The sequence below is a fragment of the Homo sapiens genome, chromosome 4 (assembly GCF_000001405.40).
Source record: "Homo sapiens chromosome 4, GRCh38.p14 Primary Assembly".
NCBI classification, from domain to species: domain Eukaryota; kingdom Metazoa; phylum Chordata; class Mammalia; order Primates; family Hominidae; genus Homo; species Homo sapiens.
Window position 1 is genome coordinate 114,704,429 of NC_000004.12, and position 72,089 is coordinate 114,776,517.

At 36.6% G+C, this 72,089-nt stretch overlaps 2 long non-coding RNA genes and 1 pseudogene across 3 annotated transcripts; 1 reads left to right on the plus strand and 2 right to left on the minus strand.

Moving 5' to 3' along the window:
* On the minus strand, window positions 9,011-10,523 carry CIR1P2 (CIR1 pseudogene 2; annotated as a pseudogene).
* On the minus strand, window positions 12,424-32,692 carry LOC124900763 (uncharacterized). Its single transcript, XR_007058238.1, has 5 exons — window positions 32,656-32,692; window positions 32,115-32,198; window positions 27,304-27,402; window positions 13,296-13,368; window positions 12,424-12,490 (listed from the first exon to the last, which is right to left on the minus strand). It is a non-coding gene; the product is annotated as an uncharacterized LOC124900763 (long non-coding RNA).
* LOC105377382 (uncharacterized) lies at window positions 19,050-39,006 on the plus strand. Of its 2 annotated transcripts, none has more exons than XR_001741795.2 (3): window positions 19,050-22,642; window positions 23,008-23,139; window positions 38,390-39,006. It is a non-coding gene; the product is annotated as an uncharacterized LOC105377382 (long non-coding RNA). The 2 variants fall into 2 exon arrangements; XR_939095.3 differs by lacking the exon at window positions 38,390-39,006 and having other exon boundaries at window positions 19,703-20,639; window positions 22,521-22,642; window positions 23,008-27,552.
* The last annotated feature ends 33,083 nt before the right edge of the window (window positions 39,007-72,089 follow it).

Here is a 72,089-nt window from a genome sequence, read left to right on the forward strand (position 1 = left end):
TGGAGTTTATTTCACAAGTATATACCACTTCAAGGCCTTAAATTATCTTGCCAAACTCACTATTGGCTCTACTTTATTTTTCTATTACTAAATTTTCTTCATTTATTTTTCTTCAATTATTTTAATTTGCCTTATCTTGACAGAATATATTTTTGCTTCTGTGTAAGATATTTTAAACACTGTCACATTGGACAATAACTTAATTTTTCTGAGGTAATATTCTCATTTTTAAAAGGGAAATATTACCCAACAAATAAGTTTGTTGGATAATTCAACGTGATAGTGCATATAAAATACTTACCAGAGTGCCTGGCACATAATAAGCACTCAATAACTGCTACTTAGTAATTTTTTTAACAACAGGAATAATATATGCCAATATAAGTGTTAATGTAAATCATCAGTGATATTTCAGACATTGATAGCTTTTTCACTTTATAATTTCATTTTTATTTGCTTAATTATTGTGAAATAAATTACATACATCATTACATTTTATCTCTAAGTACTTCTAATGTGCATCTGTACAAAAATAAGAACACATACATCTAAAATAATATTATCACATCTGAAAATAATAATTTCTTGATGTCTTCCAATACTCTGTCCACTCCTAAATTTTGCCAGTTATCCCCATAATGTCTTTTCTAATGCGTTTGTCCAATGAACAATTTTAAGTAGAAAAACAATTGCTGGGTTTCTCTCTATATAATCTGAACATCATTTGGCCATTTCTAAGTAATCAATTTTATGCAGGTTGGCTAGTAGAAGAGGACAAATGTTAGACAAATGGAAAGGGCAAGGAAAAGACCTGGCCAGAGCAGGCTGTTCCATGTGAATAAACAACCAGAGCATGCTGTTCATGCCAATTGGTATTTTTGCAGTTGGACTATAATGTCATAGGATAGAGAGTCATACTTTTAAAATTCATTTCAGCAAATAATAACACAATGGCCAATAATACAAACCTGGGAATTGACAGTATAGAACAGAGAATCCACGACTATCTCCATAGAAAGAAGCTGATCTGATAAATTATGCATACTATTGTGTAACTGGATAATTTTGCCTTTCGATTCATGAAGTTCCAGTGTACTGGACATATTCAGGTTGTAAACACATTCAAAAAGACAGGATACTTCCTATGTGCTGAAAATAGAAGAGCACTGAAAGCATAAAGCATAGATTTTATTTCTTTTTTTGGACGGAGTTTTGCTCTTGTCACCCAGGCCGGAGTGCAGTGGCACAATCTCAGCTCACTGCAACCTCTGCCCCCTGGGTTCAAGCGATTCTTCTGCCTCAGCCTCCTGAGTAGCTGGGATTACAGGCACATGCCACCATATCTGGCTAATTTTTGTATTTTTCGTAGAGACAGGGTTTCTCCATGTTGCTCAGGCTGGTCTCGAACTCCCGACCTCAGGTGATCCTCCCGCCTTGGCCTCCCAAAGTGCTGGAATTACAGGTGTGAGCCACTGCGCCCGGCTGAAAGCGTAGATTTTTCTAAGTGAATTTACTAAAATATTCTGTGAAGTGACCATCTAAAAAGGAATTAAGCACCAGAAAGATCCCCTGATGCACAGGAATAAAATTTTAGTAAAGTAAATATAGCTCAAATTTTAGATTTTAGAAAATGATATGGCAGGGGTTATTTTTTGTTCTCAAAATGAGCACTAGTTGCTTTGATTTTTGAGCTGTTGACATATATTTCCACTACTTGTGGTTTTCTACTTTGTGAGAAATTCACAGCAATCAGAGAAAAGATAAACAAGAATAAAACTGAGCATTTTTTTAAGTTTTCTTTAGTCTGAGGTTTTCCAAATGTTTGTGCTAGTCTATCAGTTGGAGTGAATTCCAAAAAGCATCTGATCTTTGAAGGTAAAACTAAATTCATTAGTGTCTCTTTCCCTTTTTCACTTCCCCATCAAACATATACACAATAACACATACACAGTCCTTGTATAATATATTTTAGAGGTAATTTGATGACTTTAATAATTATTGGCATGATTTATGCTACCTCATGAAGCAATTGATTTATTTTGAGTTTGGGGAGCTGGAATCAAGTCACATATTTTATTATATTTATTCCTTCTCAGTGTGCTTCCTTGTCTTGATGGAAAAGTTTTCTCATTCTAAATATTTGGAGTGATCTTATTCATTATATTTCAACTATGTTAGGTTTTCTTGCTCAGGAAATACAATTAATTCAAGTCATTAATTCAAGAAACATAATTGAGCCCCTGCTATGTATCAGACTTTTTTTTTTAGGCACTAGGAATAGAGTATTAAACAAGACAGAGAAGCATATATAGCCTCATGGGCCTTGCATTCTAGAAGGGAGAGAAAATAACCAAAAAAAAAAAAAAAAGTACTACGCTATGTATGTAAAGTGAGGAAAAGACTAAGTGAGTTCTGCTGAGGTGGGGATGGGGAGAAGAGTCACAAACATAAATTGGGTAGATGGGAAAGACTCTTATTCTGCCATGTGCTAGGTAGATGCAGCTGAATTCACTAGAGGAGGGGGAAGTTTATAATGTTTTTTACAAAGGCTCAAATGGGCTAGACTTGGCTTTGGGGAAGCAGTCAAAATCATTGACTTTGACTTTCATGGAGTAGAATGAGAAGCCAGTTGATGGCTGCCAAGCTTAGGACAGTTAGTTGGTTACTGCCATGTCCAAGCAAGCTCTGACCATGGAGATTGCAGTAGACATAAAGGAGAATTGGTCACAATCTGAACATATTTTGAAAGTAGAAACAACAGAATATGGATATTAACAAAAGGGAAGAATTGATATTACCACACAAAGTTTTGGCCAAGAAACCATGAGAGTGGAGTTACTATTGAGATGTGATACGTAAAGAGTTCAAAAGAAACATATTTGGGGTGTGTGTGCATGTATGTGTGTGCTTGTATCAGGGAAAGGGAGAGTCAAGAGGAATATTTTGTTTGAAATTATTATTAAAAATCCAAATCGTGATGTTGTGTAGACAGTCTTGAATATAAGAGGCTGGAGTTCAGGGGAGAGTTCCTGGGTAGACACGTAAATTTGAAAATTTTCAGCTTGGTGTCTTAGAGATTGGATGAGATCACTAAGAGAGTGAGCATGAATAGAGAAGAAGTCCCATGAGTTCGATATGAGACACTACACTCTAGAGATTAGGAATATGAAAACAACAAAGGAGATAGAGAGGGAGCTCTCCCTGAGAAAAGAGGAACACCAGAAAAAGATGGTGACCTGGAATCCAAGTGAAAAAATTACTTTAAAGAAGAAAGAGGTATCTGAAGAATCAAATGCTATTAATAGGTCAAACAAAATGAGGGTTGATAACTATCTTTGGACTTTGGAATACAGGGCCTTTGGTGACTTAACAAAACCTATTGTTTTTTAGTGTTTGAGGAAAATAATGGCATGAGTTCAAGAAAGAATGCAGGAGGGATTTGAGATAAGAAATAGAGGACGATGATTGTAGACAAGACTTTCAAGAAGTTTAGCTAAGAGAAAGGACATGGGAGGCCTTGGATAAGGCTGAGGGGGCAAGTAAATATTTTTAATACAGAAGAAATGATATTATGTTTATATATGAAGTGAAATGGTTGTAGAGAGAGAAAATTAAGACTTGAGATAGACTGGAGAACTTCCTGATTGATATCCTTGAGTGGGTTAAAGAAGACAAGGCATAGAGTACAAGTGAAAGATGTGGCTTTAGCTAAAAGCACAGTCATACCCTCCATAGCAATAGGAGAAAAAACACAGGGCACACATGTGGGAAGGTGGGAGAGTGTGGATGTAACCTTCAGATTGTTTCCTTTTATTTAATGAAACAAGGTCATTGACCTAATGTAATGGGAGAATTGGTGTGGGAGTTTTGAGGAGAAATATATATAAAGTAGTTATTCAGAATGTGGATTAGTGAATGAATTAGGGAAATATGGCATTTTAGCTGGAGAGTATTGGAGACCCACTTGATGAAAGACACAGCGAATTTAAGGTGATTGTGTTCTGCATAATCACTGTCATTGTCACATTCTGGCATGTAAGTGAAGACTTAGAGTGGGCTGAGAGATAGTGTTTTCAGTTTTACTGAGTGAGGTATCACAAAGCAACAGAGTGGGGTTATTATAATGTCTGGCCGTAGAATCTAAGCTGATAAATTGTGTGAATAAGATGAAGCCCTAAGGAAAGTGAGGGACAGTAAAAATGTGATAATATCAAAGTATTGTTTTTCTGGGGTTAAAGGAGTTTTGAGTTAAGATGTCTATTAGTTTCCTATTGCTTGTGTAGCAAGTTACTACAAATGTAATAGTTTATAAAAATACAAATTTATTATTTTACAATCCTGGATGTCAGAACTCCAAAATGCATCCCACTGGGCTAAAATCAAGGTGATGATAAAGTTAAGTTTCTTTCTGAAAGCTCCAGGGAAAAAATATATTTTTGTAGTTTTTCCAGTTTCTAGTGGTTTCCCGCATTCCCTGTTCATGGCCCCCTTTCATCTTCAAAGCCAGCAATGTCTGTTAATATCTTTCTCTGGTTCTTACTCTTCTGCCTTCTTCATTTAGGTCTCTTGTGATTACACAATGAGCCCATCTGGATATTCCAGGATAATCTTCATATTTTAAGATTTGCTAATTAGTAAACTTAATTCTGTCTAATATTTAAATTTCCCTTTGTCATGTAACAGCGGGAATTAGGACATTGACATCTTTGGGGGTCATTATTCTGCCAAACACAAGATATTGAAAGTAGTAAGCAGGAATTATGGGAGGAGATGAGAGAAAATGTATACATGTATGTATGTATACAGAGAAAATGTATATAGAAAGAAGTTGTTGAATAGGAAGCTTGAAATTGAAATTGTTATTTTGTAGTGGGTCTAGAGATTGATTATGGGAATGAACAAATTCCAAAGGAAGAAAGTAGTCTAAAGAACTGATAGACCTCAGTTTTGAAATTATCATTTTGAAAGGATAATTATAAAGCCCATACCATTACATTAAAAATCAACATTAAGGATCTAGAACCAGAAATACCATTTGACCCCACAATCCTGTTACTGGGTATATACCCAAAGGATTATAAATCATTCTACTATAAAGACACATGCACACAATATGTTTATTGCAGCACTGTTCACAATAGCAAAGACTTGGAACCAACCCAGATGCCCATCAATGATAGGCTGGATAAAGAAAATGTGGCACATATACACCATGGAATACTATGCAGCCATAAAAAAGAATGAGTTCATGTCCTTTGCAGGGACATGGATGAAGCTGGAAACCATCATTCTCAGCAAACTAACACAGGAACAGAAAACCAAACACTGCATGTTCTCACTTATAAGTGGGAGTTGAAAAATGAGAACACATGGACACAGGGAGGGGAACATCACGCATTGGGGCCTGTTGGGGGATGGGAGTCTAGGGGACGGAGAGCATTAGGAAAAATACCTGACGTAGATGACAGGTTGATGGGTGCAGCAAACCACCACGGCAAGTTTATACCTATGTAACAAACCTGCATATTCTACACATGTACCCCAGGACCTAATGCATAATAAAAGAAATCAACATGAGAGGGTTTTGGGGATCCAAGAGATAAAACACTTAATCAATGAGGAGTCATGACCCACTGTGGCAGATTTTATTATTGTTTAGTAAATATTAGGCTTGGCCATGTCACTTTCTTTGGCCAAGGGAATGTAGCGATAAGTGAAAATGTGCCAGTTCTGAACAGAGGCTTTAAAGGCTATTACAGGATGTAGCCATTCCTCTTGAGCTCCTACTGACCTCTGTTGTTAGAACTGCATGCTGGGATGGTGGCTGCTCATTCAGCCTGGGATTTGGAATGTGAAGACATGTGAAGCAGATCTGAAACTAATCTATAACCTGGTTCTAAGCCCAAGTGAGTTTAGCTCATTTCCATCCAGCTAAAGCTAATCCACAGACCAGTAGGTGGAACACAAATGATTGTTTTTGTAAACTGTTAAGTTTTGAGATTGTTTGTCATGCAGCATTATGCAGCAAAAGCTGATTAATACATCAGGTAACAGCAGATGACAGTAATAAGCAGGGCTAGTAGTGAACTACTCTGAAGATATGGAATTTAAAGCTTTTTGTTTTTTCTTTCAGGGAAGAGGGAGGGAAATGATCTGGGATCCACTGTGAGAAACAAGGACACTTACTTTATTTACTGGTCCAAGAACTGTGAGCGGAAAATCAGAATTTACTTTAGGAGTTTCAAGGAAAATGAGGTTCACAGAAGGCATCTGCATTTTTATTAAAGCAAGAAGGTGAAGGGACAATTTGGAGACATTGAAGATATTAGAGAATTTGCTAATGATCTTCCTTAAATTTCATAGCACAGTAGTAAAATTTCCACTTTGACTTCTTTCTTATTTTAAGATCTGTTTTTTTCAGCTCCATAAACATGCTTCTGCTCTTCATTGTCCTTTTTCCTAAGCAAGAGACTAGAGACATTCTTAATTCTTCCCTCCCCATTGCCTCTCACATTCAATAGATGCCCAGGCTTTGTCTATTATGCTTTCAAGTTATGTCCCAAATGGGTTGCTGTTTTTTTCTGTCCTCACACTTCTGGCCTGGTACGTACTCTCTTCTTTACTTGCATGAGATGCTGAAACAATTTTCTAAAAGGCTTTTATGTTTCTAGTATCACCTCCAATTAATCTGCTTATCTATTGAAAAAAACATGGATTCTGGAGTCAGATATTTCTCAGTTGGCATATCAGCTTTGAGACTTATTGTAGACAAAAGATAAAGCTTTATGAACTTTCCTCACTTGTAGAAATTGGACACAATAAAATTATCTAATTTATAAGGCTGCTGCTGGAGTTAAATGAAATCAAACCTAGGTAATTTTTGGCACTAAATAATGTCCAATTAATGTTAGCTTCCTTCTTTCTTTTACATTTCTAGAGCTGTAGTTTAATAGTGAAAATTTGATTGTGTCACTCTATTGTTAACAAAAGAGATCTCAAAAAAATTCTCAGTTACTATAGAATGGAAAGCAAATTCTCTACCATGGCATAAAAGACCTTCAATGGCTTGACTTATTTTTTTTTTAATCACCTTCCACTCTTAGGCACAGCTGATGGGTCTGAATTATAGTAGTAACTCCATTGGTGCAAAACCCACAAGGCTCAACTTCTAAGTAGTACAGCATCCTGGAAATGAGCTAATGCAGACATTGCCATTTGCTCACTAAAAATCCATTTTCTTTTTTGTTGTGGCAGAAACTTGCCAACTGTAAACAATATCTGTGTTATCTTTCTCCATATACCCATTTAGACTGTATGATCTAATCCTCTTTATTAAGTGGGGCTATGTTTCTGAGTGTAGGTAGCAGAACATACATAGATGTGATATGTGCCATTTCCATGCCTAGTCCTTAAAGCCCGACTTACTTCTCCACACTCCCTTTCTTTCCTGGAAGCCAGATGTGAACAATACAATATCTGCAGGCCAGATGTGAACTATACAATGGAGGACGCTGAGCCTCTGAGGGATGATAGAGCCATGAGATCACAGGCATTTGGATCCCTAAATGATTACATGAAGCAGCTCCCCCACCCTCAATTTCCATTGTACTGTGATGTAAACAAGAATGATGTCTTGTGTGTGTATGTGATAATCCGTTGATATTTTATTGTTGAGTCTAATAACTTTTAGCCTGCCACATTAACACAGATATCGAGGGGTGTTGCTGCTGCAATAAAACCTAAAGAATGTGTCATTGGCTGAGTGGTTGGGCAATGAGCTACAAAGAAGCAGATACAAAAGGCTGACAGTTGAGATCCATCCTTTAATATGGCAAAATATCTGGTAAAAATAAAATATGATAACTAGAAAGGCAGATCACAAGCATACACATATAACTATGAAGAGAGGTTGAAAAACAGAACATTATTCATGAGTATAGGTTGCTATTGGATGAGTTTCGAAAGGCATTACAAGAAAAAGATCGCAAGAAATAAGTGGTTTATTTGTAGCAAAAAAGGAACAGGAGGAATTTAGAGGCTTTTTTAAGGTGGGAAAGCCAATTGATTCTGAACTCCAAAATAAGAGACATAAAAGATGAGATTGAGAAAATGGCTTTGAGCGCTGAAGACTCAGTGAGACTTTTCAGTTGAAGTGATTTACTCAGCCATATTTTAGAAAGTCAAATTAAAGGTACCTTTCCATGAAGGTCTATCCAGCTGCCATCATGATACCCTATCAAATTGAGAGAAGACGTTTGAGGATGAGCCAGCAGAGATAAAACTAGGTCTAGAAAAATACTTTAAGTGTGGTTACTGTCATATGAAAGTGACTTGAAGCAAATAAATCAGAAGCCCACTAAAATTTTGAGGGACTTCTGTTGCCAATTAGACAATGTAAAAGAAAAAAAAAACCTTTGAATGTTCAAGCTATAAAACACATTTCAGTTCCTCAAGCTTTCTCCAGAAGTAAATGAGCTGTAAAAGCTGAGCATCCCCAAAGGATGGCAACATCCCCAGTGGAGAATAATGGGAAATGAAGGGTTACTCCCAGAAAACAGAGTCAAGGTCTAATTTGGAAACTCTACCAAGTGTCAGGAAAATAACCTTCATTCACCAAGCTGGCCCAACAGGATTTCATAGACACTACAGCCAAATGACTACTTCCATTCTGCCATTCTTCAAATGGGCATGGTTATCATAGTTATTCTGCTCCACTCTGTGTATACATAGAACATACATATACTTTTTGGTGAAAAAGGGGATCAAATAAACACGACTTATAGTTCATATAGAACTACCAGACATGGCATTTGTGCTTGAGGACTGCATATCTCCTAAAGGTACTAGACTCTGAGCTAGGGGCAGAGACTAGATGAGGCATTGGCTGTCTCTTTTATGGAAGTAGCAAGCGTGTTCCATGTGTGGAGAATAAAAGTCAAAGACTGGCTTGTACACAAATATCTGTTTTAATTTGCAAACAGCTAGATGTTACTTTCCAGCCTCTTTTTTTTTTAAATAGAGCTTTATTAATTAGAAAGACAATAGTACATCATTTAGCCCATGATAAAGGTATTCATTAAAAAGTGGAGATATTTTTATTCCCAGATAATCATCACATAGAGTCTCTCTTTAGTCTCTCATTCTGCTTCATTCTCTTTGTGTCACTTTATTATGCGTATCTCCTGGGTACTCTGTACATTTTTTTCTTCTCTGTATACATCTGTGCCATGGCTTCTGGTGTCATTTCTTCTACTACACTCTTCACTGGGACTTGGCTGTGGCTGTTTTCTTATCTCTCTTTGTTTATAGCTACAGAACTGCTTTGGCTTCCCCAGATCCTATCTTCTCTGCCATGGCTTCTGCAGCTCCCCTCCTTTCTTTCAGAGACTCTTTTCTCTGGGCTATGATTATGGCTTCTGGACTTTTTGTCAGAATCGGAATGGCTCCATTTGCCATTCTCCCTAGAACTCTTGTGTTTTAAGAACTCAGGCCTTTCCTTGGCTTTTTTCCAGTTTAGGGTAACTTTTAGAAAGTTCTTTATAAAGTTTTCTCTTTTTAGGCTTGTCCTTCTCTTCAGAATCACTGTTGTTATGCCCTGAGCTCTTGCATTTCTTTCTTTTCTTCTTTTCAATATATTTTTTCCTTTAATGTCGCTCTCACTCTACTGCTTTCTGAAGTTTCAGTAGGGGAAGAGGAGGAGGAGGAGGAAGAAGAGGATTTGTTTTTATGTTTTTTGTGTGTACTTCAGATCTTCTGAAACTTTTTCTTTTTTTCTATCTCTTTTTCTTTGTTTCTCCTCCAGTTTATCTAATTTCCTGAGAAGTTTCTGTTTTTGTTTGGTTGTTAATAACTTTAAAAATTCAACTTCTGGATCTTCTTCAGTGTCACTTACAGCAAACTCCTGTGATGGATCATTTGTGGTCAAGTTTCTCTGCAGTACATTACATTGCAGGGCAAATCCACTGTTTCTCATTTCCTCTATTGGCTCTGAGGGGTGCATTGATGGCCCTGAGCCATCACTGGGAACTGAACTTGCATTGATTCCAGAAAGACCCAACAAAGTGTATTCTTGATCTCTGTTGACATGACCCCATTTGTGACATTTAATGCCCCTCACATTTCAAACCTGAATACCAAAGGGCTGATCTCTGATGTTCATGTCATCTTTGGCATATTTTTCTTGTAGGGCTCCTTTCTGCCATTCAAATTTGTATTCAGTCTCTCCTCTATTTCTTCTTTCTCTTTGTCTACTTTTTAAGCTTCTGGTGGGGCTTCATACATGAAATTAAGACCATTCTTTACAGATTCATATCCCATAACCAAGCTATTATCATACGATTCTTGTTCTTAAAGATATTGTTGCATTAATTCTTCTTATTTCTTCTTACCATGTAATATTTTCTATTCCTCCCTCCATATTTTTTTGACATTAGATTTAGAGGTGGGATGAAAGTCCTTCTTGCACATGAAGTTGGTGAAGGATTTCCCCATCTTGGAGCTGGAGCTGGGGAAAGCAGAGACTACTGGAGTCATATGACTAAGTTCTGTTCACAGGATGTGATTGGAGGGGTTGTCTACAACTTTCAGGCCTCGTCCCTCAAATAATTCTCTCTCCCTTTGTCTTCTGGCCACTGTAGAGGATCATGCAGAAGCTTTGAGGTCCTAGGATATTGTTGAAGCATCATATGGAAAAAAAGCTGATCCTTAAATGACTGCAAGCAACAAAGCCTCTTTGACAACTTTCACTGTAGTGACATAAGCAAGAAGGAAATATTACTGTTAAAAATTACCAATAGTTTTTTTTTTCATAGTAGTTAAGCTACGTTATAGTTCCCAGCCTCCCCTAGAAGTTTACTTTTAGACTGTATTTTTTGTTTGACACTTATTCAATATATATTCCATTCCTACAAAAACATTTCAGTAACTTTGGTCACAAGAGACTGTATCTCAGTACAACTTACTATGTTCATTTGGAAACCATGTATTGTCTACTCTGTGTGAGTAATCGTGGCCATATGACTGAGTTCTAGCTGGTGGAATATAAATGGGTGTTTAGTGTGCCATTTCTGGGCTAGTAGATATGACCTTTTAAGATATCTTGCCCCTTCTGTTGGGCAGATGTGGAAAGCAACCATACCTGAAGACACAGAAAAACCCACGAAGAAAGGAGCCTAATTCCAAATCATTGCATGAGAAAAGCCACCATTTTATGTAAGCGAGAAGTGAATTTCTGTTTTTACTTATATGCATATCTACTTTTTAAATTTTTAAATTTTTAATTTTTAAATTTATTTTTATTTATTTATTGATTGATTTTTGGAGGCAGGGTCTGGCTCTGCCACCCAGGCTGGAGTGAAGTGGCATGATTTTGGCTCACTGCAACCTCTGCCTCCCAGGCTCAAGCCATCCTTCCACCTCAGCCTCCCAAGTAGCTGGAACTACAGGCATGTACCACCGCACTTGGCTAATTTTGTAGAGATGGGGTTTCCCTTTGTTGCCCAAGCTGGTCTTGAACTCCTGAGCTCTAGCAATTCTCCTGCCTTAGCCTCCCAAAGTGTTGTAATTACAGGCATGAGCCACCACGCCTGGCCACATTTCTAAACCTTCTCGTAACAGCACTCAGCATTTACCCTAAATAATAAATGGGCCATATTCTTTTACATCTCTATTGCTTCCATATAGTCAGTTTGGAGCACCCTTTTCTGACTTCTTCTCCTGAAAACTCCTATTTAACCTTCAAAAACTCATCTCAAATGTTAACTATTCACTGAGCTTTTCTCTATTCCTAGGCAGTTATTTATTCCCTTTCCCAGAATAACTAAAAATTTTATGTATCCCTATTATTGTATTTCTATTATTCAGTTATGATTGATTTGCACAATCAATCATAATTGAATAATAGAAGATTTGCACAATCTTCCCTTCTTGACAGTTAAATCATAGAGAGTAGGAATTTACTTTGTATTTCCCTGTATCTTACATGCCTCACACAGAGTAGACAATACATGGTATCCAAATGAGCAAAATAAATTGTATTGAAATAATACTCTCATGTGATCAAAGTTACTGAAATATTTCATAAGAAGCATATATATATATATTGAATAAGTGTCGAACAAAAATACAGTCTAAAAGTAAACCTTATTAAAACAGATTCAGCTTTAGAACAAATAGAACTCATTATCTGTCTGTTTCAGTATATGGAAATTCTAATAATGTCATGACCCTGATGGAAGAAGATAGAAAATGCTATAATAGAGATTTTTCTTCCCACTCACCTCAGGTTAGGAAGGGATTTTAATTATTTCTACACCAATCCATTAATTATTCACAAACTCGATGATCTGAGTGCTATCTCCATTCTGTCAGAGTAGAGTTTCAGGCTTCCCTAGGCTTTTGCTGGGTATAGGTTGTTAAAATGCAGTCAATTTAGTCTTTTGTAGAAGTTTCTCGACACTTTTCTCGAGGTCTTCTATGACTGCATAGAAATCTTTGTTTCCACAGATGAATTCCAAATGTGAGAGAAAATAATTTGGAAAAATGTAATTATGTTTTATTTCAGATCCAATATCAACAATGGAACACAACTTACACAAAAAGCTTAATTTCCACTGGGTTGGTTCATGTATGACTCACTTGTATGATTTTTAAGAATCTTCTACTTTAAAATCTATCATAATAGTTAACAAAATTGAAAATCAAGAATATGAATCAGATGTATTGCAGTAACTGAATTCTCAACAGGTTTTATTTTTATTATACCACACTGTGTAGATGCAGTGACAGAAACATAGATTTAAAGTAAATAGCTCATTTTCTTTGTATTGAAAATGCCTTAAAGATAATATTGTTATCAGATTAATTCTGTTTACACATCTGAATCTATTTCTGGATAATATGATCAGAATTAATTACAAAAAGACAACCAGAGTGGACCACAATGCTATGAGTTTATCACTTCAGTCCTCTATATGTTCCTGTTTTCATTTTTTTTAGTACATACTTTCTTAATACATGGTACAGAACTCTTATTAAGTGTTCTATTTTAGATTACCTTTAAATTACAGCTGTCATTTTTTTCTGTATTTGTGAAGATCAATAAACTAATAGATACCTGACAATAGACCTAGTTGTCTCTATCTTTTGCACCTATGATTAAATTCTTACAAGCTATAACTTCCAAATTTTACATGATTATTTGAAATGTCAGCATTTTAAGCAAACATAAACTTAAATCTGAGAGATTAGCTCAGCTAAGCCATGTACTTACTACAATAAAGCCATAAAACACACACCTGGAATTACAGTTTCCCAGCATCTACTATTGCCTATTGCCAGCAGTTGAATATGTACAGAATATCAGCAGCCCTGAGGTGAAAAGGAGTACAGTGTTTGGTATCAAATCCATCTGATGCTAGTACATGAGAAGCCTTTACTTTTCCCCCCAAACACACCTTTTTAAAAAGATAAAAAATGATTAGAACAAACAAGTCAGCCTCAGTTGCTTTATGTTTGTTCCTACTCTAAATATTACTACTCTGGGGAAGCTATACCATAACACACAAATGTAAAAATATAAGGCTAGCCATGGTAGAGTCATAAGGTTACTATTATTATTTGAAATGTTAAAGTGGCTTTAAAAACTGATAAAACAGAAATCACAGTAATACTCAACAGTCAACATAAAGCATACTATTTCTGGCTCTAAAGGGTCAATGCACTAACGCTGCTGGATGTTGAGTAGCATCCTCTATATTTTGTATCAGGGAAAATAGAAAAAAGTTAGATCATTTTTCTACTTCTAAGTGGAATAGCAAAGAATCATTATAAAGTCTCTGATACAAAGTAGTACTTCAGATAGGTGAAGGTTGGTATTAAATTTCACAGCCTGATTTTCACATTCTTGTTTAAGCCTTAATTACTTGTTGTACTCAAGTTTTCAAACTATTTTAATTCATGATCTTTTCTATTACAGCACTTCCAGACTTCCCCTCAAATCTTGCCTTGTCAATCTGATATAGAAACTAAAAACTACAAACTTAACAATTATTAAACTCAACTCTTTAAAACGTTCTTGCCCCCAAAAGGATCTGACCTGCAACTGATCCACATTCTCTTGGTCAGTAATACCACCTTTTGCTCAGGAACCCGAGCCATACCTAAATCACCCTTCCCATCTTATTCCTCTCCGTTTACTTCAGCCAGTAAGTCCTAACGCCTTGTCTGTCTCCTAAAAATCTCTTTTATAAGTTTCTTTCGTCTTGTTCTATCAGTGGTTTTATTCAGGATCTTGTTATCTTTTTTCTAGAACTAGCATCCTAATTAGGCTTACTATATTTAGTATCTCTCTAATTTTACCCCTTTTCTTCCCCCAAACTTGTGTTTCTGAAAATAATTTGATCTTTTCACTATTCTGTTTGAAAAGCTCCATTAAATCCTTACTATATACAGGATAGTATAAAAATTTCTGAATTTGGCTCATGAGATCTTTTATAAGGAAGCCCCATGTTGCTTTTCTTATACTTCCTTGTCTTAGTCTCTTTAGGCTGCTATAAAATTACCATAGACTAGCTAGCTTATACACAACAGAAAATTATTTCTCACAGTGCTAGACTGAGAAGTCCAAGATCAAGTCTCCAACATACTGAGTGTCTAGTGGGAGCTCACTTCCTTTTTCATAGAAGGCCATCTTCTCACTATAACTTCACATGGAGGAAGGGGCAAGAGATTTCTCTAGGGTCTCTTTTATAAGGTCCCAAATCTCATTTATGAGGTCTCCATCCTCATGACCAAATCACCTTCCAGAGTCCCATATGAAAATACCACCACACTGGGGACTATATTTCAACATATGAAATTTGGAGGGACACAAACCTCTTTTCTATAGCATGCACCCTTTCATTATCTTATAATCCAGCCATACTGGATCACCAGTATTCCCAGAAATTACCAAGTTTATCCATACATTTGATAATCTTCTTGGAATAAGAGACTAAAGAGGAAGTATAGCTCAGTGTTGAGGACCACAAGTTTTGGAATGAATTCAAATGGAGGCCTTGAGTCTCTGCTTTGCAATTTACTAGTATTGAGACCTGGTCAAGTTACCTAAAATAATCAAGATCCAAGTTCCAGTTTCTCATCTATAAAATGAAGATTATATCACTCTTTTCAGGATTGATATGAAGATTATCTATCTATCTATCTATCTATCTATCTATCTATCTATCTATGAGATTATCTATATATAAATATGATATTCACACAATAACTGGAAAATACTAAATAATATATGGTACTTATTTAACTATGACTGTTATTACTACTATTACTATTTCTACTACTGCTGTAGTTCCTTTTGTGTTTAGTTGCTACATGTTTTGAAATTCTCAGCAACAAATATTTGTTTTTCTGAAAGTGTACTTGGTTATTAGAAACAACTGAAAGTGATTTAGGCTACTTTATTTTTAAATGGGTGATAAAATTTTATAATATTATTTTGATCTAAAATGAGATTTAATTATGAAAAAATATCCTGATAAGCCAGGTTGGATGATTAACTTTGAAAACAACTTCAACAGATCATTTTAAAAGTATTTAGAGAAACATCAACATTTTGATGTAGTTGTATGGTTAGGATGAATATTAATTATCCAAACACTTTTTGGAATGAAAGAGGAATTAATAATTACTATGCAGAGACAATAAGAATAAATGAGAGTAGTTGCTGGAAAAGCTCCCTCTCCCCCCCAAGTTAGTTCAATTTATTTTTATCTTGAGTGAGATTGAAAAAGTTGGGTTGCAAAACGTTGAATGTAGAGAGGTCTAACATTAAAATAAACACTGAAGTCAGTCGCTGTCCTGTAGATAAAGCTAAACTTACCTTTGCTAGATATTATGATATATGTGACAAATGTAACCAGAATATTAAAACCATAATTATCAATTATTTATTCATAGATAATTTAATTTTAATGAGGTAGAGGAGTAGTTTGGATATTTTTAAAGTGTGGTCACGACAAAGCTGGTCATAGGCAAGTTATAACACACCCAGCTGCCCAAAAGTCCTTTGGGCTTTTGAGACAATAAAGAAATTTCAGGGTTACCTTTAATATTTGTGTGAAGATAAGAAGACACACGTCAAGTTAAAGGAGTTACTGAGTGTTCTTTGGAGGAAATGAGATGATGAGTATTAAAAAAACTAAATAGGCATAGTGTTAAAAGGTTGTCGTCACTATTGGGGAGAATTTAAAACAGAATCCTCTTTTCTCTTTGACATCTAGTTTCGTATGTATTTTACAACTTTTTACAAGAAAGATGACATAAATTTTTTTTTCTCTGTTTGCTTAGCTGGCATTCAGTAGTCTGCACATCAACAGGAAAGAAAAAATGCGAGGAAAGTCGTTTATCTGCTAAAGAAACACATTCCTGATAGTATTCACCTGCTAAAAATCTCACATGCATTTTAATAAGGTGGGGGTAGTAAATCTCCTATGTTTTTATCACCAGCTTTATTGCATACTCATTAGGTGTGCACTATGTGTAGAATACTCCACTAAGCACTAGATTTCAAAAGTTTGCAGAGCTTTTTCACAGAAGATATTGGGCAGTAACTTTAGATGTTATGAAATGTGACTATGCTTACCCAGCCATAGAGAACAGCTTCATGAAAGAAAAACTCAGTCTGTTTTGCCTGAGTTAATAGACTCTTCCAGTGTTTGTACATGGATTATTTTTCTTATAATTTTTTCTGCATTTTCATGTTGTCATCCCTAGATCCTATGTCTAGACCACAATCCTGTACCTTCGATTTATGTTACTTTGTCCTGACATTTTAAACTAGATTCTGACTTTATGCTGCAGTTGACATAAAAACTCAATACTGTTTGAAGACCATCCCATATTCCCTCTGGATTTCACTGATAATTCACCTGGAGAGGGGAACTGACATTTCTAGAAATGCTACATCACAGAGACATAGAATTTCACAAAAATAAACTACAAGATTAGAAACTGGGAAAGGACAAAGATAGTGGATTAGAGGCTCTTAATGTGCCTCAGCCACCTGGAAATATTACAAATTCATCCAAAAATATTTATTGACCACCTACAATGTGCCCAACATCATTGAACATGTTGGGAATAGAGCAATCAAATGAGAAATGAAGTTTCTTCTCACAAGCTGCTTGCATTTTAGTATATGTTGAAATACAGACAATGCACTGGATATATATAATACACTTATCAAATAGTGGTGTGTTCTGTAGAAAAATAAAGCAGAACAATGAGGCTGGGGTATTATGGGCATGATTGGAGGTACTATGTCTTGCAGGGAGGCACAAATGCCACTCAGATAAGGTGTGGTTTGTGCAGAGACATGAAGAAAATGAGGGGCCTGAGGGATAGGTTGGGGAAGAACATTCCAGGTAAAGAAAACACCACTGCAAAGGCCCCAGTGCAGAGGTGCAGTTACTGTTTTCTTTCTTTTTCTCTTTTCCTTTTTTCTTTTCTTTTTTTCTTTCTTTCTTTTTTCTTTCTTTCTTTCTTTCTTTCTTTTCTCTTTCTTTCCTTCTTTCTTTCTTTCTTTCTTTTTTTTTTTTTTGACAGAGTCTTGCTCTGTTGCCCAGGCTGGAGTGCAGTGGCGCCATCTCGGTTCACTGGGAGGCTCACCTCCGCCTCCCAGGTTCAAGCGATTCTCCTGCCTCAGCCTCTTGAGTAGCTGGGACTACAGGTGCCCGCCACCACGCCCGGCTAATTTTTGTATTTTTAGTAGAGACGGGGTTTCATCCTGTTAGCCAGGATGGTCTCGAACTCCTGACCTTGTGATCCACCCGCCTCAGCCTCCCAAAGTACTGGGATTACAGGCATGAGCCACTGTGCCCAGCAGTTGCTGTTTTCAAAGAATAATAAGAGCAGTTAGAGTCCAACAAACATTATGGAAAATATGAAGAAATAAGGTTAGAGGTTGGCAAAGGCAGACTGTCCCCAGTCTGCAGGCCATATTAGGAATTGTGGTCTTTATTGTCTGAAATACAAAACCATTATGCATTTACAGCAGAAAGGGGATATGGCCTGATTTCCTTCTTCAAGGATTACTCTGGCTGTGTGTGGAGGATATGCCATAGAAACGACAAAATTGACAACCAAGACACTAGTCCTGAAACTATCTGAATACGTCATATGAGAGATGATAGGATTTGGATTGGGTAGGAATGATAAACATGGTGAGAAGTATTGAAATTCTGAGTATCTCTTAAACGTAGAGGCGGTAGGATTTGTAGATAAATGATCTGTTGGCAATAAGATTGAGGGGTTCAGTTTGATTCTAAGTAACTGGTAATATAAGGTTGTCATTTATTTATTAAGAGGAAAAAGCATATGTTTGTGTGAGTGAGGTGTGTGTGTGCACCTGTATAAAATATCAAGTTCAGTTTTAGATATAATATGTTTAGAGTTGCAATTAGACAGTCAAGTCAAGAGGTGAGTAGGAGCTGGACACATTTGTTTGGAGTTCACATGAGTTTAGTGCTAGAGTGTAAATTTGGGAATCCTCAGCATCTAGATGGTATTTAAAGCCCTGGATGTGGATGAGGTCACTTTGTAGTGAGTAAAGGGGGAGAAGTTCAAGGCCTGAGCATGGGAGCATTCTGAGATCTAGAGGTTGAGAGGGTGGGATGCAGCAAGAAAGAGACTGTGAAGAAAGGGCTAATGAAGTAGACGTAAGATAGAAAAGAAAGTACTAACCATGTCACATGGTTTATCTGCTTAGAGATCTAGTAAGATGTATGCTAAGAAAATATCAGCTGGGCACGGTGGCTCATGCCTGTAATCCCAGCACTTTGAGAGGCTGAAGTGGGAGGATCCCTTGAGCCCAGGAATTTGAGACCAACCTGGGCAATGTGGCAAAACCCCATCTCTACCAAAAACCCCACAAAAATTAGCCTGGCATGGTAATGAGTGCCTGTGGTCCCAGTTACTTGGGAGGCTGAGGTGGAAGGATCACTTTAGCCCTGGAGTCAGAGATTGCAGTGAGCCAAGATCATGTCACTGCACTCCAGACTGGGTAACAGAGTGTGACCCTGTCTCAAAAAAAAAAAAGTAAGATAAATAAAGAAAAGTAATTATCATTAGATCATTGGCTGTGGCAACAAGGAGTTCACTGGCGAGAGTGGCAAGGGCTATTCCAGTGGGAGACCTGGCCAAAGGCTTACTTGAGTGGACTGAGTAAGGTCATGGAGAAGATGAAGGAATGATTTCAAACATGTAAACTGAAAAGATTGGCTATTACTTATTGAGTGCTTAGGATATCTAAGCATCTCTCGAAGGACTTTATATGAATTTACTTTATATGAGGAAGTTATGTGTATTAGCTACAATTTGTAGACAAGGAAACTGAGTTAACAGAAAGCCTATATTACTTGTATGATAACATATAGTAAGTGATGTGATGGAGCAGGGATTTTTTTTTTTTTTCGGAGTCTCCCTCTATTGTCCAGGCTGGAGTGCAGTGGTGTGATCTTGGCTCACTGCAACCTTCGCCTCCCGGGTTCAAGCAATTTTCCTGTCTCAGCCTCCCAAGTAGCTGAGACTACAGGCGCCTGCCACCACACCCGGCTAATTTTTGTATTTTTATTTTTAGTAGAGATGGGGTTTCACCTTGTTGGTGAGGCTGGTCTCAAATTCCTGGCCTCAGGTGATCCACCTGCCTTGGCCTCCCAAAGTGCTGGTATTACAGGCGTGAGCCACCACGCCTGGCCGGAGCAGGGATTTTTAACCCAAGGAGTCTAACTTTAGGAATCTGGCTCTTAATCCCTATGTTATAGCAGAAGACTCTCTACAATTAGTTCCATAACTTCCTGATACTAAGACTACAAAAATGAAATGTTCCTTTTCATAGGGATAACATCGATGATGATACTTCCATCAAAATTTTCTGCAACCATTTTTCTTGCAGTTGACACTTATCTTCACCTTTCTTTTTCTGGTGGAAGGAAACAGGGAAAGTGGGATGCTATGGTTTGAATGTGTCTCCTCCAAAATTCAGGTGTTCTCAATGTGATAGTATTAAGAGGTGGGCTTTTAGGAAGTGATTAGGTTATCTACATTCCACTGTCATGAATGGAATTAAGACCCTCATAAAAGACGCTTCACACAACATTTGGCCCTTTTGCCCTCCTCCCTTCTGCCATGTGAGAACACAGTGTTATCCACTGTGGAGGACACAGCAACAAGACACCATCATGGGAGCAGAGAGCAGCTCTCATGGGACACCAAATTCCAGCACCTCGATCTTCGACTTTTCAGCCTCCCAGAACTGTGAGAATATATTACCAGTTACAGGTATTTTCTTATAGTGGCACAAACTAAGGCAGGAAGTAATATAACAGAAAATGGTAAAATAATATAGACATGAATGATGAAGTTTAGATAAAGATACAAACATTTAATAATCTTATGGCTTTCTTCTACTAAAAACAAAACACTAAAAAAAATTTCCAGTTTAGATTAATTATGGAAGGAAATAAAAAATGCACTGAAAATATTTATGATTACTACTGTTACAGGATCTCTTTGGGGTGTGGATTTTCTGGCCAGAAGCCTCTGTGGCTGTGGCACCTTGGCCTGCATCCAGGAAGAATGAGGTACAAAGACAAGTGAAGAATGAACAAGAGGAAGATGAGCTTTATTGAGTGTTTGTACAGCTAAGAGGAGACGCGCAGTGGCAGTGGGTGGCTCCCTTCTGTAGGCAGGTCATTCACCCGGTGTTCGGTTCTCAGCAAAGAGAAGGCCCTGGAGAGAGTGGCTTCTCTCTGCTCACTGGTCATCCCAATCGATGTCTGCAGCTCTCAGCAGAGAGGAGGCCCGGAAGAGGGTGAGGCCCTGGAGAGGGTGGCTCCTCTCTGCCTGCAGGTCATCTCTGCAGCTCTCAGCAGAGAGGGTAGCTCCTCTCTGCAACTGGTTGTTCCATCCTCTCTCTGCCCTTTTCTTCTCTGGCCATCCTCTCCTGTGCTCTGGCTGAGTCCAGAACTTTTATGGATCTCAGAGGGGAGGAAGTGCCTGTGGAATCATCCATGCGCAGCCACAGGCTGGCGGGAAGAGGCACCACGAGCCCCCACTCCAGTCCATGGGACTGGCAGCCTGCCCCCACCCTTCAGGCCCTCTCTGGCCTGAAGGTGAGGCCTTACTGGGGACCCACCCTTTTCCACCCAGGAATCAGTCCCCTTTTCCATCCAAGAATCAGTCTGCCTCCCGCTGCCATTCATGGCCCCTAGGGATTGGCCCCAACCCCTGCTCTGAGATTGGAGCACACTCCAGGAGTGGAGAGAGGCCAGGCAGCGGAAGCAGACACCCACGAAGCCTGCTCGGAGGATTAGGGGTGTCCTTCTTGGGTCCCCTAAGGGTTCAGGCTGCAGAGATGCCAGGGTCTTGCGCCTGGGAGGGTGGCTTCAGCTGCACCCAGGAGGGCAGATCCTGCCTGCTCCTGGCCCCCTCCAAGAGCAGACGGAGGCTCAGACCCACAGCTGCAGTTTGGGTGGGGTTCCTGCCTGTTCCATAGAGCAGGAGCCCTGGGTCTGCAGCCACAGCTTGGGTGGCAGCAGCGGCATCCAGGGAGCTCCTGCCCCAACTCAGAAGGGACAGGGCTCCCACCAGCTCCATGGAGTGTGCAGCCCCAGCACACCTCCCTGCTGCAGCTGGTACCACTGCCATCACTATGTCCCAGGCATCATGGATACCAAGTACCAGGACAAAGTCATCATTCCCTTAAAGCTTATAATCTAGTGAAAGCAGAAAAAATTAAAATATTATAACACAGTGTGACATTTTGTTGAATATTACGTTAGTGCAGGTGCAGGTACAATGGGAACACCAAACTGAAGGCCTAATCTGATCCAGACCTGGGAAGATTTCCCTCAGCAAGCATTGTGTAATTTGAGATAAGCGGAACATATGGACTGTTAGATATATACTCTGTAAAACTCTCAATGGTTAGCCTTTAGATAGATACATGTATAGATTAGGGTGAGCAAACCCATGGGCCAAATCTGGTCTTCCAGTTTTTTGTAAACAAAGTTTTACTGAATACAGCTTTGGTCATGAAATTACATATTACTACTTTGTCAACACAGTGGCTGAGCTTAGTGTCTATATGACATACAAAACAGAAAATATTTGTTATCTGGCCCTTTATAGAAAAAAATTGCCAACTCTTGATATAAATAATTTACTTGTTGCATGTATAAATTATTATAATTAATGTTTTCAAGGAATATTTGTAAATATTTGTCATTAAATTATTATATTTAAAGTATTTTTAAATTAGTTTATCAAATGAATTTTTTTTTAATTTAAAAAACATGGAAACACTGAGTGAGCTTTTTATAAGGCAATTATCAACTAGTGCTTATTAGCTGTGGCCCCCTTAAGATGGGATGAGCTTTCCAGGTCATCACTGCCCCGCCAGTCCTTGTTTTTCCTATATGTGACTCTGTCACTCATTTATATTATTTTTCTGGACCCTCTAGGATTTGAGTTTTGACCCAATGAAAGTGAATCCAAGATGAAGTCTGTCTTTCTAAGCAAATGCCAGGAAAGATAATCAATGGAAGTTCAAAGATGAAAATACAGGCTGTTGTCAGAGGATCTGGTATATGCAAATTATTCTTTTTGTATATTCTAACAAAAACTTTTAAAAATTTAAAAATTTTAAAATATTATCATTTTTATTATCTGTTTCAGAGAATTATAGGGACTGAAATGGGAGGCTTTTATCTAAGAACAAAGGAAACTCAAAAGTTTCCCAGGAAAGATAAAGAGATAGATATTTTATTTGTTCTCGAACTTCCACAGAGGCAGAAAAATATTGCCTCCATGAAAGAACAATGTAGGAAGTTAGCGAGAACACATCTAAATTAAGTTCCACTCTAATAAAGATGATAGTTCCCATGACCAATACTGTCTTTGTAATTTTACCATTGTCTGTTACATTGTCTCCTCTATGTTTCCTTCTAGCTGTTTCAGAGAATAAAGAGTTAAGGAAGGGACAAAAAAAATCACATTCCATTCTGTAGTGGACTAGAGGAAAAGTGTCCAGCTGGGAGAAGAATGGCTGCAGAGAAGGAAGCAGAAAGATGAGCTGAGAGAGTAAGTGGGGTGTTAGAAGTCAACATGGGATAACAAAACCATCTGGGGTTTGGATCACTACAGGAGGCTCTACATTGCATTGTGCATGAACAACAACAAGAGTAAATTTTGCTGACTCTGAGCTTGAGGTAAGCTCCTTAAAGTCTCTGTGGAGAAAGAGAGGCCCCAGAGTGTGGGCTGGAGATTAACTGATCCCAGATGCAAAGAAAATTACAAAAGCATAGGACATTGTGCATTTCTTTGATAAGCCGAATGTTTGGCATTTAAATTGTATCATCTGAGGTGTTGCAGAAGATATGATTCCTTTATCAAATCAAATACAAGTAAATGGATATCCCTAAAATTGTAACTTAAAGTAATGCGCTAAGACACAAGTATCCAGAGTTCACTTGAGCCTAGAAACCTAAGATAATGTTCTTTTGGAAAATGTAAATAACAGCTAATTGGGGAGATAAAGAAAGGAATTGTAAGAGTCAAGTCATATTTTTAAATCTGTGAATAGGCTAATGTGTAATTTTTTTAGAACTGCTTTATTCCCTATGTCGAGATAAGAGTGTTAATGCAGATTCACGTGAGAGATTTCCAAGATTTAGTTACTTTTACTTTATTAAGAAGTATTAAGATGTTCCATGATTCTTGCTGATTTTGTGCCTTGTTTCCTTATCCTTTTATTTCGTCTTCTCATCTTTTACTTTTTTGTATTTTTTCACCTCTTAGTGTAAGAAAGTAGACAGGATATGGAATAATTTGGCAAATTAGTTGACAGAGCAGGAGGTGCGTGGAAAAACCAAACCAAACCTAGTCTGGTTATTTCCTCTTCACTTTATCTTTTATATTAAGTTGAACTTTATGAAACTACTGATGCTTTAATGGTTTTGACCTATTAAAAAAAACAAATTCATTTGGTTCAACCTACTCAAAAATGCACCATGTCATTCCTCTTCCCAAGACAATTTCAGTTACTTCCTGTGGCTACCAATTAAAATCCAGACTCCTTAGCCTAGCTGTTCAAGAGGACTCATCAACAGGGCACAGTACTTTTCTACCACAATTCTCTAATCCAGTTAAGTTGGCCCCACTTGAAATCCACTTCCTTTAGAAGGCTTCACAGCTTAATGCAGTAACTGATTCTTTCCTTCCCCACGCTCCTAGCATTGTGTATACACGTATGCTGTAGTATACAATGCACAATTAATCATGTGCTTATCTTTTGGTCTTGCAGTACTCTGGAACATGCTATCTCAAATGCTTCTACTTTAATCACAAATTAAAATACAAACTGCTTATGGACAGAGCCATATCTATAAGCATTTAAAAAAAATCTCTCTCCATCTATTCTAATATCTTACAGCACAATTGGAATTTAATTATTTTTGGCTTTTTTGTCAATTTATTTTTGTTGCAGTTGATTAATCAAGATTTAGAGAACCCTGCCCAAATTGATATATTCTGGGGAATTTGAAAAATATAAAGCTATTATGTGGGCAGCTTCTTTTGCTAATTTATGCCTTTTTTATATACTTTAAGAAAAGATTATTTAAAGTCCCTATACTTTGTTAGAATCCAGATTCCAAACTTCAAATTTAGTTGTTTTTGTTCAATGATCTTAAGTTCAAGGGAATTGTGGTCAAGTGTGAGAAGTGCATTTGTACTTGTGAGAGCATCTCAGCCTACCATGGAAAGAATCCTTTCACATAAATTATGCAAACTGTCTAAAAGAAGAAAATTAAACCACACCTCATACAAACACTGAGCTCAAGGAAAAGAGGCTCTGTGGGGGAAAGGTAATTTTAGGCAACCCACTGAATAACTTTTCTGTGTGTGACAGTGGGACGGATGCACAGGGTACAGGGGCTGCCATGTGGTAGGTAGGGACTGCTGCAGAGCTGGCAGAGGCCCCAGGGTGTGACTGGCAGGGGCTGTCTTGCAGCAGCTGGGAGCAACAGCAGGTGGCCATGGTGAGCGTATGGCTGGCAGGAAGATGGCCATACAGCTGGCAGGGGAAACTGTGAAGCAGTAACCTGGCTGGGGCTGCTGTCAGCAATCCCAACCAGGTACCGACCCTGCTTAGAGCTCTGTGAGAAACAAGGGTTGATATCACCTGATTCTAAAAATAGTCAGCAAGGCCACATGAATTGGCAAAACAGAATATTTCATGTATGTGTTGAATGACCTTCTTTGCCATGAGTACCTATTACTGGTTATTTTCATGGCATCTTGATTTTTTCCTTTGAAAAAAAATACCAGGAAACTACAACCATTAGCAGCCTAAGGACAATTTTCACCGATAGAGACCCTTGAATCTATCCCTGTAAATGCCTAATTAAATGTTACGTATCAACCAGTAATAAGCCAGGGAAGCATCTGGCTCTTTTAACAAAGGTTTAGGATGGCAATGCTCAAAGGTAACTTTCATTTTTATAGAAACAAGGTTGTAATCTAATAATAAAGAAAGGTCACCTTTGCTGGAAATTCACATTTGTGCTTTGCAATTGTTTTAATCCAAAGTATATCCAAATGAAAGAACATTAGGGCAGCCAAGGTTAGCATTGGGCTGCTCTGGTACACACAAACACACACACACATCCCTTCTGAATGTACCCAGTGATTTGCAAAATGTTATGTGAAGAACAGTACAATCTAATAGCCGAACAAAGAGCTGAGCAAAAAGCACAGTTAGAGAATGCTTTGCCTTTATTGTGCTTGATACCATCCACAAAAATTTCCTTTTAAAACATTCATTTTTAGCAATAGGGTGTGGATTAGGAACCCTCGTGTTGGTGGTGAAGGGAACCATAGCACAATCCAGAGTTTAAGAACATGAAACTATTACTCTGAAGAATAACAGCAGCACTATTTTTAAAAGAATTATTTTTCTCTTTATGTCTTCATTTTTCACCATTTTCTCTAGTTTTTTTTTTTAATGTATTTGATGTCACCTTAACACTATCACTAAAATTTTAAGCGAGCTCTTCATGATAATAACACTCAGCCCCATTTCAAACAGCAAGTAACTCCTAATATAGTTTTTTTGTGAGAAGCAAAGTTTTGGGTGTGTGAATATGATGAGCAGGGATTTGGGTACATTTTGCAAAAGAGGGCATCTTTCTCATTTCTGGCTCTGCTGGCAATTGAAGTCACTTTACCTGCTTTGTGTTTTAATTTATTCCCCAAGAGAATGAAGGATATTCTAACATAATATTCCTCTACTATATTCTTAGGACTGATAATATGTAAAACTAGAACTTTCAAATTATCATGGGCTCCTTTAAACTAGGTTTATAAAATTAAATAGCCCATTTTTCTAATACTTTTTATACCACTCAGTAAATAATATATAGCTATAAGATTTTCCTGCTTTAAACTTAATCTACCATTTTTATTACTGTGTCAGTTATAGACCTGAATATATAAATATGCTTATTTTAGTTTAAAATAACAATTATTTGGTTGCATTCATGCTAGAAGAATATTGAAAAAATGTGGAGACAATTGCCAGATGTTTACTGCTAATTGCAATTTTTGTTAAAGCAATGTTATTTTATTTAATGTCTTAGGAAGTCCTAAGCAATGCTCACCGCTGAATGATGCGTTGCAATATCTACAAGTTCCCCCCCACGCGCCACCCCTTCTAACTGTAAGAATAGCAGCTTTCTAACATTACTACTTTGGAGAAAAAAAAATGCCTCTTAAAACTATGTTGTATTTATAAAATGGTTCTTTATAAAATCTTTTCAGAGAAATAGCTTTGAAAAATTAAATGAACTGGATTTTGATTATTTCATGGGTCTCTTTTTGTGTACAAGATATGCAAAACTGTTCCTGTGAGAACTCAGGATCAGGATGACAAAGGGCCTTCAAAAGAGTAAATAGCATTAAAGTTGATGACTTGGAGTCAGGGAATCCTGAACTGGAAACCCAACTCTTCTTACTCTCTGTGCACCTCTGAGAATTCTTAACCTCACCTACACAATTATCACTGACAAAATGGAGCGGATAATAGAAGCCTCATTACAGGGATATTGTGACAGTTCAATGATGTAATTAATGGAAGGACTTAGCCTAAAAGCTCACAAACAGTGACACAAGAAAAGAACTGGGCAGCAGTGCTAGGAACCACATCCTTTTCTTCTAAGCCTATGGCTCGTTCCCACATTACAGTACCTGGCTTTTATCTTTAGGAATTCCAGTTTCACTTTTCTCAGCTGATGTAGGCTGCTCATTAGTATTTCTGGAAATAATAGTTTCAATGGAGGCAATTCCCTGAGAAACAAAATGAAAGAAAGCAAACAAATCAACAATCGCAATATATATAACAAATCTATGGAAAAAAATAAAGCTGTAACAAATAGTCTGCTTTGTTTTTCAGGAAATTTGCACCAAAATGATTTTTTTTCCCTGTTGCCCAGGCTGGAGCGCAGTGATATGATCTTGGCTCACTGCAACCTCCGCCTTGGGTTCAAGCGATTCTCCTGCCTCAGCCTCCCGAGTAGCTGGGATTACAGGCATGTACCACCACACCTGGCTAATTTTTTTGTATTTAGTAGAGACGGGGTTTCACCATGTTGGCCAGGCTAGTCTCGAACTCCTGACCTCAGGTGATCTGCCCACCTCGGCCTTCCAAAGTGCTGGGATTACAGGTGTGAGCCACCGCACTTAGCCATAATTTTTCTTAAATGTACTTTTCAGCTTCTTTTATAATTCCTATGGAGGACTAAAGATGACTTAGGCTATACTATAAAATGTAAATAGACTTTCCTGAGTCAAATTACAAATTCTTACTGGTTTCTTGCATTGTGATTAAGAAGAAATCTATTGAGTTCCTGCCACACCCTGGCTCTGATATTGTGTGCTGGGGATTAAGTGGTCAGCAGGACGGGACTTCTCTGCTGTCCTGCAGCTTGCAGTGAAGTGGTGGAGTCAGAGATGAATTGTGTAATCATGAGTCTGAAAAGTATGGGGAAGGGGAAAGACTAGATGATTTGGGGATGTAGCAAGGGAATTTACTCTAACTTAGCTTGGTCATATATTCTCTCTGGAGTAGGTAATATATGATTTCAACCCTAATAAAGAGACAAACTGCCTCAGAGACAGGTAGCTTTCTTCACTAGTAAAATAATTTTATTGAGCCTTTATCATAAAGAATTACTTTTAAAAAATTCACTGCTGTTATTGACAGATAATATTGGATTTTTTTTCTTTGCTATGCAGAATTGAATAATAACTGGTTTGATAACCAATTGTTATTGGCTAATAATGTGGTAGGTGCTTTACAGGATTTTAACACAAATTTGTGAAGTATTATTTTCATTTTGTAGATAGTGGAAACATGGTAGACATAGAATTAAAGAACGTTTCTAATGTCACACAGGTAGAAAGTGGTGGAGATGTGTTCCAGGTCTGGTACTCCCAACAATGAGAAGTCTGTAATCTCAGAACGATAGCACCCAGTCAGAGCAAGGGAATTTATTAGCAGGAGGCTATCATTTCCATTGTTCTATTCTTTAAAATAAATCTTCATGATGAATATAATAAAGATTAAATGGAATAAAAAATTTTAGGCTTTCAGATGAAAACAATGCTTGAGCTGGTTACTGAATGAGAAGATGAGAATGTGGACTCCACAAGGGCAAGGACCTTTGCTTGATTTATTCACTGGTGAACCTAAGTGCTTAGAACACTGCCTTCTGCTGAAAATTATTTGTTGAATTAACAAAATGACAAATGATAAAAATTAACCCAAAATGAAAGAATCATTTATCATTGTGAGGAGAAAAGATGCAGCACTTTTTTGTATTTGAAGTTTTGTTAACTTCTCTCAAAATTTTTTGAATCATGTGAGACATAGTATCAGACCAATTTAATTGGTAAAATTACAGATTTAGAAATTATATAAAGCCTTGATAAAGGATTTTGATTTATCACTCTCCTGCTAAAGAAAATGGGAAGAAAAGAAATTGCTTGATATGTAATGGGATAGGTTTACTTTTTAAGGGAAAATATGAAGATGGAGTAGAAAGTTGTGTCTACGAGTGGAAGAAATGACAATAATTTTAGGGATCAAGACACAGTTTTATAGGAATGCCTCTTCACACACACACACACATATATATATACACACACACACACACACACACATGTATATATATATATATATATATTAATATCTCTTTCCTGCACGAAAAATGTGAGGACCTGGGGAAGTTGCAGGAGCAATGAAGCAATCAGAACAATATACTTATCATGGAAAACTAATTAGAAACATACAAATAGTCCTGCTAAAGTGAAACATTACCATATATATAATATATACCATATATTTTATATATACATATATATACACACACACATATATATATATATATATATATATAAAATATTACCATGTCACACAGGTAGAAAGTGGTGGTATTAGTATATATATTTATTTTACATGTACTATATATTTTAAGACAGAGTGTCACTCCGTCACTCAGGCTGGAGTGCAGTGCAGTGGCATGGCCTCGACTCACAGCAACTTCCACCTCTTAGGCTCAAGCGATTCTCAGACCTCAGACTCCTGAGTAGCTGGGATTACACGCATGTGCCACCTTGCCCAGCTAATTTTTGTATTTTTAGTAGAGATGGGATTTTGTCATGTTGGCCAGGCTGGTCTCCAACTCCTAGCCTCAAGTGATTCACACACCTCGACCTCTCAAAGTGCTAGGAATATTATCATATTTTAAAGGAAATTATTAATTGCCATTAGAAAGCATGGTCCCAGATATTGCACCTATATTTATTTCATCACGATTCATTCAATAAATTATTATTTGTGACACCTAACATGTGCCAAACACTGATTCAGTCCCTTGAAATAGATCACTGAACATAATGGACAAAGGTTCCTGATCTTATGGAACTCATATTCTTAAAGAGGGAAACAATATACAATTAAAAAATAAGAAAACTATATAGAATTTAAAATATGTGTTGTAGAAAAAAGAAAAAGGAGGGTGGGATAAGGCGTACTGGGAGAGGTGGTGGGCAGGCAGTTACAATTTAAGTAAATTGGTCAGGGTAGACCTTAATGAGAAGATGATATTTAAGAAGAGGAAGAAGAAGAAAAACAAACACAGTGAGGAAGTTAGACATGCAAATATCTGGGAAGAGCATTCCAAGCAGTGGGAACAGATGGTGGGAGGTTCTTAACGCAGGAGCATGCCTGAAATGTTTGAGAAAGAGCAAGAGGCTGCAAGAGCAAGAGAGAGAACAGGGGGAGGTGAGGTTTGAGAGGAAGGACAGCCAGGTCATGACTGTGGCATTGTAAGGCCTCAGGCATTTATTGGGTGCAACCTAGGGAGACATTTGAAAGTCTTGTACAGAGTGATGGCATGAGCTGACCTATATTTTTAAAGGATTACTTTGTAGGGGTTCAGTAGTGAAAAAGAGAGAACTAGTGAGGAGACTTGGAGCTTTTAAGGCAAGAGGGGATGGTGGACAAGGGTGGTTGTGGTAGACATGGTGAGAAATGATCAGGATATGGGCATATTTTAATTTACTGATAAATTGGTTGTGAGAATTAACAGAAAGAGAAATTACTTTCAAAGAACTGATTTTAAGCTTCTGACATTAAATTAAATTTTGGTGAGCATGAAATGTAAAACCAGCATGAACTCTGCTGTGGTTTTAATGTGTCCCCCCCAAAAGCATGTATTGGAAACTTAATCTGCAATGCAGCAGTGTTGAGAGGTGGGGCCCGTTGGGAGGTGTTTAGGTCAGGAGGGGTCCACTCTCATGAACAGATTAATGCTGATTCGAAAAAGGCTCAAGTCTGGGAGTTTAAGCTCTTTGTCTCTCTTACCCTGTTTTTGCTCTTCTGCCATGGCCTTTGTCAAATGCTGGCCCTTCAATCTGGAGATTTGACTTCCCAACCTCCAGATCCATAAGCCAATAAATTTATGTTCATTATAAATTACCCAGTCTCAGGTATTCTGTTATAGCAGAACAAAATGGATTAGGACAACCACCTCACTTTATTGAGGAATTTTAATTTTAATGGAAATATTTTAAATAGTTTAATTATCTTGGATCATTGATTTCACCAGTGATTTTTTTAAAAACATTTTAATTGTATAAGGATAAATAGAGTATGCCTAGGATTTAAATCCTGGAGGTAGATTTGTATCAACTTTGGAATACGTTTTAAAAAGCATTAGATGTCAGATATTCATCCAGAACAATTGGCTGAGACTCTCTGAAGGTGGTGCCTGGATGCTAATATGTTTTAGTTGAAAAGTTCCCCTGGTGATTCTAATATGTAGCAGATTAGAAAGCTTGAAATATTGCTCATTTGTACTAAGTCAGGAGAAGAATTGCCCCCTGAAGGGGAAGAAGTCTGTAACTTGATCTTGGTATTCCAATAACATAAGTTTAATTTTTTCTGAATAATTTAAAGGCAAAGATTCAAGCACCCAAAATATTTTCTTTTCCACTTAGCTCTCATGCCCAGTAAGGGTAGCCATTTATAATAGCTTTTTAGCTAGAACTCCTAGAAATTAGTGCTTGCTCTCAGGAGATATACATATTAATTCTGAAAGTGATATTGATGCCAAGCCTAGCGTGAGGAAGGAAGCCATGTTAATCACATGGGTTTCAGCTCCATTAGAAACACCAGAGAGGGAGAGAAATTCCTTTTTGCCAAATGGAAAATGTCAAAAAATCAGCAGGGTAAAAAAGAACTGGATTTTCATGCTTCTAAGAAGGAGGAAAATATAAGCAAAATAGAGACTAAAAAAATGCAAGTTAATTCTCCTAAAGAAGTTAATTTGGTACATGTCCATCATTAATTCAAGGATATTACCCTTTTAAAATTACCATTTCTTTAAAATAAAAATGTCTTCTTTTGCTTCAAGCTTCTTCCAAATCATGTCGTCTCTCTACCTGCTGTTCCAAAATACTGGTCTAGGCTTGGTAAACCATGAATCTGTCCTTACCTGCTGGTTTAAGTCTTTGAATTGAGAGTCCTTCTGCTGTTATTCTTTCTACATCCGTCTGCTCACTGGCAATGTTAAAAGATGCTGTTAAAGGAAAAATACAGACAATAAGATCATTTTTGAAATATTTTTTGGAGCAGAATGCATTTTCCTTACTAAATTATATACGATACAGTCTTTGAAACCACACCTATTATATAAACAAGTTAAATCTTTAGTATGAACAGTCTTATTAAGGCTTGACAATCCAAATTTACACTGAGAAGTATAACTTCATAATAACGAAGACAAGGAAATCTAATCATATGAAATAAATGTTTGCTAGCAAAGTGGGTTATATGAGAACTGTTGTACAAAGAACCACAATGTATTACTATCCTTGAGGGAAAAAAATCAGGATAAACTTATACATATCCATAACATAAATATATAATACAATGACATATACAATATACATATACAATGTGATATATACACATTGACTTAGCTGAAAACTTTAATCATAGGAGAATATCATATGGCATTTGACTCTGATACATACGGGATATTGGAGAATACAACCAATAACACATGTGCTGAACAATATAACCCTCTCAGCAACTGAGATTTCCCAGGTATTCTAGAACACTCCTTTCACTGTATTCCTGAGCACCCAATAAATCACTTTTCTGCTTCCCTTAGACCGGTGTGGTGGCTCATGCTTGTAATCCCAGCACTTTGGGAGACCGAGGTGGGTGGATTGCCTGATCTCAGGAGTTCATGACCAGGCTAGGCAATATGATGAAACCTTATCTCTTCCAAAAATACAAAAATTAGCCGGGCATGGCGGTGTGCACCTGGGGTCCCAGCTACTCAGGAGGCTGAGGTGGGTGGATCACTGGAGCCCAAGAAGTGGAGGCTGCAGTGAGCTGCAATTGCACCACTGCACTCCAGCCTGAATGACAGAGTGAGACCTGATCTCAAAAACATTAATAAGTAAAAGTAAAAAATCTTCTTTACTTTTTCTTCCTTATTTATATATTATAGAAAGTGAATAAAATTGCAACATATAACATCAGGCTATGTTATCTAATAATACTCCATATAATACTATATTTAGCATAAAATTATCCGTAAGTGGAAAGCTCATCATATTTGAGGTATTAGGCTTCATTATACATATAGATCTGGAGGCAATAATTCATTTAACTTAAAACAAATTGTGCACTTGTGGTTTCAGCCAGCTTTGAATCCTACTTTGGCCACTTAACCTCCCTGTGCCTCAGTTTTACTACTTGTTAGATTGGGATAATAGTAGTACTTATTTAGAAGATTGGTGGGAGGAATAATTGATTTAATATATGTAGAATACTTAGAATAATGTCTGGCATAGAGTAAGTGCCTTATAGCTATAGGCTATTACAATGTATTTGCTATTATCAAAATTATTAGTTTGGTATTATGTAACATGATTCCCCAAAAGACCAGTTTTGACATTTCATAACAAAAGGGAAAAGAGTTAATTTAATTATTTAAAAGCTTTGCTTGTAGATAATATTGCATTACTTCTCCCACCCCTTGCTTAAGATCTAAAGAAATTAAGATACCACAGTAAGAAAGGAACATTAAATTAATAAACATATATACAGAATGTTCCATGGGTTTAAAATACAAGCTTGCTCCAAACTGCATATCTGGAAAATACCTATCAAAATCATTCAGAGAATTTGGCTCTTGGAATGTGATTCATTATAGTTCATTGACAAATAGTGGATAGCATTGCTTGGTTAAAGAAGTACAAAGATTATTTGAAATGCATTGACGGAAGTGTTCATAGAATGAAATGCATAAATAAAAATGAGGAGTATTGTCAGTTTCTCATTTACTGCATAGAAGAGATTTAGCTTTGATGACATACCTGATAGTTTAGAAAGCTCCAGTTCATATTGAAATTCAAACTCTTTTAAAAATAATTTTAATTAAAATTCAAAGGAGTCTAGGGAATTATATCATTAACCTTTTCCTGCTAGAATTTAAGGGATCACTTTTTAGGTCAACGTGAATAATGAGTTAGCTAGTCTCATCCAAATGTCCATTTATACAGCTCCCCAAGCCAAAAGCAGGATTATTAAATCATCAGCCATTTGGCAGTCTTTGCCAAAAGAAAAGTGCCAAATGGGGGTTTTAGGTCATGACTGTCTTCAATTGACGATGCTGCACGACAAATTTAGTGAAGCATTTTCTTGATTTAATTCATTGCTATCTGTACCTGACTCATTCAAAAAATTCTAGAAATAGTTAAAGGCCTGCCAAAGAAAGGAGTGAAACAGGTACAAAGAAGAAGATTGGGAACACAAAAATATATTCAAAAACATTTATCAGAGCTCTCTGTAATATGTTTGATTGCATCTGTGTTTGCACTTTGTGATTGAAAAATAGTTAAGGGAATAGTGGTAATCACTTGTCAGGTTATTGTGAAATTTCAAATTTGAAACAAACAAAAAAGGCAAAAGAAATTGAAAGAAGTGTGAGTGTTTGAGGAAGACTTCTTTATTGGGGTTGACATATTCCTAGATAGCACATAGGAAGTAACCTGAATAAAAGGCAAGAGGGAAAACAAGATTATGAGGAAGATAAAGACTATCAAAATCAGTGAAACTATGCTGGTGACCAGAAAAACTGATGGAGAAGATAAAGGAGAGAAGTTTGAACCAATAGTGCTATAAAGGCAAGTAAGTTTCTTTCCACCTCAGCACAACTAAGATATTTAATAGGAAATGCAGTCTTTGTTTCTCTGAACTGTACAGAGAATTTTCAGTCATTAGCAGATTTGAGGAAATCTGTCCCTGGCCCCAAGAAAAGCTGAGGCAATTGATGTCTCGGGACTCAAGTCTTTTGTGGACGGGCTATTGTGAAAAGGGTGGGGTATAGTCTTCCCATATTCAATATTGTTATTGTGGCAGAGTATCTGATGGCATTTTTGAAATTATCATCTTCCTGTTGATGTATATTGGGACAAATGCCACTGCCAGAGTACAATCTCTGAGAAACTATGAACTTCCAAGTAGAAAACTGAAAAGGGCTCGAAGATACAGCTGATTTTATCTTTTTTATAAAATGGAAGATAATCATGTTTCAAAAGAAAGAAAATTGGGAGTAAACAAATGGCTGCTGAGTAGAAGGACAGGGCATTTTTCTTTTACATGATTTAAGCATTAATAATGTGTCCCTTGATTTGGATTGAATTACTTGGAAAGGATAGAAAAAGTGACCCAGACACCTGACAATCTGATAGTAGGATTTTAACCTAAAAGTGGAGAGAGGAGAGAGAGAAAGAGAAACCCTTTAATTCAATGGAAAAAAAAAGGCCAGAATATGTAAATTATGAGAACTAAATTTTGTAGAGTACTTTTTATAGACTGCAACACTGTTAAGTATTATATGTTTTTTTTATGTATTAGATTGTTTAATCATCTCTACTTACTTATTGGATAGGTTTTTTCCTCTTTTATTTTTTCTTTTTAAAAATATTCACATATACAGGAAGAAAGTGGGGTCTGAAGAAATTAAGAAACATGATCAAGATCATACTGTTAGTAAAATCTTAAAGTCAGCAGTCTAACTCCCGAGCCCATGTACCTAAATACATGGATAGTACCTAAATACTATTCTCTCTTTCTGATATAGATATGTCACAATAAGAGGAGCAATAATAAAGTATCAAGCAATTCAGGTAAAAAATGTTGAAAATATTAACAGACATCCAAATAAGGTGATCATATAATAAAATAAAGGTAAAATTTACTTAGAGTTAATAATTTCCAGCCAGATGGAGAAAATGAATATACACTTTAAGGAAAAAAATGAAAATGAAAGTGACCAAAAATACACAAGTTTCTACAGTTATGGGATTTTCCAGTTATGTGGATCCATTTAGAAGACAAATTATAGAAGGATAGTAGTTGATCCCTTTATGACTGATTGTATTTGTCTGCTATGACCAGCATAACATGGCCACATAGATTGGTGTAAACAACCAAAATTTATTGTCTCATAGTTCTGGAGGCTAGAATTCCAAGATCAAGGAATTAGCAGGGTTGGTTTCTTCTGAGCACTATTGGAGACAATCTATTGCATTATTTTCTCCTAATTTCTGGTTGTTTGCTGGCAAACTTTGCTGTTCCCTGCTTGCAGATGCAAATTTCTCCTTCATCTTTACATGATGGTCTCTCTGTGCTTGTGTCTGTGTCCAAATTTCCCTTTTTTATAAGAACACTAGTTATAATGTGTAAGGGGCCTACTCTACTTCTGTATAATGACATCTTAACTAATTACATCTACAATGACACTATTTCCCAGTAAGGTCACATTTTGAGGTACTGGATGTTAAGACTTCAATATATACATTTCTGCTGGGACACAATTCAACCAATAAAAATGGACTTGAATAAAATTTTTATTTCTCAGAATGCAGAATAAGTTATAATTGGAAATACTACTCTGAACTTGATTGAGACCATCAACTAACGGTGTTTGCATATGTGTAGATATTGGAAGCAAATGGTTGCAACTAAAGAAGGGAACAACACATCACATGTGTAGTTGAATATTCAAGAAGGCAGATTTTAATAGGTAATATTAAAGATATTTATGGAATCTTCTGTCCTGGGACTTTAAAAGGAAAAGTGGCTTAGCAACGATTGATAACGCAAAAAAAAATTAAAAAATTATAATGGATCCCTACATTGAGGGTTAAAAGCTGGCATTGAGGAAGAGAGAAATATACTGGCATTGCTCTTTCTAGAAAGAGCTTTCTGAAGAACTCAAGTTTACAGCATACAGCACCAACTAACATTTAGATTCTGTTGATTTAAAGTAAAATTTGTCATGTACAAAACATGGAAATTGGATGATATGACCAAGAAGTAGTATTAACAGTTCTATAAACTTGTATAAATTATGTGAAGAAATCTATAACTGAATAAAATGTGGCTTCAACAAAAAATGTCAAAGGTACCCAAAGGCTTTTTTAAGGCATGTGAAGAGCAAGGAAGACAAAAGTATGAATAATTCTACCACTTGGGACAGATGGTATAATGTTAACAGAAAACAGGGGAAAACAGAAGACCTTCACTCATGTGGGATTTTTAGCTATTTTGTTATAGAAAACAACCCTTCAGCTACAGAGGGTAGAACACATATTGACAAGTGGGAATTGAACGTCAAGTGAAGTGATACAATTGATAGAGTAGACGTGGTGTTCCTCAGGATCCAGACACACTGTATTATAGGTTTCAAGGGAAACTGGGGAAGAGATGTCTACATGTCTGCTTCTAATACGTTTTCAAGACTTGTAGGAAATGAAAGAAATGATAAAAAAAATTGGGGGCAGAAAATAACATCCTGGTTTCTAACAAATAGAGGACAAAGAGTGGACTATCTGTATTGCAGATTAGTGAGTTTGAATTAATTCCATAGCAAGATCTATATGACAGGAATTTGACAAACTTTGGTTGTCCCATGTCTTATGGTTTTCCATGCTCTGGGGTTCTTAGAGAAATCATAAGGGACTGGGGTGAGGGTGAGGAAGGACTATCAGGAGAGGCAGAGTACCTGCACTAAGATCCCAATCAAAACATCAACATTTTCCTTTTTTCAGATAAGACTTTAGCTGAGGAGAAGGGTTCTATGATTTTTTTCAATTATGAAAAAACCCACCATATAATAGATTACTAAACCCTTGTTTTGTGAACACTTGGAGAGGATTTCAGTAAGCACCTCTACCTATAGTGATTTGAAGGAGGATCGATAATGAGAATTTTTCTTTCCCTTTTTTTATTTTCCTTCTCATTTTTTCTTCCTCTACCTTCCCTCCTCCATTCCTAATCCATCTTTTGCTTTTGTCTTTCTTCTTTACCTTTCCCATTCCTTTTCTTTTTCTAGCTTATTACGATTTTAAGGAAATTTTCTAAACATGTAGAATATTATTTCTTGTAAGACATTGACTGTAACTTTTGATAACCTTGTAGATGAGACAAAAGAATGGAAGATGAATGGCATTATAATTAGGTAAAATTGTAAGTAGTTGATTAATTGGATGCAAACTTTGAAAATTTAATAATGTAACATGGAAAGATATCTCAAGTAAAGTCCCAGAGCTCTATTCCCTTTATAGTAATACCCAACATTTTAAATTAATAACTATTTCAATTAATAAAGCATGCTGATCGAATTCATATACTTTACATGAAGCTGTGAATAATAACAAATTTATTTTTAACTTACTTCTTTTAAAGCTTCTCAGCAGGCTGGAATGGGACTATAACTGATATATCATGACCACACCAACTGAGGGTGTGGAGTAGGTCACCCATTGGGGATGGAAAAGGGAGGCTTCGGCCATGCCTGTGGAGAAGAAACCAAGTCAGTAATCTGCAAGAAGGCCCATCTGGTCACATGAAGGTCAATCTCATGGTCCCACAATAAAAGCCAACTTCAGAAGCCATTTATGCCAAGAGAGACTGTAAGGTACCTGCACCAGCTGGAGGAGCAGATGAAAGCGAAGAAGTGCTGCGCTACCACAATTATGCGAATGTGCACCCAACCATGAGCAATACTTTCATTCTGTTCTTGAGGCTCCCAGCTTCTGACACAAATGAGCTAGGGAAATTTAAAAATGGGAACAGATGAAGTAAGAGGGAAAGATTTTTGAGAATTGAAATAAGATCTGAAAGGAAGTTGTAAGCATTGATTGAAATATTAATACATTAATTGCATTAGACCATCAGCTCAATGTATGTTTTGATCCATAAATGGCCATGACTATAAGTGGCAAGATTAAGTAGTCACTGTCAATAGGATTAAAATCCCATAGGGAAGTTTAATTTTGCTAAATAAAAAAGAAACCCCTCTCTTTCTTTGTCTTTAACTTACCTGATTTGATACTGTTCCATTTTATCTATCTCTATTTAATAAGCAAAGCACATTGAACTGTACCTGGAACTTTGTAAGTGCTCCATAAATTATAGTTTTTATAAATAGAAGTCCTATTTTATAATATGGTGCCTAGATCACACGTGGAAAATTATAGTCAGTTTAAGATGAAAATTGATAAACTAGGGTATATCACCCCAAAAAACTGTCCAAGATAATGAGTATCATTCTTGCCCTAAGAATAGAGACAGTAACACTACCCAAATGGCTCAACAATACAACTACTGTGTATAAAGTAAATGTGGGGGAAAGGAGCAATGCTGTGGCTGCTGGGAGAGAAGGACAATCCATGGTTTATAGTAAATGAGGAATGAACAAAGCCAGACATCTAAGCATTCAACTTTGTTATGGGAAAGCCAGAAGGAGTGGATTTCCCACTGTAGCTTAAGAAAGGTGATTATTTTAGAATATTGCATAAATGTATAAAGGAAAAGAAATGTAGTAGAATCAACTCCATGCAAAATTAGGGGCTAGTTATGACAATGGGTTTTAGAGTGGCATGATATACAGTGTGGCACTATGCAGGTATGGGTTGAAAATTAATAATTATCTTAATACATATCAGGTTGTTTATTAACTTTCTATTATTATGTTATGAGTTGGGTTAGAAAATACAAAGGAACAAAGACAAAATGAGTCCTCTGATAACCTGCAGTTTAGTAAAAACATAAAATACAGAAATAAATTGCATTATTATAAAAGAAACATGTGCTGTGTTCAATATAGGCACAGACGAGAAGGGAGTATCAGGAAAGATTCTCAAGAAAAGGAGATAATTGAATTTATGTTAAAAAGATAAATATGTTTCCTCCAAGTTGACTAGGAAAGGTCTTTCAGATAAGAGGCTATCATAACATTAAGCACAAGAAAGTTAAATTATTATGAAACAGTGTGGAAAATTCAAAGTGCCAGGAATTCAGTACTATTGGACTATAAGAGGTTACCAGGCAAATTATCTGACTTCAGATTTTACTTCAGATCATGGTGCTGGCATAAAACAGCATGGTACTGGCATAAAAAAGACACACAGCCTGATGGAATGGAACACAGAACCCAAAAGTAAATCCATATATCCACAGCGAACCCATTTTTGACAAACGTGCCAGGATCATACACTGGAGAAGGAACAGTCTCTTCAATAAATGGTGCTGGGAAAACTATATTTCCATGTGCAGAATAATGAAATTAGGACCCTATCTTTCACCACATACAAAAATCAAATAAATATGGATTGAAGACTTCAATCTAAGACCTCAAACTATAAAACTACTAAAAGAAAACATTGGGGAAACTCTACAGGACATAGGTCTGGGCAAAGATTTCTTGAGCAATACTTCAAAAGCACAGGCAACCAAAGTAATAATGGACAAATGGAAATACATCAAGGGTGTGGTAGCTCATGCCTATAATCCCAGCATTTTAGGAGGCTGAGGCAGGAGAATCACTTAAGGCTAGGAGCCTGAGACCAGCCTGGTCAACAGAGCGAGATCTTGTTTCTACAACAACAATAAAAAAAGCTAATGTGGTGCTGTATGCCTGTAGTCCCAGCTACTTGGGAGGCTGAAGTAGGAATACTGCTTCAGACCAGGAGTGAGCTATGATTGTACCACTGCACTCCAGCCTGGGTGACGGAGCAAGACCTCCGTCTCAAATAAATGATAGATAGATAAATAAATAAATGATAGATAAATAAATAAATACATAAATAAATGGCTTCTGCACAGCAAAGGAGGAAACCAAAAAAGTGAAGAGACAATTCACAGAACTGAAGAAAGTGTTTGCAAATTATGCATCTCACAAGGGATTGATAACTAGAATATATGAGGAGGTCAAACAACTTGGTAGGAAATAAATCTGATAATCTGATTTAAAATGAGCAAAAGATGTCAATAGACATTTGTCAAATGAAGACATACAAATGGCCAACAGGTATATGAAAAATTATCAATATCACTAATCATCAGATAATTCAAATCAAAACTACAGTGAGATATGATCTTACCCCAGTTAGAATGGCTTTTATTCAAAAGAAAGGCAACAACAAATGCTGGTGAGGATGTGAAGAAAGGGGAACCCTCATATACTGTTGTTAGGGATATAAATTAGTATAGCTACTATGGAGAATGTATGGAGGTTTCTCAAAAAAAAAAAAATCTAAGAATAGAACTATTACATGATCCAGCAATCCCACTGCTAAATATATACCCAAAAGAAAGGAAATCAGTATATTGAAGAGATATCTGCATTCCTATGTTTATTACAGCACTATTCACAGTAGTCAAGTTTTAGAACCAACCTAAGTACTCATCAACAGATGAATGAATAAAGAAAATGTGTTTTTTCCCTAAGATATCAGAGTAGAGGCTTTTAATGTGCCTCGGCCACCGAGAAATAGCAAGATAGTGCATAAAGATCAACTCTATGATCTTTAATTAGAGAAGGAAAACAGGCTCCACCAGAATCATAAAGGACACCCCAGATACTGGGGAGGAGCCATCTATGACAAACCCAGAGCCAATATCATACTGAGCAGGCAAAAACTGAAAGGATTTTCCTTGGGAACTGGGGCAAGACAAGAATACCACTCACACCACTCCTATTGAACACAGTACTCAAAGTGTTAGCTAGAGCAATCAGGAAAGAGAAAGAAACAAAAGGCCTCCAAATAGGGAAGAAGTTAAACTATCATTTTGGATAATATGATTCTGTACCTACAAGACCCTGAAAACTCTGACAAAACACTCCTGGAACTGATAAGTGACTTCAGTAAAGTTTTGGGATACAAAGTCAATGTACAAAAATCATTAGCATTTCTACACATCAATACATTCAAGTTAAGGACCAAATCAAGAAAGCAGTCCAACTTACAATAGACACACACACACACCCCCCTAGGAATACATTTAACTGAGGAGGTGAAATATCTCTACAAAGAGAACTACAAAACACTGCTGAAAGAAATTATAGATGACACAAACAAATGGAAAAACATTCTGTATTAGTCTGTTCTCATGCTGCTAATAAAGACATACAGAAGACTGGATAATTTATAAAGGATAGAGATTTAATAGACTCACAGTTCCACATGGCTGGGAAGGCCACACAATCATGGTGGAAGGCAACACAGCAGCAAAGTCACATCTTACATGACAGCAGGCAAGAAAACATGTGCAGGGGAACTCCTCTTTATAAAACTATCAGATCTCATGAGACTTATTCATTATCATGAGAACAGAATGGGAAAGGCTTCCCCACCCCCATGATTCAATCATCTCCCACCGGGTCCCTCTGATAACACATGGGAATTATAGGAGCTACAATTCAAGATTAGATTTGGGTGGGGACACAGCCAAACCATATCACATTCCATGCTTATGGATTGGAAGAATTAATACTGTTAAAATGTCCATACTGTCAAAAGCGATCTACAGATTTAATGCTATTCCCATCAAACTTCCAATGCTATTTTTTACAGGACTAGAAAAAAACCATCGTAAAATTTATATGGAAACAAAAAAGAGCCAAAAGAGTCAAAGTAATCCTAATAAAAAGAACAAACCATAAGCATCACATGACCCAATTTCAAACTGCAATGTAAGACTAGGGTAAGCAAATCAGCATGACACCAGTACAAAAACAGCCACATAGATCAATGGAGCAGAATTACGAACAAAGAAATAAAGCCACACACCTACAGACATTTGATCTTTGAAAAAATTGACAAAAATAAACAATGCAGGAAGGATTCCCTACTCAATAAGTGGTACTGGGATAACTGGCTAGCCAGATGGAAAGAATGAAACTGGACTCCTATTTTTCACCATATACAAAAATTAAATCAAGATGCATTAAACATTTAAATGTAAGATGTCAAATTATAAGAATCCTAGAAGAAAACCTAAGAAACATCATTCTGGACATTAGCCTTGGCAAGTAATATTTTTCCTCAGCCTGCTGACGGCCTCTCAGTTTTGGAAATCTGAGTCTCCTTACTCCTCAGCCTGCAGACAGCCTATTGGGAGACCTTGTGATCATGTGAGCTAATACTTAATAAACTCCCATATATATATATATGTATATATACACATATACCTATATATTCCATTAGATCTGTCCCTCTAGAGAACCCTGGCTAATACATATTTTGGTACCAGGAGCGGTTCTAGACGAAAAGAATATTAAGGATGGAATTCTTTCATTGGTTTGGGGGTTTCTGGAGTTGGCTGCTTAATATGATTAGACCCCAAAATGCTAAGGATTCTACTTCTAATTGTATGGAGAACACTGATAGTCCTGAGAGTGAACTGTTTAGAGAGCTATGCAAAATAAATGCAGTTGACACTCCTGATTCATTGCTCATGAAAGGCAAGGAGTTTAGTGACTCTGTACATAATACCTTTGACCATATGTGGAGAACCAAGGAACATAATGAGGCTGGTTGGTTGCTCCTAAGTTCAGTGGACAAAGTGAGGAAAGAAAATGATGAACTCAGTGATTCTATCTCCCAGCTTCCGAAGCAGATACTGAACCTCTGAACCTCAAATCTGCTTAGAGTGCCCTGAGTGAGTCTTATCTCCTGTAGAGAGAGAGCTAAAACTGTGGAAAAACAGACACAAGCTCTTATCATGCAAGTGGCTGACCTGCAACAAAAGGTGCATGCACAGCCTCACTAGGTGTCTACTGTTAAAGTGAGGGCATTGATTGGAAAAGAACAGGACCCTGCAACTTGGAATAGGGATGTGTGGGAGGACCCTGATGAAGCTGAGAACACTGAGTTTGTAAACTCTGATGAACCTTTTTCGCCAGAAGAGACAACTTTCCCATCCCCAGTAGTGGCAACATACCCTTCCTGACCCAGGCTGCCATCAGCCTTTCCATCTTTGTCTGAGGAGATAAACCCTGCACTGCCTGAGGCAACAGCGGTGGCCTCCCCTGAGGCAGTTACCAGGCAAGATAATGTTGATTCTCTTCAGGAGCCACCCCAACACCCCTGTTTGCTTCTAGACCTATAACTAGACTAAAGTCCTGGAAGGCCCCTAGAGGGGAAGTTCAGAGTGTGACCCATGAGGAGGTGCACTACACTTGAAAAGAACTGCTTGAGTTTTCTGATTTATATAAACAGAAATCTGGAGAACAGGCATGGGAATCGATATTAAGGGTATTGGATAATGGTGGAAGGAACACAGAGTTGGACTAGGCTGAATTTATTGATTTGGGCCCACTAAGTAGGGACACTGAAGTTAATGTTGCAGCTTGGGGAGTTATAAAATGTTCTAATAGTTTATTGTCTTGGTTAGCTGAAATATGGATTAAAAGATGGCCCACTGTGAGCAAACTGGAAATGGCTGATCTCCCTTGGTTTATTTAATGTAGAGGAAGGGATCCAAAGGCTTAGGGAGATTGGGATGGTGGAGTAGATTTGTCACTTCAAACCTACTCATCCCAACTGGGAGGGTCCAGAAGACATACCCTTGACCAGTGCCTTGTGCAATGGATTTGTAAGGGCAGCACCTGCATCTTTGAAGAGCCCTGTAATTGCTCTTCTCTGTATGTCAGATCTAACAGTGGGAACCACAGCCACTCCACTACAAAATTTAAATAAATTGGGAATAATTAGATCCCAAGGTGGCAGGTGCCAAGTGGCAGCACTCAACTGTCAAAGACAAGGTGGGCTTAGTTATCGTAATGGATAGCAGAGGCAAAGCAGCAATCAGAATAGTTTGACTTTTCTAGAGCTCTGGCATTGGCTAATAATGGTGTTCCTAGAAGTGAAATTGATAGTAAGCCTACAGCATTCCTACTTAATGTATACAAGCAGAAAACTTCTAGGTTGAATAGACAAAGGACTAATTTGAATTATAAAACAGAGAATCATGGCCCCTCAATCAATTTCCAGACTTTATCCAGTTTACAGACCCAGAACCCTTTTAATGAAGGGGAGGCTGGGTCCCCTTAAGGAAGGACCCCACTACGTTACTGACAATTTATGCAATGAATCTTTCTCCCATTCTTCCCCAAGAAGAGCTCTGGCCTTTTACCAGGGTAACTGCACACTGGGGAAAGGGAAATGATCAGATATCAGATATTTTGGGGACTACTGGACACTGGATCTGAGCTGACATTGATTCCAGGGGACTCAAAACGTCATTGTGGTCCTCCAGTTAAAGTAGGGGCTTATGGAGGTCAAGTAATTAATGGAGTTTTAGCTCAAGTCTGACTTACAGTGGGTCCAGTAGGTCCCCAGACTCATCCTGTGGTCATTTCCACAGTGCCAGAACAGAATGCTTAATTGGCATAGACTTTCTTAGCAGCTGGCAGAACCCCCACATTGGCTCCCTGACTGTGGGGTGAGGGCTGTTATGGTGGGAAAGGCCAAATGAACTTGGCCTTAGGTAGAGCTGCCTCAACCTAGAAAAATAGTAAATCAAAAAGAATATCACATCCCTGAGGGATTGTGGAGATTAGTGCCACCATCAAGGACTTGAAAGATGCAGGGGTGAATGATTCCCACCATTCAACTCTCCCATTTGGCCTGTGCAGAAGACAGATGGATCTTGGAGAATGACAGTGGATTATTGTAAGCTTAATCAAGTGGTGACTCCAATTGCAGCTGCTATACCAGTTGTGGTTTCATTACTTGAGCAAATTAACACATCTCCTGGTACCTTGTATGCAGCCATTGACTTGGCAAATGCCTTTTTCTCCATTTCTGTCCATGAGACCCACCAGAAGCAATTTGCCTTCAGCTGGCAAGGCCAGCAGTATATTTTCACTATCCTACCTCAGGGGTATATCAACTCTCCAGCTTTTTGTCAATCTTATTCTGAGAGTCCTTGATCACTTTTCACTTCTGCAAGATATCACACTGTTCCATTACATTAATGACATTATGGTGATTGGATCCAGTGAGCAAGAAGTAGCAAACACACTGGACTTATTGGTGAGATATTTGTGTGCCACAAAGATGGGAAATAAATTCAGGAAACTTCTATCTCAGTAAAATTTCTACAGGTACAGTGGTGTGGGGCCTGTCGAGATATTCCTTCTAAGACAAAGGATAAGTTGCTCCATTTGGCTCCTTCAACAACCAAGAAAGAGGCACAGTGCCTAGTGTGCCTATTTGGATTTTGGAAGCAACACATTCCTCATTTGGGTATGCTACTCCAGCCCATTTATCGAGTGACCTGAAGGCTGCCACTTTTGAATGGGGTCCAGAATAGGAGAAGGGTCTACAACAGGTCCAGGCTGCTGTGAAAGCTTCCCTGCCACTTGGGCCATATGAACCAGCAGATCCAATGGTGCTTGAGGTGTCAGTAGCAGATAGGGGTGCTGTTTGGAGCCTTTGGCAGGACCCCATAGGTGAACCAGAGCAGAAGCCTCTAGGATTTTGGAGCAAGGCCCTGCCATCTTCTGCAGATAATTGTTCTCCTTTTGAGACAGCTCTTGGGCTTTTACTGGGCTTTGGTGGAAATTGAATTTTTGACTATGGGTCATCAAGTCACCATGAGACCTGAACTGCCTATCATGAACTGGGTGCTTTCTGACCCATCTAGCCATAAAGTGGGTCATGCACAGCAGCAATCCATCATCAAATGGAAGTGATATATACGTGATCAGGCTCGAGTAGGTCCTGAAGGCACAAGTAAGTTACATGAGGAAGTGGCTCAAATGCCCACGGTCTCCACTCCTGCAACACTGCCTTCTCTCACCCAGCCTGTACCGACGGCCTCATGGGGAGTTCCGTAATATCAATTGACAGAGGAAGAGAAGACCAGGGCCTGCTTCAAAGATGGTTCTGTACGATATGCAGACACCACCCAAAAGTGGACAGCTGCAGCACTACAGTCCCTTTCTAGGACATCCCTGAAGGACAGCAGTGAAGAGAAATCTTCCCAGTGGGCAGAACCTTGAGCAGTGGACCTGGTTGTGCACTTTGCATGGAAGGGGGAATACTGATTCATGGGCTGTAGCCAATGGTTTGGCTGAATGGTCCGGGACTTGGGAGAAGCATGATTGGAAAATTGGTCACAAAGAAATTTGGGGAAGAGGTATGCAGATGGACCTCCCTAAGTGGTTGAAAACTGTAAAGATAGTTGTGTCCCATGTTACCACAACATGGGTCATGGGCTCTCCTTGCTCCTCAGCCTGCAGATGGCCTATTGTGGGGACTTGTGATTGTGTGAGTTAATACTTAATAACTCTCCTTTATACATATGTCTATTCCATTAGTTCTGTCCCTCTACAGCACCCTGACTAATACAGTTGGTAAAATGTATAACAACAAGGAACAGGTTGAATAACAAAAAGATCCGCCAGTTTCTTCATCAGCACTGTCTATTCTTATATACAAAAGAGACAGTGTGAACTAATATTTTACTTGAAAAAAGTTTAAAATTTGAAATGTTTTCATAAGAGGTTCATTTATCTTTGGAATTATTTTATTTGTGTTAGGAAAAATAGAACATGTGTGCATAAAAGTAGAAAAGAAACATATTTGCAAGCCAAAGTACAATCTCTAAATAAATTAAGGAGGACAGAAATAATCAGATATCAATGTCTAACCAGAGGCATCTCCTTATTCTCATATTAACAGTAACATGTGCTCAAATTTACAATGGCTGATGTTTGAATCTAATCTGCCAGTACCTTTTGGTATATATTCCTTGTTTATGTCAACTCAAGCCCTTTATCACAGGAAGAACAGAATAATAGAACAGATTCCCAAGGCAGTGCTGAGGTTAATAAAAAATAAGTCATAAATATACAACATGAGGGAAAAATAAGAACGGCAGGAGCTACTCTAGTATATAAGCTATTGCTTTCTCATTAAAATGTCCTGAAATTTTAAAGATGAAAATTCCTATTGCAAATGCCTTTTTTTCCTTACTAAATAAGGTCTGGTAATTTTACCTTATAAACTGGATTGAAAGGTTCTATGAGTGATCACAGACAGAAACTGTTGTAATGATTACCACACTTCTTCTCAGCAGAACCCTGGTGCTACTAAGCGTGATTTTCCTTTCCCTTCACAGTGATAGACGTGTTTTTCTAGCTAATGGAATTAAGGGGGAAGAATTGTGAAGGATGTGACACTAATCATCCAGGGAACTGGGGAAAAAAAGAATCGTAGTATTCTTTGCTGCTCAGGGCCATTTTTGCTCACCATGTCTTAAATTACATCCATTCTATGATTTACAGGCATCTCGGTTTCATCTAGAGAGCTATCTGGATCAAAACAGTAATATAGCCGTGTTGACAAATGCCACAAAGCCGACTTTCTTCTCAGGGGCCAACTTGAATTTCTGCTTAGTCGCAAGCAGACCACAAATGAACATGATTAAAATCTCAGAATGATCTTTAATACAAGACTGCCCATCTTGGCCACATTGGCTTTCTAAGGGTATTATCTAGTGTTTCACTAGCACACCAGGTTCATGTAACATTCCCCAGTATCCCATGGGGGACATCTTGAAGAGAGAAGTGTATGATTCACATGCGCAGCTAGGAGATCAAAAGAGTTTTCTGGATATTGAATATTTGGTAAATTCCAAAAATCTGAGACAGAAAGTTGGCCTTAAGGCTATAAAAAAATACAATTTTGTTCCTCCTCAGCATTATATAATCAAGCATTTGTGTGTGAAATCCAGAAAGCTGCTTAAATTTTAGGTCCCTTGAAGGGCTAGGAGCTTAGCATTTCCTTCAACTAATATCAAGGGAGGAAGAAAATTGAAGGAGCTATTTTTCCTGTGTCATTATTTGTTTCCAATTAATAGTCACAGAGATATGAAAAGGGTCATGTAATTTAAGAAGTCCATGGTATAGAGAGTTACTGAAATAATTGCCCAGCTTGGAATCTTCATCAGCTTGTCAGATCTCTCTCCCTCTACAAGCACTTTCATAGTATACTTTAAGAGACCACTGTGTAACCTTCACAGGCCAAACATCTACCCAGCAGCACATGATTAAACTCTCAAACATATATAAAGAGAGCTCTGCTGGATATTCTCCTTTCAACCAGCCAGTATTTCAGGCTTCACAATGTAATTTTTTTTTATAACAGCTTGCATTATAAGAAAAAGGCTGTATAACTGGAGGAATAACCAGAAGTAGTTGAAGAAAGTGAATATTGCAAACTGCATTTCTTCCTGGAACTAGTAGCAATTCAAAATTTAGTAATGTTGGTTGCAAATTTACATGAGTTCCAAAGTACTTACCTTGATCAAAAGTACAGGTTAAAGTCTAGCCCCAAAGATGATATTGTTGAGTATTATTTCTTATGTGATGTAAGGAGATGAAAGAAGTTGCTTTCTTATAATTATAATAACTTATAAGTATTAATAAGTACTTGTAGTGCAGGTAGGAATAGCATAGTACTCAGTGTAATCTATAATAGAGTGGTTAATCACAGATACTGGAGTCTGACTCTCTGAATTCAAATCTCAGCTTTTTAATTTTTACTAGCTACCTGACTTTGGGGAAGGCATTTCACCTCTCCAAGGCTTAGGTTCTTTATCTTTAAAATGATAATAGCAGTATTTTAAAAATTAGGTACAGGATATTGTGGGAGATCAAGTCTTGTAAAGGATTTTAGACAATACCTCTCAAGTTGTAAGTGCTTAACAATCGCTACTATTGTTTTTGATAGCTTAATCACTATCTCCATTGTTCTTTGGATATAAAAATGTTTAAAAATGTTATTTAGGCCTGGCACAGTGGCTCACGCCTGTAATCCCAGCACTTTGGGAGGCCGAGGTGGGCGGATCCCGAGGTCAGGAGATCGAGACCATCCTGGCTAACACGGTGAAACCCCATCTCTACTAAAAATACAAAAAATTAGCTGGGCGAGGTGGTGGGCGCCTGTAGTCCCAGCTACTCGGGAGGCTGAGGCAAGAGAATGGCGTGAACCCCGGGGGGCGGAGCCTGCAGTGAGCCCAGATCACGCTACTGCACTCCAGCCTGGGCGTCAGAGCAAGACTCAGTCTCAAAAAAAAAAAAAAGAAAGAAAGAAAGAAAAAAAAAGTTATTTAAAAAAATAGATCCTTTGAATTGGTTTTCTTTTTTTTTTTTTTAGTGAGGGCGTCATCCAAAACCATGAAAAGCTAACATTGACATCAGCTTTGGGTAAACAGGGCTACATCACAGAATGTTTTGTAAGGATGTTTAGCTTTTATTGTGAAGGCAACTGGAGTTTATTGAAGAGCTTTGAGCGAGGAAGTTTTAAGATATTAGGCTGTGAGAGAGGAATTTCAGGGCTGTGGCAAGGAAATTAGTTAGTCACAACCATAGAGAAAGGGTTAACAGGCAGCTGCTATGAGTTCTTTGGATTCTAAGGTTATCAGAGGTTGGATCTTTAACACGCAAATCAAATTAAGTGCAAGAGGAAAACTTGCAAATTGATGGTTAGGTAAATCTTTGTAATCATGATTGCTTATTATCTAAGTATTCATTTTTAAGTCAATTTTTCTATTCTGAAGTTTTTTTTGTTTTTTAAATGTTTAGGATGACATTAGAAATCTAAGCAAACAAAATGTGACTTTCTTTCTGGACTACATCAATTAACAAACATCAAATTTGCTATTGTTTTCACCAAACCATCTAAAACTGAAATTGCAGAGATATCTCATAATTGATCACATGTATTTAGTATTTTATTTTTGCAATCACAACACTCTCTCAAGGTTGTCATTAAATATTTTTTATTTTAAAGAGCAAACTCAGTTGCAAGAAATATTAAAAAACTTTTCAGAAAAAATATATTAATCATATTGAAGGCAAGGGGGACTAATGACCAGTGGCAGAAGCATGTGACCGGTGATAGTTTTATAACAAGGTAAGAAAAATAAATTTTCCTTATTAAGGGAATTTTGCTAAAATAATCACATAAAGGTGATAAGCTTCAGTTTCAATTTCACTTCTGGCATGTGTGTACCACTTTAAAGAAAATAAAGGCATCCATAAACTTTGTCCTGGTTTCTGGCAATGGGTGGCTTTAATGATTCATAGAATATTTAGGGGTGAACGTAAATACATTGAAAAAAGTTATGTTACTTGTGGAATGCATATATACATATGTGTGGCATAAAGCTGTATGATTACAACAGATTTAGGATAAATTTATTCAGATAGAATTTGAATGAGGGGGCAAGCATGGCAATGGCTTCTGAGCAACTGTTGAGAACTGTGTTTTTGTTTCACTGTTGGAGAAAAGAAATGAGAACTGGAAAAACTTATAACCTGTAAAATTTAAAACTGAATCAATTGAATTACCTGAGCCTAGATTTTACCTGGGGCTTGTTTAACTTGAGATTGAAATCGTAATTAAAAAACAAACAGACAATAAACTCATCATTCCCTTACCTTTCATTTGTGTGGATGCTCCCTTTTGTTTAAGCATGCTCAAATCTTGATGAGTTTTTAGGACGAAGAAACTTGAAAGTCTCTGGGAAATTAATATCAACAGCACAAAGAAATCATCACAGAGCCTTTGGAATTGACCGCAGGATGAAAACTTCTTAGTTTTAGAATTTCTTGAGAGAATTTTCCTGCCAAAATATAAACAATAAGTTGTTTTAATTAAGGTATAATATGTTCTTATAGTTAGTGAGAGAAGAGCTATATTTTTCTTCAGCAACCAATAAAACTACAAAAAGTATTTCAGATGTAACATAAAAAATTGCACACTATAATACATTGGATTTATCTAAAACAGAGCAATGATTTGAAATAACATATCCTTGAGACAGCGTAATAATTTTGTTTTTATACATTTGGGGAATAATGATAATTTTTAAAGGAGGCCAGTATTTTAATGTGTCTGAAATTAGATCTTGCAATGGTCAACAGTCAATGATGATGTACAGGTCTCCTACTTTTGCACATAGGGAGAAATGCAGGGCTACTCATCTGACCATTATTACATTAAATGGAAGTGTGGACTTGATTTATGAAGTCTAAGAGCTCCTTTTATCTTCCCTCCCTCCCTTTCCTCATTCCTTCTTGCATACATTTTTAAACTGTTGCCTACTTAGAAAAAAATCTTAGTGGATTCTTTTTAAATTGATTTTTCTATTATGAACAGTATACTAAGCAATTTTAACTTTATCCTATAGCCAATGATATCATTAGAGACTATTGAACACGGGAACGTTCTGACCGTGAACTGTTGGATGGATTGGTGGGATTACAGTCTGGAAGGCAGGAGGCCTATTGTAACAGATGAAAAATTGGGGTTTGGTTAGGTTAACAGCAGTGAAAATGGAAGGAAGAAAGAGTTTTGAAAAGGAAGAATCAAAGGAGCTTGCCAATTAGCTTTTGGGGGAGTGACAGCTACAGTTGTAGCTAAGGATTCAAGTGTCCCCAGTAAGGAAGAATAAGTGATGAGAATGTATACAATAGAAAGGAAAGAAAATAAAATATTACAAAGAGCAGGTAGTGGCATTGGATGTAATTTGAAAGAATAAAAAGAAGGAAGTACATTTTAAAAAGAGACATGACACCTAGACAGTTAATTGCATCGTGGGGGACCACCTTATTATTTCGCTTAACTTTTCACGTAAGAAGAGGTCTTGGTGATGACTAGGGATGATGCACTGTCAAGATTGGGGAAACATTCTGTCCTAGGCTATTTTGATTTGTTTCAACCAATATTTATAAGATGTGATAAAAAATGATAATGGTGAAGGTAAAAGGTTGGTACAAGAAGATAAGACCTGGCTGTGTTTTAGCTAATTCTGGTTACTTCTTTTCAAAATAAAGTAAGTTTCTTTTCTTATCCCTCTGAGTGTGCACGTGTGCATGTCTGTGCCTTGGGTTTTGATTACAAAATTTGCAATCATAACTAAACCACTGAATGCCTACTCAGTGCCAGGAACTGTGCAAATCACTGATCACATTTACTCTTCACAGCAACCTTTAAATGTAGTAACATTATTGTTCCAGCTCTATAGATGGGGACATTGAATCTCGGAAAAATTAAAGAGATTTGCTGAAGTTCCCAAAGTTAATAAATGGCAGAGCCCAGATTCAAATCTAGGCAGTCTGGCTCCAGAGTCTTAGTTGTAAACAAATGTACTTTACTCTCAAATTTTATATTTGCTCTGAAAAAAAGGTACATAACCTCTCGTAAAAATTTCAGAAAATAAATTTATTTTCATCTTCAGCTTTTTCATATCATGTAGAGAGTAAAGGATTTATGTAGCGTATTAAAACTTTAATTAATGTAGACAGAATATGTACATAGCCTGGATTTCTGAGGGAAAATGTGATAAAATTTCCTCTTTCCTTTCTAAGAGCACATAACCTGAAAACATCAGAGCTTCCACGTATGCATTTAAATGAGTAGTATTTGTCTTGAGATTATTTATTCATTGAGTGGAATGTTCCTGGTTGTATAATTTAGCACGAAGAGGTAAAAGTTTTTTCCCCACTTTTCTCCCCAAGTTGATTTTTCAGACATGAATTGCCTTTTACTCCTTCTCTACAGGCAAATTTCTATTCGTTTGACAAGATTCACATCAAACTGAATTCCCTAATAATTCCAGGGAATTAGTGGCTCGCTTTGTGGGATTATCTAGCACTCTCCATAAACCTCTCAGAACATGTTACTTTGAGCAATCATATCTTGAGGGCAAAGAGCTTCTATCTTATCTATTACCTGATGCACAGTAGGAATGTATTAGAAATAGTTGAGCTGATGAATAAATGAAAAATAGATGTATTTCAGAATACTATTGTGAGCATTTCAAGCCTGAGTATAATAGCCCTTTGTTCTAAAGAGCACAAATGACTTTTGGAATTCCTGAGGTACAATAGAGATTTGGGGAACAAAAGATTTCATTTGTGGTCCAAATGAAACTCTTACAGTAATTTCACTTGAAAGTCATAATGTGCACTGCCTGACTACGTTTTTTAAAAATATGACTGTTGATGGTGCTTTCTTCAATTTTTTCTTTTCAATTCTGAATCTGTTCTTGATTGCTCTGAGTATCATCTTGCTGTTCAGAGTGAGTGTCCAATTATATTTAATTGCATCACTTTTCACAGTTAAAATTTCCACCATGACCAATTTTTCTGTGTTCCTGGATAGCTTTATGAGTAATCTATTATTTTTCTAATTTCCAATTTGAAATAATGACATGCTCAATTTGCTTCTTATGTTTGTCTAATGTATATGTCTGTGAATGTCAATTGCCTTTATTCATTTTAGCAAAATTGTTTAATTCACTTTAATTATAAGTTTGCTATGTTTCGCTTAGACCAAGCACACTATAAGATTCAACAGTTTTTTCTGCTATAACAATTATATTTCTCAGATGGCAAGTTATTGTGTCAGAACAATCAAATGACCTGAGATAGTTAGCCAAGGGGGATAATGGATGCAAATGGAGGATTTATTTGGCACACGTAAGTGATTTGATTGTCTTTCTTTGCATCTCAAAGAGAATAAAATTTCATATACTACCAGGCAGAAAAGATGAAAGGAGCCATTTCTACACCCTCCTATTTTAAGTAATTTATTCAGTCTTATTCCTGCAAATTTAGTAAAATTTGTTTTTCTGAGTGAAGTTATGCTTTTCTACCTAGAAGTAGAGAAGAAACCCAGTTCTGTATTTTCTATTTATGGATAGAAAGGGCCTTGTTTAGCAGTGGAATTTGAGTCAAGTTTTAGCATATGAGATAGCCACAAAATTGACACTAAATTGAATTCACTGCCTCTCAGTGTCTTCAACCTGAGAGGCAAATAACCAACCATGTGGCAGTATATCTGCAGTTAAAGCAGCTTCTCTTAAAGGATTACCTACTGCACATAATTTTGTCCTTTGCCCAACTACATGAATATTATAGTAAGTTACAATAATTTATAACCAATTATTTCAACAAGCATTTCCTAAACCCTATCTAAATTCCCAGCACTATAGCAATCTGTGGAAGTTACAGCAGTGAATACAGTTGACTGAGCATTTGGGCAGCTTGCAATCTACAGGATCATGGGCATCAGACAAATTAACACAAGGGGCATAACCACAATTAGGGAGACATTTAGAGAGCTAATAAAGGCCAGTTAGAGTGATCTACCCAGGGTCACAACTGGGAGGAGGCCAAGTCAGGTGTTGAATGTCTGCCCCAAACCTTATCAAAATGAGTAAAAGCACTTGAAGTCCTAATCTACCCACTGTACTCAGTAAAAGGCACAAAGGTTCCAATATCTACATATAGTGAAGAGTTAGAAAGACTGAAGATTAATTTCCTACTTTCAAGACTTAGAAACAAAGTAAACACCACTTCCTGATCCTCAATTTTCTCATCTGTAAATTAATCTACTGTATAATGTTCATATATTCAATAGTGTTTTCTATATCACACTCCATAAATGATGGCTATTTATTTTAGTAAGACTGTGTGTGGACTTTTCAATAATGCAAGGTTAAAAAAATGTAGAATTTTTGAAACAGATTTTGAATAAGCTCTTTCCTACTTGAATTCAGGTCAGTATAACTTCTAAATTTAGAGCCTATGTTTCAAATAATCTGAGATACCAATGTGTAGAAAGCTAGGGAACAGCCTACATGGAATAAAGATCATGGTAGCCTTCATCCTTTCCCCCATTCCACAACCCCCTTCTCTCTCTCTCTCTCTTTCTTTCTCTCCCTCTGTCTTCTTCCCCCTCTCCGCCTTTCAGCACTTGTAGTACATTTTTGTTTGTAACCGCTGAGGGAATTATCTGCAGTCTTTCTTGAGGAAAGGGAAATAGGAAGAAAGCATGGAGAAGAAAGAGGATTTTCAAGTTCAAAAGGTACCTAGTTTGCGCTCATCTTTTCTGAAATTTGAGAAGATTTAACTCTGAGTGTTCCCAACAACCTTTCTGGTAGACAATGCTTGTAGCAAATGAATGCATGAGCAGAAACCATATCCAACAAAACAAAACAAAAAAAAAAATAGATAAACTGAAATTAGAGAAAACCAGACGAAGCCCTAGTACAGATTTTCTTTATGATTTTGGTAATATATACCAGGCTACTAGGTACAACTGAATAAGCTGGCCAATTGGTAGCAGCAAAATCTTTATCCTAAAGTCTTTATGTTTAATATTATTTTCACATAAATGATTTTTTTCTCCTGATTCAATTTTCAGTGAACAGTGAACACGTTTAAGAGCAGATATGTCAATTATAAGCACACAGGGCTTAAAATGCCACTATTATAAGCATATTTTTTTTCAGAAGATTTTTAAGCTTTTAAAAGAGAACTTTTTTTTAGGAGATAGAATATATTATTTCAATTTTTCTCTGCTCTTCACATTTTTTTCTCCTTAATGTAATCATAAGACAAATATATAGTGTCAAACTTCATGGGCTTAAAAAAAATCTTTCACCTGTAAATTCTTTCTCAATTCTCTATGCCCAGTAAGAAGAGATTTGGGATATGTCACCAGGAGAACTGGGATTATTAAATGACACTTTCAATTGTTAGAGTTCTGTGTGAGTTAGAGACATTGAATTTAGTGGGCTCAATTTTAATCTGTTTTATAAGAAAGTGTCACTTTATATCATGTGAAAAAAATACTTCCTCAATTGGGATACAAAACATCAAAGTACTTCTTTGAACCTTTCAATATGTCTCCTAGGATAAAAACAACAAATCCTGTTTTTACTTTTCACGTCATACAGACTATTTTTTTTCAATCTGCCACCTAGATTACTTACCATTTTTATAAATCTCTGGCTGTCCTAACATTTAATATTCTTGTTTTAATGTTTACATGTCATGAAGACAAAGCATTTGAAATCTGTATTAAAAACTATTCTTTACTTAGGGTACATAAAACATGTTAACATTTCAGAATAAAGTATGGTGTTTGATATAGAAGATTCATGTAGAATTGATTATCCAAGCGCTTCTTGAAAAATCCTTAGGATTATGATTTTACTGATCTCTAATCCCTTTTGATAATGGAGATAATGCAAATAGACATTGAAAGTTAATAGCATCGTCATATGGTGGAGATAGGCAATTTACCAAAAGCACATATCACTATTTTCCATGAGCATACACATACAAAGCATTGGCAGCCTCCACATTACATAAAACCACTAAAAGCAAAGCAAATAATTTAGGTAAATGTTATATATTCTACTAATCAGTGTCTTGTTTTCATTGTTTTCCACAGTTTTTTAAACTAAATACCTTTCTCCCATGTAGGATTGGCCTTTTGGAATTAAGCTGAAGACTCTGAAACTGTCTATTGTTATTGTTTGCTACTTAGAGCTATTTCCCCAAAGGATTGTAATCAGTTTGCTTCTAAAGAATATGTGATGTTTGAAAGAGAATGGCAGACAGAAAATTAAAAATAAAATAATTACGAAATGGAAATACATAAAGTAGGTTGCAAATTGTCTTATCAACTTTGGCCAATTAGTCTGAAACAAGCTCTAAACCCATGCTCTTAGAAATGTCAAATCTATATTTGTATCAAAAAGTGGTTCAATTTTAATCCATCCATATGCCTGTGATTTAGAAAAATACATGGAAGACACCTGGAGACAAACATTGCAAAATGACTTTATTTACAGCTAATCAATATTGGGCAACCACATGGCTTTTTAAGTTTTCTGTTATACCTGGCTCTAAAAGTACAAATATAAAACAGCCATAGATAGAGTCTGAGTTGATAGGTCAATAATAAACATGTCTTTGTAACACTGATGCCTTTCTGTTTAGAGAGAGCAATCTGGTAAGTTTCTGTACATTTAAATCATTTCTTTAAAATTACTGAAATCACTGGATATGATAAAACTAGTCCATTGTTTCATATTACAATGTATATGATTCTCTAAGTAATTCTAAGACCTAAGTATATGACCATCTAAGTAATTCTAAGTAAATATATATATATGTAATTCTAAGAACCAGCTGGTATTAAATAAATACTGTCCTAAAAGTATAATATAATACATTTGCATGTCTCTAGATAGAATTTCTATGCGTTTACTTACACTGTGTATACTTATATACACACAGCTATAAATTGGTAAGTACGTTTTGAATAAAATGATCATATTCATATTTCATAGAACTTACCCTTCTTGAGTTTGATGTGTCAGTGAAATTTTACCTTTGTCAAACTCTTCCAAGTCAGAGTTATTGTTTAAAGGAATATATTTTTCCTGCTTATCTGCTTCCATCATTTTCATTTCTGAAAGTCTTGATTCAATAATCTCTGAAAGTCTGCTTAAATCCTAAGGTGATTTAAAAGCTATGCTTATAAATTCTATTTGTATCCTATAATAACATTAAGAACAAACTTTGGGGTAGACAGCTTGTTAACCTGAGCTTCCTAACTTAGTGTTGAGCCTGCAGCTCAAGAAGCCTGTGGGGTTTTCCTGCAAAAAGTTCCTCCCACTTTAACTGCAGGTAGGATTTCAGTGTCACCTTCACAGGACTGGATGTGGGGAGGGCAAAGGAGAGAACAAGTCTAGCAAGATAAAGGACTCACATGAGGGGAGGTGATGTGAAAGCAAATATCAATCAATAACCAATAACCTGTTTTGTGAATTTCGATCTAAGTTTTCCCTTCATCTGAAACTGTTAATAAAAAAGAGTCAAAAAATTTTTTAAAAGGGGGAACAACAGTGTCATTTTATTATTTATTTATTTATTTATTTGACGTTTAAGTTCCTGGTTACAAGTGCAGGTTACATAGGAAAGCTTTTGTCATGGGGGTTCGTTGCACAGATTATTTCATCACCCAGGTATTAAGCCTAGTACCCATTAGTTATCTTTCCTGATCTTCGCCCTCCTCCCCCACTCCACCTTCTGAAAGGCCCCAGCCTGTGTTGTTCCCTCTGTGTGTCAATGTGTATTACATACCCTAAAAGACACAGGCTTCAGGCTTCTTTTTTTTTTTTTTTTTTGACGGAGTCTTGCTCTGTTGCCCAGGCTGGAGTGCAGTGGGGCCTCTAGGCTCACTGCAAGCTTCGCCTCCTGGGTTCACACCATTCTCCTGCCTCACCCTCCCCAGTAACTGGGACTATAGGCACCCGCCACTACACCTGGCTAACTTTTTGTATTTTTATTAGAGACAGGATTTCACCGTGTTAGCCAGGATGGTCTTGATCTCCTGAGCTCGTGATCCTCCCGCCTCGGCCTCCCAAAGTGCTGGGATTACAGACGTGAGCCACCGCGCCAGGCCAGTTTCATTCTTAATTCTGTGGCCAAACACTAAACAGCATTCTTGAGCCAGATTTTTTTCTTTCTAGCTCAGGCTACTGTAGTCTCCACGTTCTGTGATGTCTTTTATTCAAGTAAGAATGCAAGTCCTTTCAGGTATCTTCGAAATCTTTATTCTGATATGTAACCCTGGCAATAAAGTATTAGTACCTATACGTTGGATGTAAATAAAGCCCATTAATCATTTGTTGATCAAAAAGGTTCAGAAAATTAGTAGGTTGTTCATATGTGGACAATATTCTTATTAGTCTATTAGTTCTGTTCATTTTGCAAAGGGTAGATACTTGCACAGGCAATTGCCATCTTTTCATCTTTCTCTTAGAGAACTGGTTCTCAGGCTGGAACATTACATTCACTTGGGGAGTGTTTAAAAAAATATCAGTGCCAGGGCCCCAATTCAGATAAATTAAATCACAATTTTTGAAGGCAGAATCATATATATATATATGGGCTCTATATGTTTACGTCTCTCTCGGACACATAGCTAGATGATATGCAGTTACGTATGGCCATAGGACTGAGTTCCCAACAATGGATGGTGATGAAAAAGTGCTTCTGATACTTTCAAGTCTGAACATAAAGCTGTTTTCTTTATCTATTTGCTTGCTCCATTGAACATACTCTGAAAACTTAGAGGAAGGTAAAGTTAGAATATGTAAGAAATTTGTAAATTTTTGCATGGAAGGTACCTCCCAGGAGAGCCATCTTACCAAAAACACTCACAATGGGCTACTGTGTGAGCAGCAGATACATTTTTACTGTGGTAAGCCACTGAAATTTTGGGAATTCTTATTTTAACATTTAGCCTATCTTCAGTAATACACAGAAGAAAGTATCAGAAGATGAATGCAATACTCAGGTCTTAGGAAGAGAAGGATTAAGAACTGATGTGAGAATTCTAGTAGCAGCAGTTTGCTGATCTTGAATGTGGAGCACTACCTGTAATTGAGCTCCAACAACTGCCAGCCCCCATGATACTTCATCTTCAACTTCTTTTTTCTGGAAACAAGAATCTGAAGGATTCATAGTTAATCCACTGTCCAACTCTGGATCAGTTAGTTAGCTGTGGCTGGTGGAAGAGAGCACACTTTTGGAAAGACAGAGAGAATCTCCTTTTTTTCTGTTGTATTTCTATTACTGCTCTTATTATTTCTATAGTGCTTCTGTGTAAATTCCCTCAAAACTTGTATGAAATTACTAGAACAAAAATAAATAAATGTATAAATAATACATAGATCAAGGATTCTATTTTTTTCCTCTTTTTAAGTTAGCAGTGCCACTTATTTCTCCACAGGCCTTTGGCATCATTCATATTCTTCAACCTCTTCAAAGGTTTCTAATAGTAGTTCACTGATCTCATTTACACGTTTTTCATATATCCTGAAATATAATTATCCTCCCACCATGAGAATTTAATTCATTTACAACAGCCCAGGTATTCTTTTACAATCTCTTCTTACATATTAAGTTTTATTTCCTTCTTATCATGCTGAAGTTCATTCTCCTTGACAGGGAAGATAGAAATAAGATGACAGAGAAAAAGTACCTCATGTTGTCCATCAACAGTATATCATAGGCTGCTGAAAACCAGCCTTTGTATTTCATCATCTTTCTTGATTTGAATTTAACCAAAAGAGTGGACATTGTTTTTCAGAACAATTCTTTAAAGCCTAAACTCATTAGGAGCTTTAGATACAATAATATTGGTCTTATTGCTTTATGTAATCTTTCTACTGATCTTTAAGAGAACCATCTCCACCATTTTTACATATAAATTTTAAAGTGTGAATTCATCAGAGCACACTGTATGTACTTTTTCTAGCTTTATTTAGGTATTTTCTTCTCTCTTTCTCAATAGGATCATTTATGATTGAAAAAATAAATATTATACTTCTGAGAATCCCTAAGTCACCATCTATGACAGAATCTCATATCATAAAATCATTACTATCTCTTTCCTAAATGTTTGAATTTCTGCCTTTAAGGATACATGTCTTCATTGTCTCAGTTATTACAAACTCTTAAATCACATGGTTTCTTTTTCCTTGTTTTATTGTCACAAAGAGAAGGAATGGCACTATCTGAGGAATGAATTATCATTTTTTGATTTTCTGTCTTGGAAATATAATTCTTAATATATGCAGAGTCACTAGCCTAGCTGCAAAACTAGTTAAGAGCATAGAAAAATAAAATGTAAAAATCAGAATGACAATTTTTGAATTCACATTCATAGATCTCTATCAACGAGGACATGTAGATACTTTCATTAAATGATGAGCTTATTCTTCCTCTGCAGTCAAATATATATAAAATGTCAAATTGTAATCTAATGACATTGGGCAAATTGAAATAAGTTGGGTGATTTTTATTATTAGGATCATCATTCCATAAAAGCTGGATGCGTCAACCTTACCAAGAAGGAAATATCTATATATTTGCTTCGGGAGGCTGAGGAGGATCTCTTGAGCCCAGGAGTTGGAGGCTGCACTGAGCTATGATTGTACCACTCTACTCCAACCTGGGTGCACAGTGACACCTTGTCTCTAATACCTATATCTATATATAAACAATCTATAGACACACACTTCATATATGTGTTTATATATATATATATATATGATATTTTTCAGGCTAGTATTTAGGATCCCCTAAAGTCTTTGGCTATGTTTGGGGGATATTATTTCTATAATTGTATTTTACTTATGTATTTTAATTTATAAATTATAAAAAATTAGTTATAAAACCTAAATTGTATTTTCAAGGAATTATTCATAGTTGAAAATAATTTTTAATTCTCAAGTCAATGTTCTAAATTGATATAAACAGACTACAATTTTGAGAGGATGTGAAGGCAACAGTTTCATATCTGTCTCTAAGCCATTTATTGCCCTATTAAAAACAAAACCTTTTTGGAGTTATTTCACTAGGCAATAAGTCATAAATTACCTGCAAAGACTAGTTTTTTATCCAAGTCCCAAGATCCAATAAGATTTACTTAGAAATCCCTAGCTAGGCAGAAATATGAAAATATTTTCTTGCTTTCCCACAGTCTCTAAGGCAAATTTACCTATCTTGGCTTTAAGCATTCATGTGCTGATAGTTTAGCTCTCTCAAAATAATGTCATTTTTCTATTTTCAAATTCTCTGTGGCTCCAAACTCCTTTATTCTTGAAAATTTCACTGCAACACAAATTAATTCTTATGCCTGGAGAATTGGCCTGGAGCAGTGTTTTTTTTTTTTTCCCAAGATGAATTTTTCAGCAGAGCATATCAAGAATTTGTTAGGAACTATATAATATTAGTTAAATAAACTCCAAGGATTTCCCAGATATTTGAAAGTTGCCAGTGGTTTCTGACTTTTGTGCCAAGGGTACATTAGTTGGTCTAGGATACTTATATAATATTATTATATTAATTTATCTTTTCATTTATTCTTAGCCATATATTTACATGTCAATATTCATAGGCCCAAAAGATTCAAAAATTTTCATGCAGGTAAATATCTTCTTGAGATACTGTTTTCTTATCCAAAACACCTTTTAAATATCAAATGAACATTTATTGCTCTAATCCAGTATTTAGCTCCATTCCAACTAGTCTTAATAAAACTTAAGCAATTTTATTTACATTCCTAAATTTATACTTGCAATTACAATTAGTCTTTGACACCACCTGACAAAACTGCTATGTTTTCCTTTTCCTGTTCTCCATGATGACTTTGTCAAACACACTCTACTGTTTTTTAACTCTCTCTTGTCTGTCTTCACATCACAGAAAATCAAAGACTTCATAGGTGAGTAATCCTAACTTGGGGAAGAAAGAAAAAACTGCCTGTATTTGCAATCACTCTTACTTTCCTTTTTTTTTTTTTTTTTTTTAATAATGTTTAGTAATTCACTGTTATGTGCCAAGGACCTACTAGATTCTGCTACTGGGTTTACAGTCTAGTAGTCAGGGAGAAATACAGGTGTACCGGTAAGTCCCACATTACGTGATAATGTTCTCACTTATAAGTCGGAGCTAAATGATGAGAACACATGGGCATATATGGGGGACAACACACACTGGGGGCCTATTGCAGGGCAGAGGGTGGGAGGAGGGAGACAATCAGGAAAAATTACTAATGTGTACCAGGTTTAATACCTGGGTGATGAAATAATCTGTACAACAAACCCCCATGACACTAGTTTATGTATGTAACAAACCTGCACGTGTACCCCTGAACTTAAAACAAAAGTTAAAAAATATTAAAAATGCTATATAGAGGTGTGATTGAGTTTAAGATACCACCAGAATAGAACTCTAATCAGATAGGTAAGCTAGGATTCTTCTACTGTCTGTAATGCATAAGCAAAATCTTGAAGAATGAGTAAAGATTAGCCTGGAGAGTGGAGTGAGAAGTTCTAACCAGATGACTTGGAATTTGTATAGCCATGGGTACAAAGGAGCAGGAAAGTTTTCTGTTATTTATTTTTGCCCCTGAAGAACCTAAATATTTATTTATTTAAATTCTTAGTTATTGTGTGACCGAAGCAAAGGGAATATATGGGATGTAAGGAAAATGATTAGAAATGAACTATCAAATTATACAGAATCTTAAGTGCCCGTGCTTTATTCTTATGTCTCATAGGGGATGGGATTGGCACTGGAGGGCTTTAGCAAGAGAAGTTGTTATGGATTGAATTATGTCTCCCCGAAATACATATGTTGAAGTCCTAACCCCCAATGTATCTATATTTAGAGATAGGGCTTTTGAAGAGGTAATTAAGGTTAAATGAGGTCATAAGGGAGGGGCCCTAATCCAATATGGTGGGCATCCTCATAGAAAGAGGAAAAGACACTAGGGATGCCTGTGCACAGAGAAAACGCCATGTGAGGACACAGAGAGAAGATGCCATCTGCAAGATGAGCAGAGGTCTCAAAAGAAACTGAAGCTGATGACACATTGACCTTGAATTTCTAGCCTCCAGAACTGTGAGCAATAAGTTATTGTTTAAGCTACACAGTAAGTGGTATTTTGTTATGGCAGCCCTCAGACTAATACAGAGGTATAATAAGTCTCATATTTTCAAAGTAAATTCTAATATCGATATGAATAATAAATTCAATGGGTGCGGGGAGAATGTATGAAAACTGAAAACAAACTATGAGTAACACAGGTATTTTGTAGGATTGAAAGAAGTGGACATTGGAGAATTGGGGCTAACAGATTTTAAGAACTTAGAATACACTTACAGCAGATTATTAAAAGTCAGAGATAAGGTATATGAAGACAGCTAAGATTATTTTCAAATTTCTCTTTGGAAAGCTAGACTGTACTATTCATCAAGCTAAGAAACAGGAAAAAAAAAAGATCTGGAGGAAAGATAATGGACTTTATTTCTGACATGAGTGGGTTTCAGGTGTCTGTAAGACATCCAAATAGAATTTCCAATAGATACTGAATACTGTGATGAGTAATCTTGAGTGTCAACTTGATTGGACTGAAGGATGCAAAGTATTGTTCCTGGGTGTGTCTGTGAGGGTGTTGTCAAAAGAGATTAACATTTGAGCCAGTGGACTGGGAGAGGAAGACCCACCCTCAACCTGGGTGGGCATCATTGAATCAGCTGCCAGTGTGGCTAGGATAAAAGCAGGCAGGGGAACGTGGAAGGACTAGACTGGCTGAGTCTTCCGGGCTTCATCTTTCTCCCGTGCTGGATGCTTTCTGCCCTTGAACAGCAGATTCCAAGATCTTCAGCTTTTGGACTCTTAGACTTACACCCATGGTTTACCAGGGGCTCAGGCCTTGGGCCACAGACTGAAGGCTGCACTGTCGGCTTCCCTACTTTTGAGGTTTTGGGACTCAGACTGGCTTCCTTGCTCCTCAGCTTGCAGCCAGCCTATTGTGGGACTTCAGCTTGTGATCATGTGAGTCAATACTCCCTAATAATAAACTCCTTTTCGTATATACATCTATCCTTAATAATAAACTCCCTTTCATATATACATCTATACTATTTGTCCTGTCCCTCTAGAGAACCCTAATACAGATACATATATGTAGAGATTAACACAATTCCATGAAAGTTATATATAATATGTATGTGTATATATATGTATATATATGTGTGTATGTATGTATATATATGTGTATATATGTGTATATATATGTGTGTATATATATGTGTGTGTGTATATATATATATATATATAGAGAGAGAGAGAGAGAGAGAGAGAGAGAGGGCTATAAGGCTATACAAAATCTGGTTCTTAGTTACCTAACTCTCCCAATGTAACTCCTATTATTTATCACCATGTATGTACATTCTCCAGTCACAATGGCATTCTTCATGTTTGTGGTAATTGCCAGGAACATTCCTATTGAACTTAATGTTCACCCTGCCTAGAATGTTTTCATGCCAGATTTTTAAATATAATTATCCCTTGCATTATTTATTTCTCTATTAAAATGCTATCTCACAAAGGCTTTCCATGACCCATAACTATCCCCTTCCCCTACATTTTTCTCTTTATGACACTAATGACCCTGGAATGCTGTATGCTGTGCTTATTAGTTCATTGGCTTTCCCATCCTCTAGATTGTAATTTCCATAGATCTGATACTTTACATTTTTTACACCATGTCCCTGGTATATATAACAATGGCAGGTGCATAAAAGGTAGTCAATGAATACGTAGGTAGAGATAGATAGATAGATAGACAGAATGGCTGAATCTAGCCATTAGAATATAAATGGTAGTTGAAGCCATGGTATGTGGATGATGTATCTAGAAGAAAAAAAAAAGATCAAGGAACCAGGATAGAATCCTGGGCTGTACTGATTTCAGTGAGTGAGTGAAAGTAGAGGAGTCTCTTCAAGAAAATTGAGAAGGTAGAGATGTAAAAATAAACAGAGGAGCATTGAGAGAAAAAAAATAGTCAAATGTTTCAGAGATCTCAGTCAAGGTAAAAAAAAAATACTTCATAGCTTTCCTTCCTTACAGCCTTATTTGAAAATCCCATGGATTTTTAATAAGCAACATTGTGCGTACAGGTACAGTCATGTGTTGCAAATGCATGGTGCTTACATACACTGTCGTGTGTTGCGTAACAATGGGGATATCTTCTAAGAAATGCGTTGTTAAGTGATTTAATAATTGTGTGAACATTATAGTGTGTACTTACACAAACCTATATAGTATAGCCTATTATACCCCTAGTTTATAACATAGCCTATCACACCTGGGTTACAAACCTGTACATCATGTTACTGTACTGAATACTGCAGGCAATTGTAACACAATAGTACTTGTTAACATATCTAAACATAAAAAATGCACACTAAAGTATTGTATAAAAGGTTTTTTAAAAGTGGTGCACCATGAATAGAGCTTGCAGAACTGGAATTTGCTCTGGCTGAGTCAGTGAGTGAGTGGTGAATGAATCTGAAGGCTTTGGATATTACTGTACACTACTGTGGATATTATAAATACTGTACACTGAGGCTATACTAAATTTGTTAAAAATTCTTCTCCTCAATAATAAATGGACCTTAGCTTATTTCTTTACTTTATAAAATTTTTAATATTTTTAACTTTCTGACTCTTAAAAGACAAATACTATTTTACAGCTGTACAAAAATATATTCTTTCCTTATATCTTCATACTATAAGCTTTTTTCTATTTTTTTAAACTTTTTAATTTTTAACCTTTTTTTCTTTTTAAAGACACAAACATACATTAGCCTAGGCCTACACAGGGTCAGGATCACCAGTATCAGTTGTCCACCTCCACATCTTGCCCCACTAGAAGTTCTTCTGGGGCAATGACATGCATAGAGCTGTCACCTCCTATAATAACAATGCCTTCTTCTATAATACCTCCTAAGGACCTGCCTGATGCTGTTGTAAAGTTAACTCTTTTAATAAGTAGAAGTATACTCTAAAATAATGATAAAAATCAGCGCACAGTTGTTCACTCCAGCATCACCACAAACACCTGAATGAAGTGTTGCATTACACTCCTGCAGTGGCTACAACATCACTAGGCAATAGGAACCTTTTAGCTCTATTATAATGTTGTGGTACCACAATTGTATATGCAGTCAATTGTTGACTCAAACATTGTTATGTAGCACATGACTGTATATATTTATGCTAAACAAAGAAAGCCATTATAGGAGAATGAGAAAAGACCCAAGGTGGGATATTTGATCAATATAGGAAAAATGAGATCAAAGATAGTGTGGAGGATTTAGCTTTAGATAGGAAAAAGAACATCTCCTCCTCCAGTTGTGAAATAACTATGTCAGCACCTATGGATTCTAGCTTCATATACTGGAACCAATAAGCCCAGTACCTTAAATGTGACTTTAAACTTTCTTTGAGCCAAGTTACCTTCAGGATGTGATTGAGTCCCCAAAAAGATCCTGGTTCATAATTGATACATTACATAATGAAGCACATGTGAAACATAGACAGAACTTTGCTTCTATTTTCTTGAATTTGTCACTATTACTACTACTTCCAACAACTACTGTGTTGAGTTCCTGCACTGGTCAAGGAAAACATCTAAAGACTATATGTGAAACCTGAACAAACATATAAAAGTATCTGACCATATTTTCCCACATATATTAGATCTTAATTTTTGTGAATATTCTCCTGTCTCATACAATATACATTTTTATGTATTGTATTAAAAATGTAAATCAGAACTTGGAATATGCCTGGATATAGTATCTTAATCAACTTCCCTTGTCCCGAGATATGTCTACTTCTCCCTTGCTTAAAGGGGCTGCAACTATTCCCTGGCGTAAGAAAGGTGTTTCAAGAGAAAACACTTTTCCTCAAACGCCAATCCACATTCTTCATTATCTTGAGTTGTAACCACAATCAACCCTTTCTGTGCCTAACATGAATGGTTTTATGATTTAATCAACAGAGACATGAATGCAGCTGTGCTTAGGAGTATTTTAAATGGAAATACTAATTACAGGGCAGGACCCAAGAAGATTCTGAAGACAAAATTATTTGGTCATTCAGATGACTTGCATTCTCCACATATATTTTACTATCCATCCCCTAATAAACGCCTATTGTACTAGGAAAGAATCCCATAGCATGGACCATTTAATAGAATATAAATAAACCATCTCAGAGAAACTACACTGGCATTGGGCAATTTTCCAATTTTGTGCAAATGTAGGAAAATGTTGGATTGGTGCAAAAGGAGGAATTGCTTGATACCCAAGTCCTGGATCTGAAGCTATGGAAAACACTTAATCTTTGAATATCTGAGCAGTGAATGAATATCCTTAAGTTGTAAAAAGGATGGTTATATTGTTAGGATTTTAAAAATATATACTATTTTGTGAAAGATAGAAGGAAGGTTATATTTTAATACTGATCAGCCAAAGTGTAGACTGTATAAGAGACACTTTGTTTGTTTGCCGTTTTGAGTTATTTTTGTGGCTATTTTCAGCATCAGTGCATATTTTTGCTTTGGGAAATTCCTCACTGTATGCAGTATTGGTAGGAAACAATGCCTTACCCCCTCAGGAAAAGTCATTATGAGGGAATAATCCTACTTTTCTGTCACTAGTAGAAAGGGCATACGGACTCTAACTGATTGAAAGCTCATGTCTGGGACTTGAGATGCAAAGATAAAGGATGAGAAACTGGTACCTTTAGTAGAATGCTTTTAATAGAGCCTGGTTGCTGTATTTCTTGTTTATCTTCTAGAGCTGCCCTTGTTCCTGCCTATTTTATAGACCAGCTCTCCAATGTTCCTATTGACTTTATGAGCTTCCCTGTGGTCTTCCTGTACATTTACCCTTGCTTTTGTTTTTATTTAAGACAGCATGATTGACAACTTCTTTTCTCATTGTAAAGAAGTCTAAAGACTATCTCTTCATTTCTCCCATATTACTCAACTACCCTACTACCCCCATCTCTTCCCCTTATAGGGATACTTCTAAATGCTGAAGAATAAAAATCCTGACCTCTCCCCAAAAGCATAATATATTTAGAAAACAAACTAAAGTCATTAAATTATAAGCTGGGTTGCAATTACTTGGCCCACTCTTCTACTGATACTCTTTTTTTTCCCTTTATTTAGAAACACATGCCTTTGGTATGGAATATTCATTAGTTGTTGTGACAACAATTTTCACCTGTATAGAAAAGTCACGGATACTTATATATAGTTTTCATTCATTTCATTTAAAGGGATAATTTTTCATTGTACTTTCTCCTTTTAATTTTTTAAAAATTGACACATAGTAGATGTACATATTTTGGGGGTAAATATGATAATTTGATACATTCATATAATGTATAAAGGTCAAATCAGGATAATTGGATTATCCATCACCTTAAATATTTGTTTTTTGTTTATGCTAGGAACATTCAAATTATTCTTTTCCGGCTATTTTGAAATGTACCATAGATTAATGTTAACTATAGTCACCTGCTGATCTATTGAACACAAGGTCCTTTTACTTTTCTCTAACTGTATCTTTGTATTCATTATTGAACCTCTTTTCTTATCGCTCTCCTCCCTACCCTTCCTGGCCACTTGAAACCACTAATTAACTCTCTATCTTTATGAGATACACTTTTTTAACCCCCACATATGAGTGAGACCGTGCAATATTTGTCTTTTTGTGCTTGGTTTATTTCACTTAACATAATGACCCTCATTTTATCCATGACAAATGACAGGATTTCATTCTTTTTTATGGTGGAATAATATTCTATTGTGTCTATATATACTACACTTTCTTTATCCACCCATCTGTTAATGGGCATTTAGGTTGATTCCATATTTTGGCTATTGTAAAAAGTGCTGCAGTAAACATGGGAGTCCAGATATTTCTTCAGTATATTTATTTCCTTTCTTTTGAATATAGACTCAATGGTGGCATTCCTGGATCATATAGTAGTTGTAGTTTTTAGTTTTTTGAGGAACCTCCATACCATTCTCCATAGTGGCTGTACTAATTTACATTCCCACCAAAATTGTATGTGAGTTCCCTTTTCTCCACGTCCTTTCCAGCATTTGTTATTGCCTGCCTTTTGGATAAAGGCCACTATAAGATAGATAGATAGGTAGATAGATAGATGATAGATAGATAGATAGATAGATAGATAGATAGATAGATAGATAGATAGATGATAGATAGATAGATGATAGATAGATAGATGATAGATAGATAGATAGATAGATAGATAGATAGATAGATAGATAGATAGATAGATATCTTATACTAAATACTTATTATCTGTGGGGTGAAAACGTACCTCGTTGTAGTTTTGATTTATTTTTCTCTGATGATTAGTGATTTATATAGCTCAGATTTTCATCCCCTCCAAATCTCATCTTGGAATCTGACACCCCAAATGCTGGACGTGGGGCCTAATGGGAGGTGTTGTGTCATAGGGGCAGATCCCTCATGAATGGCTTGCTCTCTCTGTGGTAGTGAGTTCTCACTCTATTTGTTCATGCAAGAGGTGGTTGTTTAAAGGAGCCTGGCACTTCTTGCTCTCTCTCTTGCTCCCTGTCTCACCATGTGACAAGCCTGCTCCCCCTTCACCTTTTGCCATGAGTAAGAGCTTCTGAGGCCTCACCAGAAGCTGAGAAGATGCTGCTGTTATGCTTGTACAGCCGGCAAAACTGTGAGCCAATAAACTTCTATTTTAAAGATAAATTTCTCAGCCTTTAGGCATTCCTTTGTAGAAGCACAAAACAAACTAATACAATGACGTTGAATATTTTTTATATACCCGTTTGCCATTTGTCTGTCTACTTTAGAGAAAGGTCTGTTCATATCTTTTGCCCAATTAAAAATTTGATTATTTATTTATTTGCTACTGAGCTGTTTAGGCCCCTTATATATTTTGGCTATTAATCGCTTGTCAGATAGTTTGCAAATATTTTCTTCCATTTTATGTATTGCCTGTTTGTTGATTGTTTCCTTTGCTATGGAGAAGCTTTTTAGCTTGGTGTTATCCTATTTGTCTATTTTTGCTTTTGCCGCTTGTGCTTTTGAGGTCTTACCCAAAAACTCTGCCCAAACCAATGTCTTGAAGTGTTTCCCACTGGAAACTTCTCCTGGTAGTTTCATAGTTTCAGTCCCTTAGATTTAAGTTTTTAACCCATTTTGAATTAAAGTTTTATATGATTAAAAATAGGAGTCTAGTTTAATTATTCTGCATATGGTTATCCAATTTTCCCAGCACCATTTATTCAAGAGACTGTCCTTTCCCCATTGTATGTTCTTGCCACCTTTGTAGAAAATGAGTTAGCTGTAAATGTGTAGGTTTGTATCTGGGTTCTCTATTTGTTTCTGTTGGTCTATGTGTTTGTTTGTATGCCAGTATCATGCTGATTTGGTTATCATCGCTTTGCAGTATAATTTGAAATCAGGTAATGCGATGCCTCCAGCTTTGTTCTTTTTGTTCAAGACTGCTTTGGCTATTTTCAGTTCTTTCCTGGTACCATATAAATTTTAGGATTTTTTTATTTCTTTAAAGAATTTCATTGGTATTTTGATAGGGATTGCACTGAATCTGTAAATTGTTTTGGGTAGTATTGTCATATTAACAATATTAATTTTTTCCAATCCATGAGCATGGAATATCTTTTCTTTCTTTGTGTGTGTCCTCTTGAATTTTCTTCATCAGTGTTTTTATAGTTTTCTTTGTATAGATCTTTACTTTTGGGGTAAAGTATTTAGTATTCTTTGTAGCTATTGTAAATAGGATTGGTTTCTTGATTTCTTTTTCAGATTG